Source organism: Dipteris shenzhenensis, chromosome 28 (genome assembly GCF_047967505.1).
Source record: "Dipteris shenzhenensis isolate YYH24624 ecotype China chromosome 28, Dip_SZ_1.0, whole genome shotgun sequence".
Classification (NCBI taxonomy): Eukaryota; Viridiplantae; Streptophyta; class Polypodiopsida; order Gleicheniales; family Dipteridaceae; genus Dipteris; species Dipteris shenzhenensis.
This window is the reverse complement of record NC_141623.1, coordinates 25342972-25415060: the sequence shown is the minus strand read 5'-3', so window position 1 is coordinate 25415060 and position 72089 is coordinate 25342972. Positions and strand designations below refer to the sequence as shown.

Here is a 72089-nt window from a genome sequence, read left to right as displayed (position 1 = left end):
CTCTTCCTATTTTCTAAAAAACTCCATAATATCCCATACACAAATAAGTCTCACCCCATACCAAGGTATTTATAATTCATACCTATGGTATTTACAATTAGCCATTCCACTCATCCTCTCAATCCCATACAATATCATATAAAATAGAAATAAGTGAGAGCCGCTAGGCTATCACTTGATGCTCAAACTCTTATCAAACATAGAGAAAAACAATACCAATGCCAAATTAAAAATATCAATTTTTGGCGTCACATCTTTCCCCCCTAGCAGATCCTCTCTAATACAAAGAGGGTCTGTTGGTCCTTAAGGTGGTCGAGCATAGAAGAATTTAAGGCGATACTCATTGGTGCGTCCAGGTATCACCATGCCATCAACCTCCTCAAGCTGATAGGTTCCATTCGTGAACTTCTTTTTGACTCGATATGGTCCCTCCCATCGACCGATAAACTTTTTGTCTAGTCGCTTGTCTAGACGGCTATCAAATCTCATTACCAAATCTCCTTCTGTAATATCTTTCTTCTTGCATAATTTGGTGTCATATGGGCCTTGCGCTTTTTTTTGAGAAGATTCCAAGTTTTGTAAGGCCTGTAATCTGCATTCATCCAAGGCTTCTAGCTGTACCAAGCGTTGAGCATAGGCATCCTCCTGTCCTTCTATTCTTGCAACAACTGTGCGAAGACTATGTATCTCCAATTCCATGGGTAAAATGGCTTCTATTCCATACACTAGTTGGAATGGTGTAAACCCAATAGCTAGCTTGTGTGTGGTTCTGTAAGCCCATAAAACTTCTGCCAAGTGCCTATCTCAATGCCTTTTCTTGGTGTCAACAAGCTTTCCCATTGAATTGCACAACAATCTATTTGTTTTCTCAACCAAGCCATTACATTGGGGATAGTATGGTGTGGACATGATATGATTTATCTTTAGCTTATGCACCACATCTTCAATTAGTTCATTTCTAAAAGAGGTTCCTCCATCAGTGAGAATTTCCAAAGGACAACCAAAGCGTGAACAAATTTGATCAAAGAGAAATTTTGCAACTGTGCTTGCCTTGCTATTGACTGTGGCCTTGGCCTCTGCCCATCGAGTCGCATAATCTATGGCCACCAATAAATAATGCTTGCCTTGAGATGAGCGAGGGAGTGGTCCCACAAAGTCCAACCCCCACCTCTCAAATGGTCCATATGCTGGAATAGACTTCAAGGGCCCAAGAATCAGCTATCACCTTCCAAACTTTTGGCATACTTTACAACTTCGACACCATTCATATACATCCTTATGGAGGCGTGGCCAAAAGTAACCTACACCAAGAATTCTCCTAGGTGTGCTTGCTGAAGCAAAATGACCAGAGCATTCATGACACATTTCTAGGATTCTCCTAGTCTCCATGGGATGAACCACCCGACGGAGCACCTTATCTTTTCCCAATTTGTAAAGAATGTCATCAACAATAGTATAGGGACAAGCCTTCCTTACCAATCTTTGCTTCTGTTGTGGAGTTAAGCTCGAGGAAACATGCCTTCTTCCACATATTGCTGAACATTTTGCAGTTCTGGCCATCCAGTGTCTACCAAAGAAACCACCCCCCAGTCTTGTACTACATTGGCTTGAGTAGCTACTCATCTGCCCTTTGATTTTCTTTTCTGTTTATATGAACAAACTTGCAAAAATCAAACTGACTACATAGTGCCACTAGCCTTTTGATTAAGCTCCTTCAAATGAGGACTTCTTGTCTTGTAATGCCCTTGCATTTGCTTTATAATAAGCTGAGAATCTCCTCTTACTTCCAATTCTTTAACTTGACTTTGAAGACAACCCTCCAAACCAAGAATCAAAGCATTATACTCAGCTGCATTGTTAGTTTGATACTTGGAAGCTCTTGTCCTCTTGCCCATACCTCTTGACCTTCAAGATTCTTCAAGACTATCCCCCAGCTCCTTGTTGGCATGAAGGACTAAAAGCCCCATCAAAATACAAAACAAAAGTTGTTGGTGGTGTATCCTTTCCATCTTTAATGTTCTCCTTACATTTCTTTTCTTCTCCTAGATCCTCCCGTCCTGTGAGCAAATCTGCCATAGTGGACCTAGTGGTATTTTCAGTGACAAAAGAGAAAGAGAACTCTTGAAGCTCTGACAACCATTTTGCAAATCTCCCCCCAGGATTAGGCTTGTGAACTAGATATGCTCATACAGACTGAGAGGTAAGGAAGAAAAATGGTCGAGGTAATAAATAGGAGTGAAACTTTCTGACAGAAAACACTAAAGAGAGAGCTTGCTGCTCCATTTCTTCATACCTTGTTTCCACATCTGTAAGTTGTCGGTTGGCATAATAGATGGGTTGCATTCTACCTGCCTCTCCTTTTTGTAGCAATACAGCACCAACTGAACGCAAAGATACACTTGGATTTACATAAAAGTCTTGAGACCACAATCAGGGGGCTTCAATTTTGGGCCCTTACTCATGGCCTCCTTAAGTTGCTGGAAAGACTCTTGTTGCTCCACACCCCATTGGAAAGAAACTCCTTTTCTTGCCAACAAGTTCATGGGATGCACTATCTCTATGAAATCATCACAAAAGCATTGATAATACTTACTCTTTCCTATAATTCTACGAACACCAGTAACACTCTCAGAACTTGGCAATGCCATGATTGCTTGAACCTTGTCAAGATCCATTTGCAGGCCTTCTTGAGACACAATATGCCCCAACAAGACTACTTTTATTTGAGCCAAATGACACTTGCTAGGATTTAGACACTCTTTTGCTTCATCAATCCTAGCTAAGGCCATCTTTAACTTCTCCATGTGATCTATGTGCCGAGAATAAATGCAAAAATCATCCAAAAACACCCGTATGAACTTTATCAACAGGAAAGATGAATCCTACCTCAAGTAGTTGTGTTACCTCTTTCTTTAGTGCCTCAGCTTAGATCACCCCCAATTGCCTTAAGCGTTACACAACTAGCTTGCTTTCTGGCTTCAACTGAATCTTGTGCTCCACAAGAGAGACTGGTCAAACCTGTGAATAGCTTGTTGCAAAGAGACATGGAAAATCATCTAGCATATCCAAGTACTGGAGCTTCTCACTATCTGATAAAGAATCACCAAGAAGCTCTTCATTGCGTTGGCGTCGTTTAGTGTGCTCCAGATCCTCCACATGAAGTGTCTCTACAGGATATTCTTGCACCACCACCTTGTTCCTTCCTGACTCATCCCGATTAGCACCAAGACAAAGACCAAAGGCCACTCCTTCCACCTCACCCTCTGAGTTGGACTCCTCAGAGCTACACCCTGTCTCTTCTTCTTCATTAGTTAAGTCAGAGCTTGAACTCTCTGGTGTTGAAGACTCCTCCTTGACAACTTCCTTTTTGCAGCTTCTATTGTTTTAGCACACCTTCTTATCATTTCCCTGCAAAATCAATTCTCTAGTATCCCACTTTTGAACAGCCTTCAACTTGCGTAGCCAAGGCCTTCCCAAAATCAATGGATAGGCATGTTCATCTGGCTTGGTAGGGATCACCTAAAAAGTAGTTGGCACAGAAATTCCACATACATCCACTTCTAGATTCTTCACAACTCCCAAGGTCTTAACCCTAGTGTTGTCAGCCGATTTGATGCGATAAGGAGAGGTAGCATAACTAAAGCCAAATCGAGCCACCTTAAAAAATGCAAGAGATGTGGATTTTTTGAGGACCAACTTGTTTCATGGGGCTCAAGCCATCTATGCATCTAAGGAGCAGAATGTAGCATGAGTGTTCAGGGAGGTTAAGGAAGGAGATATTGATAGATCTATACAGTGGGACTATTAACCTGTGCCACATACACAATCCATGCATTGTATATGAGGAGCGCACAGGTTGTTAGCCAAATAGTAGTGAAAAGGTTGTGGTGCTACTGCAATGCTTGTATTCAAGAGTCTTGGGGACACTGCACCAGCAAGAAGCATGTGCCCAGTTGGGAATATCACATCATTGTTCTCGATGATGTAGGTGCTTTGGATACTAATGAGGAGCTCATTGAGAAGCCTCTCTTCAAATGGCATCATGAAATGCTTAGTGATGCTCTTTGCATGCAGGATGTCACATTGAATGCAGAGGTAGACAATGAAGAGGGTGATGACTTCTACATCTTGAAGTGTACCAAAGATAAGGAGAAGAGCCAAAAGGCTATGAAGGATGCTTGGGGCAACATAATTGTTGCAAGCTCCTCTGTTGTGAAGGATCTCTTTTATGGTCATCAAGGTGGCCACCGCCGCTACAAGCTTCTCGATCATAAACCTGAGGTCATATTATATTCCCATCTTGTAAGGTCAATCAAGTTTCCATTGGAAGCCATTGAGGGAGAGAGAAAGTTGTACTTGCTATCACTTGAAGAGTATGGGGCTGTCTACAATAGCATGCCTTATGATCTTTAAATCACATTCTAATTAATTTATTTCCCACACTTGCTTTCACTTTCTATGATAGTTTATTTGTCTCCCCCAAAAAAGAAGCCAAGTATGATTGGCTATACCAAATATGTGAGAAACCATTGTATACTATAACACATCAGTCAAGTAATGGTCATGATCCATCAGTAAAAGTAATACTTCATGATCCAACTATAGAGGACATGATCCAAGTTATTGATAATATTTGCAAAGCAGTCAAAAAGCACTACAGCTAGGCAAGACATGATGCAAGTCACAAAGATAAATATAATACGATCATTATCCAATTGAATGATTACATGGTCTAGTATTATATGCATGATCCAATTGAACAATTGTACATGAGTCAATAGCAAAAAATTACACCTCATGAAACAACAACAAGGTACATGACCAAGGTTACAGGTAGTATTTGTAGTCCTTGAACAATTTCACAGATAACAGCTTGTAAACTATGTCCTCTGCCTTGGTTTGATAAACATGTCACATGCCCCAGAAGCAATTAGCTCCAAAATTAGAATTGTCACCCATCCAAGCTGCACAACATACTTTTCTACAACTATCAGGCTATCTATATCTTCCCAAGCACCAAAGTAGTCTTTAGATGCAAATTGTTGGCAATCCATGAGTTCAACCATCTCCATAACTAGGCTCCTTCATGCTTAACCAATGAATTGTGCAGCCAATGCACAAGGACTGAATCTAACTTTGGAAGTACACAAAATGTCCCTTCTAGATTTCTAGTACACTTGTAGAAGCTGTCATATAGAAGCACAGTGCTCGACACATCATAGAAAGAGTATTGCTACCAGAAATACCATAGGTGCTTGAAAAAGAGTGGTTCCCCATCAGAAAGGGTGAAATGTGCCTTGTCACAATATTCCTGATCCAAAAATCATGAGATAACATTCTCCAGGCCAGGAAAACACAACTTAAAGTGCTGCAACAGGTTGTGTCTCCATTGGGAGCTCCATATATATACATTAAACTATCGAGCAGCCCAACACAAAAAAGTCTCAGTGTCCTCTGGCACCAAAAATTCCAAGTCACGATCGGGCCCTCCGTGGAAGTCTCATACTTGTCATGCATGACGATGCCATTGGGGCCATAATAGATACTTTTCACAGTTGTGATGATAAATTAGCACACAATTCATATCCATCATAAGTGCATGTTGTTTTGAATTCTTGCTCTCTAGGATCATGTAGTAGTCAAGTCTTGGGGGGGACACCAAAATCCTACTCTCTTAGTTCATGAGGGGTATTGCGATATTGCTAGTATGATGAATGTTGACCTAGATGTGAACCACATGCTGTCTTTACACTCATCTTAGGCTAGAGTTTGAAAGGACCTTATATATACATGATAAATGCTCATTGTTTATCACCTATACAAATCACAACATGATCAGAAGCTTCATCAAGGCACCTCTCTCCATCTCTCACTCTCTCATTAAGTTAACACATGTTTACACATGGGTGCAAATATCTACAACACACAATTTTTAAATTGTAATTTTAATAAGGTACAATTCCCTGCCCAGCTTTTAAGTACTTCGAGGGGAGTGATGAGGTAAGTAGTCACAAACCTCAAGTGCAGGACAATATAAGATTAATGTATGATAATCAAATTATTTTAAGGTTTATTATCTTTGTTTAGATGGAGAGTATGTATAATAACTGGAAGACATTTAGACTATAATAAGAGACGTCACAAAACCAATGACTTGATTAAGATGGCATTTCATTACATGGGGTAAACCCAGATTCCAAATCTAAAAATTACAATGTCTTGTGGCATACTTGCTTTCAGGTTAGCTACAGGACTTGCATCTTTTTGAGGAACCTTCTCAGCATTACTTTGTATTTCTACATGGTCTTGTGCTTTGTCAGTACCTTTATCCATTGTCCCATAGTTAACCCATCTAGATTGTGGTCTCTTGGTTGGGAGCAGCATCTCCTACAGTTGTGGCTGCATCTATGAGATCATCCAAACCTGCTTGTGCAGGTACATCACCCATCTGTGTGTCTATTCCATCTTCTAAGTCAACCACTTTTACGTGACTCCATAGACCTTGGGTTGCTCGACAAAGGTGTTATCTCAAGATTACCAGATCCCCCTTGCACACATCGTATGAAAAAGTCACCCAATGGGAGCTCACCAAAAAGGATAAGAGTGAAAATCATGGTCCTTCAGGCCTTTCCTCTACGTTGGTGAGAATGAGAAAAGGTCAACTTAAAGACAAAGAACTACATGCTAGAGATGCAATTATAGATGCAACATTGAAAAATTATTGGAGTCAAACGTTGGATATAGTGACTCCACTTGCCTAAGAACCTCATTGGGCTATAAGCACAAGCTCAAGAAAAATTGGTTTGTAATGTTAAGGCAGCTCTGGGGCCTCCTTCACACCTTGTGGATGGCATTGACCTTTCTTAGGTCTAGGCATACTCATATGTTTCCATTATTTTTTAGGACTATCATTATGGGTGACACCTAGTCTATATGCTCTATTTCATATATGAATCCCACATCTATGAGTTTTTGTATTTCCTCCCTCACTATGAGCATGTACTTGGGATTCATAGGATAGGGATGTCGCCACACTAGCCTAATATCATCTACCATGGGTATAGTGTGATGCAAACTTTGGTGGGCATACCCTTCATGTCTGTATGCTTCTACGTCATGTAGTCCTTGTACTCTTGCAGGAGAGAAATTAACGTTGGTCCTCATTGGGGGTGAGGTCATCTGCTATGTGTATTGGTTGTGGCTCAGCCCCTTCTAGTGCTAGGTTCACTTCCTTAAATTTGGTCAGGCCATCGTATCCTTGGAAGCAACCTTCTTCCTGGGACCTCTTGGCCTGCTGGTGGTATAGGATTTTACAATCCTCCTTTTCTTCATCCTCCTCTTCCTTCCCCTTGGGAGTTAACTTCTCTTTGCCCTTGGTGGATATTCTCGGGCTTTTGGATCTTCGAAGCCTCAGACTTGAGGGGAGCTCTTATGTGGCAATTGTAGAGCCCACCATGGGAGTAGTAACCCTACTCAACTGGGATCCCCACCTAGAGGAGAAGTCATGGTGAATAGTGGTTGCTCCTACAGATGTCAGCCAATGGAGGTATGACTTGACTATAACTTCCCCCTTGCTCACCTCGCGGAGTATGAGCATATTAAACATGCGGAGGGGTACTTCCTCCTTCAATTCTTCACATTCAAGGGTCATTATCCAGAACCATATTCGTGTTTTATTCGAGCTATGTAGTCTTAAAGGGACTCATTCTCATTATGTTTCATCGAGTTATACAACTGAATAATCGAGCTCCACTTATGGCCACTAGGAATAACCCTAGGATGAAGGATTCTTGCAACATCTCCCAAATAACTTTCTCCTCAGGGATGAGGGCCCTATCCCATTTTCCTACCTTGCCATCCAGGCTAAGGCCGAAGGCATTAACCATTTCCAAATCTCTAGAAGCACCAAATGCTTTGCATATTTATTCAAACTGCTCCACTGGATCTCCTTCTCCGATAAATTTAGTTATCAACTTGGAGATGGTTATGGATGACACGTAGAGGGATTCGTGTCCCTACTAGAAATATAAGTATAGCCAGAGGTGGAGCGGCCCCCCTTCCTAGTGCGTCCACTAGGATACGCATCGCCTCATCTCATAGCACTGTCTAGGATGCCAGAGCAGGTTGCATTGTTGTGGGCCTAATAGGATGTATAGGCAGTGTTATGCCCTACCCAAGGACAAGGGTCCATTGGTTTGCCAATACCGACATTGGGGCTATGAAGCCTACTCCCCCAAACATCAGGGTTGTAACTCTGGGGTGAAATTGTGGTACCCCCTAAGGAGCGGGTAACTAGGCATCTGCATGGGCACCCCTTGCATTGGTATGTAGGTTGAGACCTGAAAAGGCACATAGCCCATGGCTTGTGACCTAGTGGAAAATGTTGGGGGCACTTGGAAGGTTGGGGGCCCTTAAGGGGGGAAGTTCCGTGAGTTTTCAAGCTTTGGAGGGGCTTCGGAGGCTCTCAAGCCAGTTGGTTCTTGCATTTGCTCGTTCAAGATCTCGGTCTCATATCAATACACTAGGGCCTTAATATTGAATGAGAACTAGGAATTGAATTCCCTTTTGTGGCAGGCTGAACCAAAAATGGGGCGGGAGGTGGGCAATGTATAGTTCAAAATGTTTTCCTCGGGCTCAAGCTCCCTAGACAAGATTCTGCTAGAAGTCAAGTACATGTATGAGGTTCCTACTTGGGCACACCCTACCTCACTTCTAGTTCTATATTTTCTATAAGGAAACTTGTTCCCTGAGCTATCCATAAGCCTAGTTGTTGGTGGTGTCATTTTGCGACATGTCAAATGTGACACTCTTGACAATGTTATTTGTCAAAAATTTAATAGAGCATCTATGTTGCATAAATACAATTATGCTACATAAATAGTCACTATTAGCTCCGTACCCAGTTGTGTATTTTAACCAAATAAAAGTGACCAAATTTCACCAAATATTTATTTCATGTTTTGCAAAATCTTGACATTATGAGACTTATTTTGCATTTTTAGGCCACTTGCATTTTGTGGTGATCATGATATGGGCACATTATGGGTCTCAAAAATTAAATTCAATTAATTAGGTGTGCATTTGCCCCCCTCAATTGCATTAACCTAAGCTACATACACTTCTCTCTCCCCTTCGCCTCACAAAGGCTTGTGCTCCTCCTTTCACGACCCACCCTCTCTTGCTCCCTTTCCTCATGGCTCAGCCTATAACTCCCTCCCCCCTCTCACTATCCCTCAATCACTCTACTCCACCTCTCCCTCCCTCCCCTCTATCTCGCTCTCCACTCTTGGTCCCTCTCCACTGCTCTCAACTCTTCCTCCCTCTCTACCCCTCAGCCCTCTCCCACTCTTCCTCCCACTGGTCTCCACTCTTCCACCCTTTCCCTACTGCTTAGAGCCTCTCTCTCTCTCTCTCTCTCTCTCTCTCTCTCCCTCTCTTCAATCACCTAGCCTATCCTTCCCCTTCTCTCCTTGCTCACATCACTCTCCCCCTTCCATATCTATCTTGCTCAGCCACCTCCACTCTATATAGATGCTTGGGGGCAACCAAGAAGATTCTAGACATGAAGCTTTTGGGACACACCACCACCTTCTCGAATGTGCCACTGCCTTAGTATATCTGTTACAGACTATATGGAGCTTATGCTTAGCTTAATTTTTTTGATGCATCGTGAGGACCTGTGTATTTTCTTGTGGGTTTTTCAAATAAAGTCTATATTTATTTAGAGAAATTAGCCTAAAGCTATCCAAAAACTAACTATTTATTCCATATTCAAGTGGTCCTAATTGTCCTCGGCATAGTGAGTCCATATGGGTCCACTAAATAGTGTGGAGAGAGCAACTAAATAGGGAGTATGGGTAGCTAAATAATGAATAGAGTAGCTATATAGTGATTACAGGTCAACTAAATAATAAAGAGAGCAAAACACATGAAGTCGATTCCATACAACTTCCAAGAGAGGGTGCACCACACCCAATTTTTTACTCTTTGAGCTCCTTATGATCTAGATTCTTTTAGGAAGTGGACAAGCCCAAAAAAGTACAAAGTATTCTCTTAAATAGGTCTGCCCAATTGCTTTAATATACCATCTAGGGTTGCAGAACAAAATCATCATCAATTATGGGTCACGATAAACAAGATCAAACACGGTCACGAAAATGGGATAGTTATTCTTAAAGATCTAGAGGGAGCAAAGTGCCAAAATGAGTGACAAGAATGAAGATCAAAGATTACTAGCTTGAGGCACATTTCACTATTTGGGAAGCCAAAGTTCAACAACAAGAGCATCCAATGTCACAATGGTCAACTACCACTCAAATAATTAATGCACCAATCTAGCATCATCATGGGAGTTAGTAAAAGTCAAGGTCTTCACCTTAAAAATGGAATAATGAATGCTAAAAAGAGGGGTTCAAAGACCAAATCTAGCAAATTAAACGGCATGCTAAAAAGAGGGGCTAAAAGACAAAAGCTAAACAATTAAACAACATGCTAAGCAATCTCCTTGAGGCTATCAACTTTATACCAAACCATAAGACACATGCAAGAGAAAGAACACAATTAAAATACCCTCATACTTAAATTTTTACATTTTTTTGCATAGTTAATTGCTGACGCATCTTTTGCATGCATACATGTCATTTTGAACTTAGAAGTCCCCTCCGTGCATATATAGCATAAGAATAATAGGTAAATATTTTCCAACCCGTCCCTAACCATAAATGGCCTATAAATCCTCAAATTGAAAACTCTCCTAAATTCCATAAATGAACCTACTATCTTATATGCTTATAAGAATGACCATCCTGGGGCATTGAGTCTCCTTGCTTTTATTACAAAGCAATGATATCCCTATGGTCAAAGCACATGTGTCTAACAAGCTAGGACCTTAACTAAGCCACTATAAAATTGTGACATGAATTACATAGTTCATGCAAAAAGCACACACTTTCCAACAATCTTGTTTCACCCTTGACTCTCCCAAGCACTACTTTTGCACCCTCATAACTCTCATGTTGTTCATTCTATGCACCTTCACAAGGAAAGCTTATGCAACACATAAGAGGCAATCAAAAATAGCCTCAGAGTAGGAAGGACTAGAAAGAGAAGGCATCAACATAGTCTTAAATAAGTCAAAGATTGTTTTAAATAAATACCCCATCAAATTTGGGAATTAATTTATGAACCTAGGGTGAGGAAATGATTGAACGGTCATGTAAACACAAATGAGAAAGTTTGGAGATTTACCATGATGTAGCTTTCAAACACAGTGATGGAAAAAGAAGTTGTAAGGATCTATTACTCAAAGGAACATTCCTTTGTAATGGACATCATGTTCATTATGGATTATCAAAAGGTGGCTAACATTTTCAAGCTACATGTACATCTAATGAAGGACAATGATAGACTAAATTAACTTAGAGTGTGATTCCTATTTCTTGATGGAGCATGGCTACTAAGACAATGGCACATGATGAGATAGGTAGTACTAGCAAAGAAAAATGGTAATACATGCCCAAATGCCTAGTCACAAAGACAATTAAGGCCTTCAAAAACAAAGACATAAATTGGGCCCAATTAATGGTAGATAATATCAAAGATTAAACCACCAAGATGAGTCCGGCCAAGAAAAGATCTTGCCAATGGGTGCACACCTATGTATTCTAGTGGCCATTAAAGTAGGAGAGGTATAGCTACTACCAAAGAAAGTTGCAATGAATCCACTCGATGATTTACCTATTGAATTGCCATAAAGGTCATCTGTGCCAACTTTGATTTGAGAAGCAACAATGTGATCCATAACCAAAGCAAAAGCCAAGAAATGTAGGTGAATGAGTTTCCATAAGTGACAAATGCAAAGGGGAAGCAACCCAACCAAGAAGCTGAACAAGGTGCAGCATGAGAGAGTCCACACAGTTACCTACAATTGGATTTGTAGATCCCTACACTAAAGATGGGCTATCACACATTCCATGGATCAATGTGAGCATCAACATGAAAATGGACCTTCATAAATACATCGATGCATACCATCATATGTTTTAGCATGCTATGAATGTCACTACCCATGTAGTGGAGAACTTCTAGGCCGATCAGGCAGTAATGGAGTTTAGGCTAGGGACTGCAAAGTCCAAAGAAATAGAATGAAGCAAAGGAGGTAGTGTCAAGAGCAAGAGGAAGATCAAATTGAGAAAATTATTCGCTAAAATAAATTGTAAAAGTTCAAACAAGGAGACATGGGGAATTTTTATGAAGCAAGCAAAGCAAACACAGATCTAAGGATGAGCATAAAAGTTTTAGAGGTCAATTAATATGACAATTGGCCAAGCTCTGGAGGTCAATTAATATGACACTTGGCCAAGTTTTGGAGGTCAATTAATATGACACTTGGCCAAGCTCGCATCTCCAAGACCAAACTCAAGGAGGTGCAAGGAAAACTAATAGTGGACAGAGTTAAAGTGCATAATAGAAGCACTAGAGAATCAAGTAAATCCAATAGCTAACCAAGTTCTCATCTCCAAGACTAGAATTAAGGAGGTGCAATAAAATTTTGTGAAAAAAACCATAGAATTCTTTGAAGAGCCTTGGAAATAAGGGATGTATTGAAAATGGTGATAGAAGATCTACTGATGCGACTGATAAAACTATACGATCCAACAAACTTCCCTTGAAAGAAGAAGGATGATGGAAATCCTGACTCCTATAGGAGAGAAAAATGAAATAAGAGATGTATCTACAATGATTATAGTCACCACAACACCAGACGTGAGTCAATAGTAGCAAGGGAAGAAATGAGGCCAACAAACACAAGCCACACAAGTTAATTGAGTCAAGCCAATTTTTTTCAATGAAAAGTAAGTTCAAAAGGCTATAATAACCTAAGTTGAGCTACCTAAATCGATTACCTAGATGGATTATGCTATTAGAAACACTTCTCTATATCAACAAAGCATGCATTGTAAAACCTAAAGATAGAGAATTGTGTATCTTTTCTATACTCCAAAATGGAGAGAATATGAACTTTTGTACACACATATGCTATATCCTAGAAGCGCAATTTGACAAACATCACATTTTTCTATGAAGTACTCAAAAGGATAGAATGGTGCCACATGAGTATACATACACATCAAATGATTATGTTCACTCATAGTGCCCAAGAAGTATGGCTTGCATGCCATGCTCAAGGATAGAATTTGTAAACATTAACAGACTACAAAACATATATATTAATCCCCAGTAGCTACATGCTTGGAGATTACATGAGGGTAATAGAAGGCACTCATGAGATTCTAGGCATCTATCTGAGGTGGCCAAGCAAGTAGTTTGAAGACCTTGTTGGTAAAATCCAAATAGAGTAACCTTGATTCCATAGAATAGGTTCTTTTTCCAAAGAAGTCTTGATTTTTCAAAGCTAATTTTTTGGAGTTTGAAATTGGAAAAATATGCAACTCAATGAAGGTGATTTCTGCAAACATTAAATTTAGTTCAGTTCCACTTCCATCCGTCTAAGAATTCCAAATGAACAAAGACAAGACAACAAAGTTTGATAGAGTTCTTGAGAGGAGCATTGTCTCGCACACACAACTTTATGATCATGATGACCGTGTGAATAGCTTGAGCATCACCTTCACAATCTTCAGGCTGCAATCTCTTCTAATGGAGTTCTTCCAGGCATCTTCTTTATCACATCAGAAAACACATGCCTATACTAGGCATTCTTATTATATCTTTCCCAAAGATCATCAACAAGTAGTGGTAATGATGCAACCTGTCATTCTTGCTCATCTCTACCTTCAAGCTATAATAGCTACCTCATAGCTATTCTCCTCCTCACTCTATGCCCACCTCATGTAGTAGTGAATGACGCGCTCCTTTTAGAGCTCCCTTCTACCCTCTGAGATTCCCCGATCCTGCCCCTTTTGCTCATGGAGCTCCCATAGATCTCTGGCTTTCATAGGGGCTGATTGGGTTGGATGGGTAGGTTCCGAGGAAACATTGCACCTCCTTCATAGATACCTTTACAATTAGCTCAAAACACTCTACAAACCGTCATTAGACAAAGAAACCTATAAATTTTAATAGAGAGTGATATCAAAGATTCAAACACATATAGAGATGCATCTGGAGATGGGCTTCACACTGATACACATTTTGTAAGAACAAAGAAGTGGCCAGAAAGTTATGGGTGGTTTACTAGATGGGGGTAAAAGCTATCATGAAAACAGACTATCAAACACAAAGACTCATAACTTCTTTTTCTCTAGTATCTGATTCAAAATCTAGTCACATAGACACATGCATCTTGAAGAGAGATTTGTGCTGAAATAAATTTCATCCAAATTAGACTATCGAGTGGAAAGTCATGAACAAAACACTAACAAGGGGTCAAACTATCATAAAAACTGCCCTCCACCCATGCTAATTTCACCTGAGCAGCATGCTCCCTCAAGACTCCACCTTCATCAATGATCCACCGCTCATAGATTTTGCCTAGAAGAGGGTAAGTAACTCCCTTGGTGGCTTGGGAAATGGATGGACCATGTGCATGCAATGAGTGGCTAAATAGAAAGAACTTTTAAGGCTTTGAAAGAAAGAAAAGGGAAGAGAGACTCAAGAGAGGGAACACGAAGTATCTTCATTGTCAACAGAGTGAGACTCTGCTCCAATGAAACTTAAAATACTACAAACACAAGGGAGAAGAAGGGTTTCATACATATAAGAGGGAGTGGAAGCTCCAAGACTATTCATAGAGAGAGAATGAACTAGAGAGAGATGGACACAAGAGTCTACATCAAAGAATATCTACAAGAGGGAGAGAAGGCTCATGGAAGAGGCTTGAGGAGACTAGAGCTACAGCAACATGAGGCCTAATGGTGGAAGAGATCATGAACAAGGGAGAGGGGGGCTCCTTTTATAGAGATTTTGTCACCCTCCTTCACCCATTTACAATTGCTACCTATAGATTCCTTTCCCCATCAATCACATAAGCCCGTATGTCACCATCCATGTTCTTTTTGGCCACTCTTGCCATGTGTCCCATCAAAAGATGCTCAAGACTCTTAAAATATTGAGAAAGTCAGAGTCTCCCCACATGGAGCCCATAGGGACCCTCTCTTGTCCATATGTCCACATCCTCCTTATTCCACATAGGAAAATTCCTCTTGACTCCACACTCCTCCACATGCCTTCCACACGCTTGGCATGTGGCCTCTGTTATATTATTGGAACACATGGACATGAGCCCACCTCTTTATATGACTCACTCTTCCTATTTTTTTAAAAACCCCATAATATCCCATACACAAATAACTCTCACCCCATACCAAGGTATTTATCATTCATACACATGGTATTTACAATGATCCATTCCACTCATCCTCTCAATCCCATACAATATCTTAGAAAATAGAAATAAGTGAGAGTGCTAGGCTATCACTTGATACTCAAACTCTTATCAAACATAGAGAAAAACAATACCAATGCCAAATTAAAAATATCAATTTTTGGCATCACAATACCAATGATAGAACCATATGGACTAACACAGGTGGGAACTAATCGGGTAATATGGAAATCACCTACTTGGCTTGGTGGCTACGGTTGTGCTAGTCTACCGTTAGACTACACAGCGAAGTGCAAAATGTAACAAATGAATTTTATGTAGATTCATTTTATGTGTTGGGAACACTGCAATTGATGAAGAGGTGGTTTCTATGATGAGGATTGAATGATGTTAACCTATGGAAAAGTCATAATACATATCTAAGGTGCTAACTGCATAGAGTGCAATCTGGCGACCATTTTTGCTTTTTAAGTCACCTCCAAATTCCACCTGGATCAAAAGTTATAGCTCCTAGGAGGATGGCCAAACTTTGATCCCAAGAGGGTAATCAAAATGATGAGGTGACTGGAGCATGATCTGGTATTGAGGGTCACATGTTATGTGCCTGTGCTCAGAACTATGCCTAAGGGGAGCACTATGCCTAGGTGGTAGTTGGATGCACATGGAAGGTGCCAAGTATGCCTATGAAGGGCCAAGTGTTCCTGGATGCACTCTGCTAACATTGTATGATGAGATGGCATGCTGCTTATGTGGCAATGATGAGTCATTACATGACATGGCATGATGATGTGGCACCACCACATGTTATGCTAATGTGGCAAGACTGAATGGACTGTTGATGTGGTAGTAAATGATGACGTGACTAGGTAGATGATGTGGTAAGCTAGGGTTGCTGATGTGGCACTACCAACTTGGATGCTAACATGGCAGGTGCAAGCTCACGTGGAAAACTTACTGAGCTAGAGGAAGGGTTGAGGATAATTCCACATGTCATGAAATATCAATGGCACTACATGTCACAAGGAGATCCATTCCTAGGAAGATAAGGTTCCCCAAAATCTTTTGTCAAAATCTTGAAAGATTTCATTTCTGACAAGGAAATTCGTTAGTGTTAAAGCTTTTGGATTTGTTGGCACAGCCGTCCTAGAGGCCAAGTGGAAGCATGGCTTGTTGAGGTCTCATTTGTAGTGAGTGGAGATCGTGGCTAGAGGCTTCTCTACTATGGAGAAGCAACGTTGTTGTTATACATGTGCTTCATTGCATCGTGTGTATTGAGCATTGCTTCAAGGCCATTGTGAGGCATTAAGGAGAATGGGGCTTAGGCCATGTAGGCCATGGGCTAAGGCCAGGAATCTTCTCATGGGATGTGCTCCCAAGAAAGGTGCAGGCTCACCAGTAAATGCCTATATAGGTCCTAGTATTCCAGGGTTGTCTGATGATCCTACCTGTGTATTATCAACAAAGACTGCATCCACATAACATGCCAATTTTCAAATGGAGATTTTATCCCAGTGGAGAAAACACATGCAAACTACCGCAAGAACACAATTAGTAATCATGTAGTCATGCATAGACAATGCAAAAACAAAGCACTAACAATAAATATACAAAGCACTCCTTGAAATCTGTCACCAAGCACATGATGCACTTACAAAACCCATGCAAAGCATATGCAAAGAAGTCTAAAAGTAGAAGAAAAGCAAACAAAAATCTAAGCCCAATGCTTAAGTAGTGCCAAACTAGCCAACAAAGGCAATGATAGAATCAAGCTATCACAAAGCATTGCCAAAGCATTTTCAAAACATTGACTATTTACACCAAAAGCAGCAAACCACTCACAAGCAGTGCAAAAGCACTCACAAAAGCAAGCAGTCACAAATCAGTGCCAAAGCATACTGAAAGCAATGACTATTTACATGGAAAGTAGTTTTAAAAGACAAAGAAGTGGTAAATCAGTCACAAAGCACGGCTAAGCATTGACAAACACACATACAAAGGAGTGCTAAAGTAGTGAATCCCACAAAGCATATGTAGAGTACTTTGCATATTTCATGTAAAGCAGTCTAAAAATGCAAAGTAGTGACCAAATAGTCAAAGCACTACCAAACCACTCACAAGCAAGTAGTGTTAAAGCACTGCAAAAGCACTCACAAAAGCAAGTAGTCACAAAGCAATCACAAACTAGTGCCAAAGCATACTAAAAGCAATGATGACAGTTTACAGGAAAGCAGTGTTTAAAAGAGAAAGCAGTGGTGGTAAAGCAGTCACAAAGTACTAGTAAGCATTGACAAGCACACATACAAAGCAGTGCTAAAGCAGTGAGACCCACAAAGCACATGTAGAGTACTTTGCATATTCCATGTAAACTAGTATACAAATACAAATGCAAAGTAGTGACCAAGCAATCAGAAAGTAGTGCAAAAGCACTACCAAACCACTCACAAGAAGTGTAAAAGAACTCGCAAAAGCAAGCAGTCACACAAAGCAGTGCCAAAGCATAACTAAAGCAATGAGTATTTACATGGAAAGTAGTTTTAAAAGAGAAAGCAGTGGTGAAGCAGTCAACAAATCCCTGCTAAGCATTGCCAAGCACACGAACAAAGCAATGAGACCCACAAAGCACATGTAGAGTACTTTGCATTTTCCATGTAAAGCACTCTAAAACTACAAAGCAATGACCAAAGCACTCACAAGTCGTGCTAAAGCAGTGCAAAAGCACTGACAAAAGCAAGAAATCACAAAGTAGTCACAAAGCAGTGCCAAATCATACTGAAAGCAATGACTATTTACATGGAAAGCAGTTTTAAAAGAGAAAGCAGTGGTAAAGCAGTCACAAAGCACTGCTAAGCATTAACAAGCACACATATGAAACAGTGCTAGAAAGTAGTGAGACCCACAAAGCACATGTAGAGTACTTTGCATATTCCATGTAAAGTAGTCTAAAAATGCAAAGTAGTGACCAAATAGTCAAAGCAGTGCCAAAGAACTACCAAATACTCACAAGCAGTGCTAAAGCATTGCAAAAGCACTCACAAATGCAAGCAATCACAAAGCAGTACCAAAACAATCTGAAAGTAATGACTATTTATAGAAAATCAATTTTAAAAGAGAAAGCAGTGGTAAAGCAGTCACAAAGCACCGCTAAGCATTGACATGCACCCATTCAAAGCATTGCTAAAGCAGTGAGACCCACAAAGCACATGTAGAGTACTTTGCATATTCCATGTAAAGCAGTATACAAATGCAAAGCAATGACCAAGCAGTTAAAGCAGATCCAACAAAGCACTACCAAACCACTCACAAGTAGTGCTACAGCACTGCAAAAGCAATCACAAAAGCAAGAAGTCACAAAGCAATGCCAAACCATACTGAAAGCAATGAATATTTACATGGAAAGTAGTTTTGAAAGAGAAAGAAGGTGTAAAACAGTCATAAAGCATTGGTAAATAATTGTCAAACCATTGAAAAGCACATGACATTGTAAAGCATTATAGAAATAGAAAAATAGAAAGTAGTGGACAACTGGAGATATGCAATACATAAAAGCCAAATAAAACAAGGAGTGAGCATACAAATTGATGAGCTTAAAACTATCGATTTCGCTACTACTGTGGGGATTCTTTCCAAGCAACCAACCACCCTACAACGTGTGTCTTCCAAACACAGATTTGCAAAACAAAACTAGTGGTAAGGATGGCCACACACAAGCACACACACCACAAAAAATTCTTTTATGTCAATGTAAAGCCACATCCACCTGTGTAATCAAAAGACACATTGAGCCCTCATGTTTTGTATTGGCAATTGATGCTGTGGATGGGAAAATAGAAAGAGGCTGGTTGGAGTGGACTCTTTACATCATTTTTTTGGCAAAATAATAATGTTCTTGACTTGTCGAAAAGACACTACACTTTTCACATAATTGTGCCTACATGTCAAAACAATAAAAAAATTGAACTTGGGTAAACACAATGGATTGTGGAAACATCACAAAAAAACTTAAGGACTGATGCAAAGTGTATGATAAATTTTATACAGTCTTACCGCAAAATCAAGTATGCTCTCCTTAAAATTTAGGGCTTCTATTTTGAATCCCAGGATCTCCAATGTGTCCGTGAATGAGGCAATGTCTACCTATAGTTTTTTGAATGCTCTGGGACAATTCAAGGGGCTAAAGCTGATATTTCATTTTGTGCTGCTTGGAGCTTTGTCCTCAATGTATGTACTGCTGTCAATAAATTCTCTTGGCATAGCTTGCCTTTCTTGGCCTTATCTATTGCATTTACAACTGCGTCCACCTCTTAACTTGCCTGGTCAAGTCTCAATCTTTGCAGCATGCAAGATTTTTTGACTTTTGACATGCTCGGGCATTGTGTAGTTTACAGACGGTGTGCCATGGCCATGTGAGATTTGGGTAGACAAAGACCATGGCCTATGAGAAATAGAGTGCCGCTGCAATTCCCCCTCCCCATACCTCAAGGCACTTTTGACATCTTCTCTCCATTGCTATTTTGGAGGGGTCAGTTGCTATTGCTGTTGACAGAGAATGTTGAAGAAGAGCAGCAATTTCTAGAGAATCCACCAAAAGAGCAACAACTCATACGGTCCATGGCTAGAGAAAGCAGACCACCAAAAAGGTTAACATATGCTCAAAAAGGCAAAGCAATTCATATTAAATCCAACAATTATCCTCTTATGACTACAATCTAGGCTATAGAGGAGCCAATGTACTTTGAGGATGCAATGGCTAAGCCAAAATGGCAAATTGCTATGAATGAAGAGATGGATGCTTTGTATAAAAACAACACTTGGGATTTATGTGACCTTTCACCAAGAAAGAAGGCAATTGCAAACAAATGGGTTTATAAGGTAAACTACAATTCAAATTGAAGAATTGAAAGATACAAAGCTAGACTCATTACAAAAGGATTTGCACAACAATATGGTCAAGATTATGATGAGACTTATGCTCTAGTAGTAGCAAAGATGGATTCCATAAGATTTTGATATCACTAGCCACACTTAGAAGATGGAATTTATACCCGCTAGATGTCAAAAGTGCTTTTCTCAATGGTTACATAGACAAGAAATTCTACTTGCAACAACTAGTAGTGTATGTTGAACTAGGAATAGAGATTTAGGTTTGCCAAGCACTGAGAAGTTGGTATAGTAGAGTTGTTAATAAGTACTTTGCTAATCTGGAATACATCAAGTCTAATGCAAATCATAGTCTCTACTTCAAAGTTCAAGGGGAAGAAATTATTACACTTTTGTATGTAGATAATCTGATCATAACTTAGGAACCAATGAGAGCTTCATCAACAAGTTGAAACAAGACTTATTTATAGAGTCCAACATGAAAGATCTTGGACTTATGTACTATTGTCTTGGTCTTGAGTTCTGGAGGGACTCAAATAGCACCTTAATGATCTAGAAAACATATGCGGATAGTCTCCTAAAGAAGTTTCATTTGGCAGATTACAAGATTGCAGCCACTCCCATGGAGGAGAGTTTGAAACTTACAAAAAATCTAGAAAAGCCTACAATCAATGACAAGTATGGTTATGGAAAATGTATTTCTTACTATAGATATTATTTTACTTTAGTCAAGTGTGACTACAGCAAAGTATTCCATAGGAACGCATCGGATACGATGGGGGTCCTAGTGGATGTTTTGTGTGATTTAGTTGGGGATGCCTAACTAGCTTGTGATATGACATGCTAGGTGATTGGTATTATGGGTGATTCCATGTCAATAATGATGGAGCTAGTGTCCTACTAGTGTTATCACTTTTATGTTTAATTAGTGTACTTTGTATGAATTTGAAAAAGCACTTGGGCATAGAAGCATTTCAAGCAACACGAATTCATAAGAAATATCCTACTCTAGTCTACATTCCACCCGTTCAAGAACGAGATAACGGATTTCCTTTTTGCTTTTAATATGAGAGTCAACCACCATCCGTTCTTTGATCATACACTGGAATCGCATATACCTCTTTCATCCGTTTATATTTTCATACACTTAGTATCATTAATTACCTTCATCCTACTTTATTTATAGTATATAGTCATTGCATCATCATGGGAGAGCAACTGCATAAAATAATAAATAAAAGCTATCCAAGAAAAAACCATTGCAAAGTAACCTACCAAGAAAAAAAATGTAAACTCAAGAGCTCAAAGTTGACCCATACAAGTTTTGTGAAAGTAGTCATTTTTAAAATAATAAATAAAAGCTATCCAAGAAAAAACCATTGCAAAGTAAGCTACCAAGAAAAAAAATGTAAACATTGCTATCTAAAGCAAGTGATAGTGGCAAGAAGAGATATCTACCAACCACCAACTTGTATTTAAGTAAGGTCTTTTCATTACCCCTTGAGCCAGTGTGGTATGGGGTATTCCTATATAGAGACCCCCTTGGGCCCTCTCCTAAAGAACGCATCTTAAGAAGGTAAAAAAGGAAATGGGATGGTAGAGTAAACTTTCAAATGATACTATTGTTTGAAGATCTTGAGATTCTTTGAAGTTTTAGGGGAGGAGTGTACCCTCTCTCTTCTTTTTCAAAAGTTTTCTTTTCCATATTGTTTGCATCTTCTCTTGAATTCTTCCTTCTAGAGTCCTAGCTCCTTGATCTACCCCTCTTGCTCTTCCTCTCTTTGTCATTTCTCCTCTTCTTATTGTTTCATCCTTTTGTTGGCCTCTTCAATTATAGTGAGATGCTCCTCTTGGAGTTGATAAACATGTTTTGGTACCTTCTTTGAAGTGTCACCTTTTAACGGTTAGTTATACCACTTGTTTTACATGTACAGGTGCTTCAACTTTTTCCTTCTCTCTCTATCTTTCTTCTTCTCTTTTTCGGGTAAAGTAAAATTTCTCATTCATGATAACCGCGTGGTTTGTGCAATGGCTCAGAAATAGACCTACATGAGAATCAAAGGCTCTTAATGGAAGAGTATCAAACTCCATGCCTAGTAGGGATGCATCATTTCTCAAAGGCTTAGCTAGCAAGGCCTCCATCAAAGAGATGGCTAGCACTTTAGTGGCTCATGGATCTACACTCTTTAACCTTGCATGACAACTCCTTTTCCACGGAGTGTAGTCTGGATCTGTCCCACATTTCTCGAATGGCCTCTTAGAATGAGAAGCATATTCATCATGTGGATTACTACTACTCTCTTTGTGTTCCTCCTCATCCCAGATTTTCCTTGTATCACCACATAATCCATCATCTCCAATGAGAATTTGCTAGAAGGGAGAGCCTTGTCCCTCTAGTTGGGTGATAGGATCATTGTCTTCTCTACACTTTTTGTCCTTTAGCCATCCATGGTTAAACCAGATCTTTAGCTATCTATCAGATAGTGGATGCCAAATGTGGCTTCCTAGAGATATTTCTCGTAGTGCTTATCTGCTCCCTTTGTGTAGTAGCTCTCACCTTCTTGTAGTACTTATCCACTCTCTTTGTGTAGTAGCTCTAACCTTCTTCTCCTTCCCAAGATTTTGTGCTATTCTCTTAGTTGTTTTGTGTTTGCAATGCAAACTTTTATGCAACTAAAACGTCAAATGTCCGTTGGAACGTCAATAGGTACTACACAAACATCCATCGTGTTGAGGCAAACACGTATCCATAATTGGTGATCTCCTCTCTCCTCCATGCTACCACGTGTGTGTTTTTTTGGTTGTCCACGAGACACAAATACTAGAGGTTGCCTTTCCTACCTTCATATACTGCACTTTTAAGGAAAGTCCCATACCATATGGGATTAAGGGTAATAAAAAGGCATTACTTGAATACAAGTTGGATCTCACTTCTTGTTGCTTGTACTTTCTTGAAATAGCAACTTTGACATGAAAAGTGCGAATTTTCTTACTAACTACTTTGCAATAGTTTTTCTTGTCCCATTTTTTATAAATTTTGACTTCATGTGACCTTTTGTTGTTTACAATGATTGTTTTCATAAACTTGTACAGGCACAACCAGTAGTATATGACAATCATGTATCTCACTTGATTGGTTCAAATAATGAGTGGACATGGGGGTTGGTAATACAATGTAGAGATGTACATAGACTCACCTAGGTTGTGTATGTAGGCAAGCAGAAGGAGGCAAGGAGACTTGCATTGACGCAAGAACAATTCCTCGCATCATTCAAGAGTGGTTCCCTTGCATCAGATAATATTCTAGTTGAGGTGTCGAAGAAGTCAAAGAATGAAGCGAAAAGAAAGGAAAGACCGCATGAAAAGATATATCTATTATCGATTTTGAAGAACAAGAGGTTGAGTGCATAAGGATTCAGTTCAAATCACGCTTGAATTAATAGAGCCGGAGCCGATTGATGCTCATATGATCTTGAGAGCAAGAAAGATAATAATTGGGTTGAAAGAAGCTGGGACGATAAGGTGGTATTGTCTCCACTTCAAGGTGATTTTGCCAAGGAAGGAGAGGGCTCAAACAAAGACTTCTCATGGCGTGAAATGTTGTAGTCTCCTACAAATTTCTTACTTATACTGAAAAGCTGATGTCACCATTAAAAAAAGCTTTGCAAAAACCTATTCCAAAGTGTCGAGAGGAAGTGTAAATGAGATTGTGGTTGAAGAATTGGATAATCCTGAGGAACGAGCTAAAGTAAGGAGGTAACATGAGGCATATTCTTTGAAGAGGGAAGCAAGGAAGGCGGAAGCGCAGGCAATTTGTAGTGCAGATGATTTGCGGTCTCCTACAATGTTGTATTCTTGGTCATGTTGAAAGTGACAAGACAAAGTTGATGGATTGCATTTGCAAGACACACATACAAGAATGTGAGGACACGACTATACCTAGGAGATTGGTGTGACTTCCTTTCCAAGAAAGAGCTACCCAAGAATTTTAAGAGAGAGAGAGAGAGAGAGAGAGTTTTTTACTTTGTAATAACAATGCTAAGACACACACAGTAGGTATATCCGAACTCGACCACAAGGATTGAACACACACACACGACACGAACCAGAGCCTCAACTACCAAGATCCACGCGGGTTTTACAAAACTTGATGGGGAAGGATGGCTTATACATGTTTGAGAGAGAGAGTTTTTTACTTCGTATCAATAATGCCAAGACCCACACACTAGGCGTATCCGAAGTCGACCACAAGGATCGAACACACACACACAACGTATGTAATAGACTAGGCAAAGCGAATGTGATAAATTTGGAGTTGTGTATCTCTACATAGAATTGCCAATCACTTTTTCCACTCGTTGTTTGAGCCAATCAAGTGTGGCACATGATTGTCGTAAACTCTTTGTTGTCCCATGCAAACTTACAACCATTGCATGGATGTAGAACCACTCCACTCGTAAGACTGAACGGCCAATTATAACACCCATCGGGCAAAGCCTTCGAGCGCGCACGCCTCCTTTCAATCCACACTCAGAGCAGGTCACCGCGCTGTCTTCTCGCCTTTTGAGGTCTGGTTTTCATCTTTGAGACGCATGTTGTGCTTTTTAGTTATCTTAGCTCATGCGAAGCATACTGTGCTTTTCGTCGAAAAGCTTCGAATGGGATAGCAAGTAGGCTTCCGAATACATTGATGCCACTCGTAGAGAGTCAAAAAGATTGAGAGACGCACGCATTGGGACGAGGAATTCAATGGGATGCAATGTAGCGACGGAAATCATTTGTACATAGTTCCGTATTCTCAAAGCCCTCCGGTGCAATAAATCATCCATTAGCAAGATGCTTCTGTGATGCATCTTCTATAGTTCGTCATCAACACATGCTTCATATATTCATCTTCTGTGTATTTCTATTCATTGAAACTCAATTTCGTGCCTGAACTCTGTTAACTCATCGATTCATTTTCTGGGTTCTTACCCCTTAGGTGAAGCTTTACGGCTGCTCGAAGATGGTTCGGACTGCAATATGGGGCAGTAGCTGCTTGTTGGTGATGCTTCTGGTTTGCACTGGACTGCAACAGCACGTTAGTAAAGCCAGCGATCCGGAGCTGCTGGACGATTTCGCCATGCCCAACAATATGAATATGACCAAGATGAGCGGAAAGTGCTTCACTTTCACTGGCTTCCGGGGCGCCAGTTTGGAATCTGCACCACCAGGGGCCTTCGTGCCTCTGAAAGGATCCTACATAGAATACCCTGCCCTGGAAGGGCTGGGTATCTCCCTGGCGTTGCAGCTGTTCCAGCCAGGAGCCCTCAATCCTCCCCACACACACCCAAGAGCCACAGAGTTAGTATACGTGCTTGAGGGCACCATCGACGTTGCCTTCATCGATACCAACGATACGATGTTTGAGCAGACGCTGCAGAGGGGCGATGTGTTCACCTTCCCCAAAGGCATGATGCACTATCTGATGAATCCCAGCAGCATGGATGCGGGAAAGGTGCTGGCAGCTTTCAGTAGTGCGAATCCAGGGAGGGTAGATGCCAGTATTTCATTGTTCGGAGCAGGGATCCCTACAGACGTGCTGGTGAAAGCGCTGAAGGCCTCGCGCTCTACGATTCTAGAACTCCAGGCTGCTTTTGGTGGCCGTGTTTAGTTTCAGGATAATTCTGCTCCTGATAGGACAGTCGCCCTTGAAGAGTTTTGAATTGTCATGCTGTGAATCCTCTGTATCTATCGTTAAGCTAAAGTACGCAGGAATATAATTTTATCAACTTTCATCAAAGTTCTCAAGCATTTTCATTCATAAGTGTTACCTTGTCTGTTCTGCGTATTCACCATTCAGAGAGTTACAAGTAACGTCATCATCTTCAATTCTAGAGGTTCAGCTGTTGCACATTAAGCTCTTGTACGTGTTGGCTCTTCTTCTCTATAGTTCGCAAACTCGTCTTGGTTTTACGTAAAGTGCATTTCATGCCGTGATTCACTCCGCAGGACAGCTCTCATAAGTTTACATTTTAATTGTCTGAAAGCTATTACTACTGAGCATACGTACCGCGCGCAGTCTTCTTTGTTGGGACACGACCGTCGACAAGAATAGGAAGACAGGAAACCGTCATTCACTCCGGCTCTACATTTAGACTTAATTGTCTTAAAGTTATGCTACGCGCAGTTCTTCTTTGTTGGAATACCACAAAAATGGTAAGAAAAGAAGGTAAGTTAAGTATGTTGGCATGCTCAATTAAAATGTGTAAGGTTGTGTGCTGTGTGCTGAATAGGCTTATCTTTCATCAATGGTAATTATCTTTAATGCATACAATTGTATATTTTGATGTTGTGCGTCTAGAAAAAGGCTCACTAGGCTTATCTTTCATGTATGGTAATTATCTTTAATTGATAGTAATTGTTTTTCTAGTTTTGTCTCTCTCTATCCCCATGGAGTATAATATGAAAGAGGTTGAATAGGCTTATCTTTCATGCATGGTACTTATATTTTTTTAACATCTACTTAAGACCTTAAGATTCTCCAAGCAATTGCATGCATGCATACGACATCAAGGAAGATTCTCCAAATAATTGCATGCATACATCTAACATCAAGGCACCTGATTCCACACTCAACATTGAATTCATGTGTTATTATGTCATGTAGCACATAGACGCACAAATTCAGAGCAAATTTAGCACCTAATACGACACTTGAACATTGAAATTGATGTGATGTTGTCAATTAGCACATAAACGGATGAAGTTTTTAATGGGGGAACCGATCTATACATCCATGAGTGAATTGAATATATGCTTGCTCTTTATGATTAATTTACAAATGGGATGTATAGATGGGAGACTTACATATCAAGGCAAGTGCATCTATAAATGAAGATTAACACGTGTAAATTTCAAATGCAAGAGTATTTTATTTGCATGCTTGTCTTTTCACATAACAACTCGCCCCCCAAGACGAATCTCACATGAAAACTTGACCTTGAGGAGCTCACTAGTAGAAAATATAATAGGAAGTATGGACTTAATGGGTACTTATTTCCTTTCCTCTTATATAGTTTGATTGATTGACATAAGTTCTTTTTGAGTGAAACAAAAGTACCCTATGAAGAAGATTTCTATCAAGAGGTCCACTCAACAATATGTGAATATAGCATATGAGTTGAAACACAATTTTTTCATTTGTTAACATTATAAATTTCTATTTTTACAAAAAATTAAGCTAAGCATGTGCATAAGTTTGTGTAAAAAAGGGAGTTATATTAAGGGTCAAATTTTATAGATAACCCCGGGTTCTATTACTACCCCTTGAATCTACATACTATGTAGGGTTCCTATGTAGTGAAGTCTGTGTGTCAAATTTCTACAAGCTTTATAGTAGCTGAGCTTTGCCTCATGGAGTTCACTACATGAGAAACCAACATGATGACATCTGCACTCTAGGAGTAAACTCCTAGTATATTTACATTTTTTCAACTTTGGTTTACATTTTTCAAATCTTTTTATTGAATGAATAAATATATCGACTCGACTTCTATGTATTTATAACTCTCCTTTCAAGCCCATGGCCTAGGCTAGATCATTAGTAGAGGTATCAACTACAAAATCTAGATGCATACGGGAATGACTTTTTCACTTTCTTATTTTCATACATAGTACTCCATGTAGGAAGTACAAGGATCGTATCATGTAGCGTACATATACATTGGATTGGTTAGATATATAGCCTACATATACATTAGATTGGCTAGATATATTGTAGAGCACTAACTTTCGACAATTTTAAATTTTAAATCTCCCTCCAATGTTACGAGTAGCTTGCATTTTAATTATGGAGCCATTGCATAGAGCAAGAAAAGATCATGTTCCGAATTGCTTCCATTTTCTATATGGGACCATTGCAAAGAACAAGAAAATGAGATTGGCTAATTGTTACCAAGTTAAACTCTACATGAATTTCATCTCAATTTAGTTTTTCACTAATGCTTTGCTAAGACAAGTTGTGCAACAGCTCAAAGAGACTCTCCTAGCTAATAGGGTAAGGTGCCTGGTTTTTTTTGCTATGTAGGTTATAGAATATTAACATTAACAATTTATAAATTATATTTACACATAAAATTGGGATTTGTTATTAAATTTTTACACATAAATTGGACTTTCTTTTAGTCATTTACATTATATTGCTAAGATGCATAGTATAATGAGTAGTTCCGCATGCCATGAAATGTTTTAAGTATGCCAAGTCCGAACTTTAAACAAATTGTACCCCTTTAATCTCTTCATAGCATCTATTCTTTTCTATTGCATTTTTTTTTCTTACTTTAAATAAAATACCAACCGGCTTGTATTATGAAAACGAAGAAAGAAAGGAAACCGAGGGGGGGGGTTGTTCAGGCTTCTATAAATCCTAAATAAAATTTGGTATTATCTAAGGGTAGATTGCCTCAGACGTATGCATATATGCAAAGTTAAGAACTAGGGAGAAGTCTCCCCAAGAGTTTAAGGAAGGAGCTAACCCTAGGGTGGATAGAGACCGGTGGTATCCCAAGCTTCCATCTCGCCTTGACGTCTTAACATACATCTACACATTTCAGACCACCAAACAGGACCATAGCAGGTGCTTAATATCCTCAATGGCACCACCACACATGGGACATGCAAGGCTCATGCAAGGTGCATTGCCATCCACTTTGCTAGCTTGGTAAGTAGAGATGCAAGGCTGTCCAACGGAAGAGACTAGCTCGACCCACTGTACCATCTTTCCACATCTCATGAATATGGTCCTTGGACTGTCTATTTCCAATGCAAGGGATGAGACAATGAGGACTGCAATGCATGTGATCAATAGATCTCCTAGTAAGATTTTGGATGGTGGTGTTCCTAAAGAGGCATGGAGTGGCACGAAGCCCTCTTACTCTCATTTGCATGTATTTGGGTTTGAGGCATATGCACATGTGCCAAAAGAGCTTCGGAAGAAGCTAGATCCTAAGTCTAGGAAATGCATCTTTCTAGGTTATGGTGCAAGTGGAGAGATGGGCTATCATCTCTGGGATCAAGAAGCAAAGAATATCATATGAAGCCATGATGTGGTCTTCAATGAGAAGAAGATGCATAAGACACCCACGAGGGATTTTGAAATGAGGAGAATCACTTTCTAGGAAGTGAGATATGTTGATAGACAGCAAGTTGTCCATCCACCGAATGTGCAAGAAATGGTGCGATCAGTGTTGAGATATCGAGCTCCACTCATGATATGCCAAGGTGACCATTGTGCATTTATATCACCGACTTGTTAGTTGTAGATGTGGTTGGTACACTGCCCATGAATAATAGCTGGATGATAGTTATCTTTATGTACTCTAGTTAGTGGCTCAGTTAGTATGCCACCGCTGAGTTTGTTTGAGACTCACATATAGGGCTCACCTATTCTATTGTACTTAGAGAGTTTTTTTGGCTTTCACAACTAAGAAGAGGAAAACTGTTTTCAGCCTCCACCCTTGTGTGTATTCCCCCATTATGTATGTGAGAAAGCTACAAGTGAGACTCCTTCCTTCTCTCCCACTCTCTTCACATTGTATCAGAGCTCGGTTCATGGTAAGGAGCTCAAGAAAGCAAACCAAGTTCACGGTGTCTTGGTAAGAGGATCAGTGTTGCTTTCCTTTTTTGAGTTTGGGAGCAAATCTCTGTAGGTAGCACAGCTGGAAAGTGCAAGAGTGCACTGTCTCAGATTGGGATGCCATTCGCGATGTGGCGAGAGGGCAGTATATGCTGCGGGAAAGGGGGACGCCCTTGGTGATAGTATGTTTTTTATTTGAGGCCATTTTTGAAACTGTTTTGGTGGTAGAAGTTTTCCACATGCACTCAAGAAAGTGCCCTATTTTTACTGTGTGACCACTGTTCTGTAGGTCGGTGAAAAGTTGCCATAGAAATAGCATCGTATGCCTGTGCGTAGAGATAGTCGGAGTGATAGAATCATTCTTATTGCCTGTTGATGCAAAATTGTCACTAGGAAGTGACTGTGTGGTCAAATACCACTTTCGTCAGTTTTGCAGATTTGCCCTTGTAAGGCAAAAGTTTTGTTTTTTGCAGTGAGAATATTTTTGTAGTGTTCTATAGTGGAATCTGATGCTCTTTCATAGATAGTCACTAAAAAGCTTGACAAGAATAGCTTCCAAGCATGGAAGTTTAGAATGACTAATTTCCTTAAGGGAAAAGGCTATTGGGAGTTCATTACTAGAGCTGAACAAGAACCAGTTATTCCTAATGTTCCCAATCACAACAGGAATTGCACGCATTTAAAGACTGGCATGAGAGAGCTTAAAAAGTTATGTACATGCTGTCTATCAGTATTTCAAATTCTATGATTATGCATATTCAGGATGCAAGCACGCCCAAGGAGGCGTGGGAAACTTTGACAAAAATGTATAGCACAAATACACAAGCCAGGAAAATGCAGCTCAAGCAGGAGTTGCATAATGTGCAGAGAGAAAATATGAGCATCAATGACTACCACATGAAGGTGAAGAAGATTGCAGATGCACTTGCTTCCATTGGGTCACCAGTGAAAGATGATGATTTAGTTTCTGTGACCTTGAATGGTCTAGGAAAGGATTCTGCACAATTCTGGACATCCATTGTTGTCCGCTCTTCTAATTTCTGAAGAGCAGAGAAATGATGGTGCATCTTCTTCAAGAGGAACTTCAAAAGAAATTGTCTTCTACTCAAATGCTGGAAGAGGTCTAGAGGCAGAGGTAGAGTAGGCCAATCTGGAGGCCATGGCAGAGATCAAAATATGCAACAAATTCAAGAAAACAGTCCTATGGAGGAGGACGTGGTAACTTTAGAGGCAGGGGGAGCCAAAGAGGTCGTGGTGGATGGCAGAGAGGCCAAAATGCAAACAACAATGTTGAATGCTACTACTGTGGTAAAATGGGTCATATGGTTAAAGATTTCTATAAAAAGCAGAATGACATCATGACTGAAAAATTGCAGCAAGGCAATTATGCATCCTCTAGTAGACAGGGTGATGACAGAAATGAGCATTTGTTTATGGTGCAGCACATGACCAATTCTGTGACAAGTGCAAAAGAAAGCAATGATGTGTGGTATGTTGACTCAGGTGCATCAAACCACATGATAGGTCATGCAGAATGGATACAAGATGCAAGAAAAATGGAAAGACCAAGATTTGTGGAGACTGGTGATGATACTGCACCTCCTATTGTGCAGATTGGGCAAAATCCTTTGTCTATGCAGGATAGGAAAAAGAAATACCTGTCTGATGTATTTCATGTCTCGAATATCACCAAGAACCTGGTTTCTGTTGGTCAAATGGTTGAGCAGGGCTTGCAGGTTAGATTTAATCCTCATGGATGCTTTGTTGAGGATATGAAAAATAAATGTGCTTGATAGCAAAAGGACTCAAAATGAAGGCTCACAAACCCTTAATCTAATCTCAAGTGCCTCTAATGTGAAGTGTTGCCTCCCTTATTTAAAGAGTAATTCAATAGCCAAAGGATAGCCTCGGGGGGGTCACTATGTATAAACCCTCCATATCATGTGCGTTCAAGGACTATTTCTAAAATCCTTTATTTGTAAAATTTTCATTAATAAAATGTACCCTTTTTCTATACAAATCTGTAAATTTTTCCCAAATTTGTTTTAAATACTCCCTTATGTAGATTAACTTTTGTAAAAATTAGATATTAAAAATGTCCTTCTGTTGAACTCACATGATAGGGTTACATATGATGAGTGACCCCCCCGAGAGGATAGCCAAAATGGAGACAAAAAAGCTTGTTGAATGGATGGAGGAAGGGGGGTAAAGATGAGGTTGTTCTAGGCTAATATAAAATGGAAGTTTATTCTAAAGTGGCATTGCACATGTTGCTAGCCATGTCATCCTCCCTACATCTATCCACAGCAATATCATCCATCTGAATGAAATGTTGTCTTCTCTTCTTTGATGATGCCTTTCTCACACATTCCCATTTTGTGTCTCCATATGCCTAGCCAGATTGTTTGCATCAAAAGGCAATGCATTACTTCAGCTATCATTTTGGTTCCACCCTTCAAGACTCAAATTTAATTTTGACCAAAAGAAAAGTATTTCTTATCAAAAATCCATGGGCTAGCCAAACTCTAGAACCCCTTCAGCCATGGATGTAGAAGGCTCACCATGACCTTCTTTTACTACACATAGATAAGAAAACCAAACACAAAGTAAAACCAACTTTTATTGGCCTCAACCAAGCATAAGCTTCAATTCTTGGTGTTACATTAAAAAATATCATGAACATGAAAAAATCTCATAAATTTCAATTCTTTGCTTTACATGAACAAATACCTTGCAATTACATTGACTCACCCATAACATGTATCATGTTGTAATTCACAATCTACTGATTAGAATCCACACCCATAACATGCACACTAGCATCATCTCTTTCCATTATGGACCCACCATTCCAACAAGCATATCCAAAACCACTCCCCCCTCCTTGGAAAATGCATAAGTATAAGAACAACTCACTTCTCTCTAGACTTCCCTCAAGGTTTTGTTGTCATCATTTTCCATGCTCCATTACTTTTCTTCCACTTCTCTTGCGTTATCTTCCTTAAGTTTGGTGCACACATTTTGCAACAAAAAATGTACAAATCTTGTACAAATCAAGAGCCATCTCCTACATTAGTATGCAAAACCTCAGTTAGAGATCATGACATGAAATAAAAACCTTAACCATATTTCAGAAAACATGCTTTAAATTCTTTTAAATAAACAATACACTCGCTAGAAACATTTTCAACTCAAAAGTATCGTACAAGATAGGGTTCATTACTTGCCTGCCATCAAATCTTCTAACAAAAGGATCCACTCCATACAAATGAATGAAGTCTTGTACATGGAGAACATGCTTGTCACTTGTAACTCTATCTCACGTATGTGGGTAGTGGAAGAGAAGAATAACAATCACCCAAAATCATCCAACATTGTTATACTGAAGACTCAGGACTGCTTCAAGAATTTCAATGGCTATACATTCCAACCAAGTATGCCTTATAATTCCATCATTGCCATGCCAGTGAGCATGTCACAAAGTATGATATCTATACTATACAATGTCAGGAACCCCCTTCCTCATTCTTTCTCCATGTGCCTCATGCAATCGCAAGAAATCTTAAGTAGTCTCAATCTCATTTTTCCTCTCTATTCTTTAACCTATTAAACATTGATATCACATCAACACAAATAACACGAGTCGAAAATTGTACTTGGAATAGTCACATTTCCCTTTTAATATTCAAAATAGGCCCCTTTGTCTTAGGCTAGAAATTAATTTCTAATGAAAATTTTTTCTACTTGGCCTTTCTCTTCACTAAAGCATTAGGATACGCCTTAGCATCCCTAGGACATATGGTGAATGCCCTTGTGTCCATGTTCCTAGCATCAATGCCATCCTCCATGTCATGCAAAAGTGAAACTTTCTGATAATGCTCCATACTAGGACCTTTCACTTGCTAGGCATTTGCCTAGAGGTAAATCTAGCCCCTAGAACTATACTTTTCTTCCGACTACAATATATCAAGACACCTCTCTTCTAAATGTTTATTATAAACTAAATACATTCTCACTAAAAAGGTTTAGTGTTAGCCACAAGTTAACTTTGCTTTTGCATCCTCAATGTTTATCTCATAAATGGCTATTGTTTGTAGACTTTAAGAACTACAATATCATATATGAAACCGTATATATGTTGAGGCCTTCTCTCGGTGGCATACACCCCTACCCTCACTGCCTCTTTTGGCTGATGTACTCCCTCTGGGTGCCAACTCAATATGTATTATGTTACTACCCTTGTCCAAAAGCTAGGATGTGGGGGAACAAGGTCCATATATAATTTGCATGGATTTCCTACAAAAGCTTTAAATATGCAAGGGAAAAATATGACAATCTCCATTCCTCCCTACCACAAAGCATAAGGTTTATACTTCAAAAAAAAAGAAAGATTTTAAGATTAGAACATATTTTTCATAATATGTGAGACCCAAGGGGGGTGAGAGGGTTGCGGGGAGAAGGGGTTTCTTTTTCATGCACGAGGGGGGGGGGTGTCTTTTGGATGAGGGGGGGTTAAACAAAAAATACACTAAAATATAAAAACCTAACTCCATTCAAAATCATGTAACTTTTTCATTTGTTACCCAAATTTCAAGATGTAAAGACAGATTCAAAGCTCTTTTAGTATAGAACACAATCATGCTAATTTGACTACTTTAACTCATGGCATAATATCAAATTCATGTCATACTCAAATTTTCATACATATTCTTGCTAAAGGGAGTTGGCATCTTAGGGTACACCCTAACTCGAGAAAGAGGACATCCCAACGCCGAGGAAGACCAACACACTATTCAAAATTTTTGGACTTGTGTAAAGTCCAATTTGAGAAATGGACTAAAAAACAGTCCAAAAATTTTGAATATACTAGTAATGTTGTTTTTTAACTAGATTTGCCAACTCAAAACAAAAGATTGAATGATTTTGAACTAGATTTGCCAACTCAAAACAAAAGATTTAATAATTAAGTACTAAGAACATCAATGCATAACCAAATCTCTTACAAAGGGGTCTACATAAACATTTTCATAACTTCACAAAAATCTCTTGCAAAGTGGTCTACATAAACATCTTCATAACTTCTTGTGAATTGAGCAACTATCACCTAAGAACATCAATACATGACCAATAATAGATGACCAATTCTCTTACAAAGTGGTCTACATAAACATCTTCATAATCATGTAAGAACATCAATAGATGACCAATAGATGACCAATTCTCTTGGAAAGGTGGTGTAAATAAACACCTTTATGTATAAGTGGTGTGCACACACCTTTATGACCATTTCTTTTAGAAAGGTGGTGTACATAAAGCCCTTAGAAAGGTAGTGTAGATAAATCCTTTTATGTGTAAGTAGTGTACATATACACCACACTTGGTATTAAAAAACACCGTTAAGTATAAAATGGCCCTCATAAACAATCTTTATACATAATAATGAGAGTAAAGAAATAAAAAAAGTAGTAAACTTTTCATTAGATATTAGCTTTACATAGAAGTTCAAAACTTGTGATTACAAAGCCGTTAGCCAACATGTTACTCAGTACCAATGTCCTCAATGCCAGGCCCTTGACTACCAAGGTCCTGACTAATAGGCTGCTCTAAGACTGGAGTCTCAGTAGCAAGGTCCTTACTAGTTTGCTCTTCAGTTCCAAGCACCTGACTAGTAGGCTGCTCTAGAGTCTCATGACCAAGTTCTTGGTAAGTAGGGACCTGGCTACTAGGTTCCTGACTAGTAGGCTGCTTTGGAGTCTGTAAGGTCATGGTTGAAGAACCATCTATGCCTCCTGGTAACTCCTCCTGGTCATGCTTTGCCTCATCCATACCTTCTTTGAGTAAGGCTTCCTTGCTTGATCCACTTGCCTGTCCTTCACCCAAGATCGATCCACTTGCCTGTCCTTCATCCAAGATCAAGGGTGCCTTCCTCACTTTTAATTTTAAGGGAAGTGCTTCCACCTCTTTAGCCTTACCTTTACCTGTGACGTGCTGTACTACTGTAACTTCTTGTTGCCGTGAACCTTCCCGTATGATGAGTGGAACCTCCTTGACTCTAGTTGACAATTGATCACCCTTATTCTTTGTGCGGATTTCTTCTTGCCGTAAGTCATCGGATGCAGAGCTTTCATCCTCATCATCACCTGAGCTAGAATCATCACCCTCAGACTCACTACCCTCTTCTTTGACATTTTCCTCCTCAAAGAAAGTAGTGCAACTGTAATATGTGTCAAAGAACTCAATTTGATGGGGGGTATCAATAACATTTACATTTTTACCTTGCCGTAGCAATTTCTCAGCAGCAAAACCCATTCGATACAATGCTACTTCCCACCCATCATTCAATAAATTCTTTGTCATCTCTAGTATCACATCAGGATCCATCGGCTTTCTGTAATCCACCATTGCTGCATCAAGCTTAACCTTATGGTCCTCAAAGTAATGAAGCTCGAGAGTCCTTAAAGGAGTTTGGATTAGATTACCACCACCCCTCGATAAGAAGCACATCAAGAAAGGCTGCAAGACTTGAATGGCAGTGCCTTCCAAGACAGTCATATGATTACGCAGGACTATACCATGGTATACTTTTGAAAGTAAATACCCAAATGAAGATGTCAAACTCGCATATAGGGCATCCCTTTGTGATTCTGTCACGAACAGGACCAACGTTGATCTTTTCTTATCTGCCATAGGACCTTCAACAATAAACCGCACAAGTTCAACTATCTGTGACACTGCAAGGTCTTGCAATTCATTTATGAAAAATACGCATGGCTTCTCCCAAGCATGACCGCTCATTGTTATGAAATGCTCCGTATCAATGCCATTGATGTGTGCAAATTTTGTATCATTCTCTGATAGCAGGATATCATAAGAGAAGCTGAATGAAGAACCATCATCTAAACCACCAATTGCTCTACCTTGGGTACTGGACTGCAAGGCCTTTTTCTTAATGTCCATATATTCTGTCTCAACAACCTTTGGCATTTTAGCTCTTAGATCCTTTGTTGGTGTGGCATCTACATCCATTGAAGCCAACCACTTTCTAGCCCATGTTTTATCAAGGAGTTGACCTAGGCTAAGTGCTTTCTTCTTATCCACATCAATTGACTTGCCAGCTAACTCATCATCAGATTTCAATAAAAATAATAGTGCCGAGAGAGCAGCCTCACTTTGAATCATTCGGGTGACCACTTCATCTAAGTTGCTATGCTTGCTCTTCTTTCCAAAGAAGCAGTCACCACTTAGGATCTTCTTGCATACTTCTTCTGTTATTGCATCTGGAACAAACCTTAAAGCTCTCCACCAAACAATAGACATCGTTTCTTTATTTCTTTCCTCTGAGTTGCAATGTGCTCTGGTGCCTCAAAGGATATCTTTCCTGTTTCATATGCTTGGCAAACATCCACGATGCTCTGAAACACTGATTCCTCACGGAAGACAATGCAGGTAACATCCCTGTATCTTGCAACAGCGGTGTTCAAATCCTTTGCCTCAACCTTATTACCTGGTATGCCTTGCGTATTGCTTACAACACCTTTCAAGCATCTATAGAACCGAGTCCTCTTTGTCATGTACTCCGATGTAGGTCTCCTGCCCTTCACTGTTTGTGGCTTTCCACAGCCCATCCATAACTCCCTTGCCTTTATCAAGATCTCAGAAAGAGAAGAGCTTTTTTTCAACCTAAATGGAGCAGAATTCAGCCTCTCTGATTCTAGAATGTACTTCGAGTCATCATTAAATATGCATATATGACAAATGACCCGTTGAAACTTTTCCATCCACTCAATCTGTGGCAAGTTTCCTTTTCTTCCCTCATCAAGGGCGATCCTGCAAGCCTCACAAAAGTGTTGCCCATCAATGGGCTCAAACCTACATCTTTCTAAGAATCTATTCTTTGCCAGCATGTATCTCTTCTCGATGTCACTCCCATATCGGCTTTGATACAAAGCCTCTCCACGAACAAAGTCACTCTTTCTAAAGTTCTCAAAAGCATCAAGAAAGTCCACGCGCTTTTGAAATGTGACATCAGGCAATGTGGGATCATCTTCTTGAAGTCTCTTAAATGCCATAGGACGAAGAGTGATATTAGTGGCAACGGGAGTTCTTGTTTTCCTTGTATCTTCATACAATTTGCGTGCAAATATCTTATCGAGCTTTCTTTGATTTGTGAACAATGAAGCTCGATCAATAAGCATTGTGGCCACGCTGAATTGTGAAAATCCCCAAATGTATCCCTCATCCTCTGGAGGATGTAAGTCCGCCACACTTATAGAAAAGTCTTCGAGACTTGTATCTTCTTCTTGCTGATCTTTCTCTTCATCGCTATCCAATTTTTCGCCTGGTTTTAAATAGCCTGCACTTGAGCGATCTCCACGTGGAGTAGGAGTTATTTTTGCTCTCTTTCTGGGAATAGCTATAGCACTTGAGTCTACTCCACAATCACTCCTTCTTGTTCCTGTAGTTGCAGCAGTCGATGGCGTAGGTACAGTTGGAGATACTGTAGTTACACTTGTTGGAGTTATCGGAGTTACCGCCACAGATATTGACGGTACTTGAGGGTTGTGTGTTATAGATGGCATAATTAGTGCCCCTGAAGGTTCAACACCACCACTTGGAAATGCATCCCACATTTTCTTCAATGCTTCTAAGGCATTAAGTAATTCTTGGGATCCCTCAATTGAATCTGGTAACGGTTTCAAGAAGTGCTTCGGAGTAACTCGTAACTTGTAAACCACCTCGTCATTCTTTCCTTGGCACACAATTTCTATCAAATTGTTTTCTTTAATATTGATGTTTGATACCATGCCACCATTTCTTACTGCCTCTGCAGAATATTTCGGGCTTGATATGTTCTCTGAAGTGATCACCAAAAAATACTTTGATTTCCGCTCCATAAAATACCAAGCATGTTCAAGGTATTTGAAAGACACCTTGGAACCAAAACTGGAAGCCATGAAAGCTATAGTTTTCTGAAAAACAATCAAAAATAAAAAATGAGAAATACAATGATTTTCAAACTCAAAATATTAAATAAATTTTTAATTAAATATTTTTTAAGCTTTATTTATTTTTAATTTTTAAAATAAAATATTTTTTTAAATTATTTTATTTTAATTAGTTAGTTTAATTTAATCACCCCTTGCCCGTCACCTTGCGATGTCCCCCTCCCCGCCCCTTGCCCTTCCATGCCCACCTCTTCCCTCCGCCCGCCCCCCTCCCCCTTGCTCCTTCCCCACGCCCCCCTTCCCTTGCCCCTCCCCTTCCCTCTCCACACGTGTGTGTGCATGTGGTGAGGGAAGGGGAGGGGCAAGGGAAGGGAGGAGCGGGGGGCCGGGCGGGTGGAGGGAAGGGGAGGGGGGCGAGGGGTACCTGTTGCGTGCGCAACAGGTGGGGGCATCGATGCCCCCCTCGCCCCCCCTCCCCTTCCCGCGCTCCCCCCACCCCCCTTCCCTCCGCCCCCCAACCCCCCTCCCAGCGTGCGCGGGGGGGGCGTGGGGAGGGCGGGGGTGTGCGAGGGTTGGGAGGGCGGAGGGGAGGGCGCGTGGGGGCGGAGGGGAGGGGGGCGGGCGCACGGGGGGGGCGGGAAGGGGGGGGTTGGGGGGGCGGAGGGGAGGGAAGGGGAAGGCGGAGGGGAGGGCGGGAGGGATGGGCGGAGGGGAGGGAAGGGGGGGCGGGCGGGGGAAGCCCCCCACCTGTTGCGCACGCAACATGCAACAGGTTGGGGGGCGAGGGCCCCCTCCCCTTCCCCACACCCCGCCCCCCGCAGCCCCCCCTCCCGACGCGCCCGCCCTCCCTCCGCCCTCGCCACGCCCCCCGCCCCACCCCCCCCGCGCCCCACCCACGCCCCCCCTCCCCTCCCATGCCCCCCCCACGCCCCGCCCTCCCCCCCCTCCCCACGCCCCCCCCCGCGCGCCCGCCCCCCCTTCTGGGGGGGGCGTGGGGAGGGCGGGAGGGGAGGGGGAAGCCCCCACCTGTTGCATGCGCAATAGGTGGGTGGGGGGGGGCCGTCCCCCCACCCACCTATTGCGCACGCAACAGGTTGGGGGGCGCCCTCGCCCCCCTCCCCTTCCCCACACCCCGCCCCCCGCAACCCCCCCTCCCGACGCGCCCGCCCCCCCTCGCCACGCCCCCCGCCCCACCCACGCCCCCCCTCCCCTCCCGCCCCCCCCCACGCCCCGCCCTCCCCCCCCCTCCCCACGCCCTGCCCTCCCCCCCCCCGCGCGCCCGCCCCCCCTTCCGTCCGGAAGGGGGGGCGGGCGTGCGGGGGGGGGGCGTGGGGAGGGCGGGAGGGGAGGGGGGGTGGGGGGAAGCCCCCCACCTGTTGCGCACGCAACAGGTGGGTGGGGGGGGGCGCCCTTGCCCCCCCTCCCCTTCCCCACACCCCCCCCTCCCTCAGCCCCCCGCCCCCAGCCCCCCTCCCGGCGCGCCCGCCCCCCCCTCCGCCCTCGCCACGCCCCCCGCCCCCAGCCCCCCCTCCCGGCGCGCCCGCCCCCCTCCCCTCCCGCCCTCCCCACGCCCCCCCCGCCGGCGCGCCCGCCCCCTTCCGATGACGGAAGGGGGTGGGCGCGCCGGCGGGGGGGGGCGTGGGGAGGGCGGGAGGGGGGGGGGGGGGGGTTGGGGGGCGGAGGGGAGGAAAGGGGGAGGCGGAGGGGAGGGCGGGCGGGTGGCAGGGAGGGAGGGGCGGAGGGGAGGGCGAAGGGAAGGGGGGGCAGAGGGTCAACGACAGGGCAGGAGGGGGGGGCGCGGCGGAGGGCGGGAGGGAGGGAGGGGAGTGGGAAGGGCGGAGGGGAGGGAAGGGGGGCAGAGGGGGGTGGGGTCGGGGTAGGGACGACAGGGGGAAGGGAAGGAAGGGGACGGAAGGAGGAGGGAGCAGGCAAGGGGAGGGGAAGGGGCCTTGGGGAGGGAGGAGAAGAGAAGGGGGAAGGGAAGGGAGGGGAGAAGCGGGAGGAGAGGGGAAGGGACAGGAAGGGGAGGGGAGAGAGGAAGTTGGAGAAGAGGGAGGGAGGGAGTACCTGAGTGGAGAGGTGGTGGAGCTCCAGGAGAGAGTTGTGAGAGAGAATAAGAGAGTTGTGAGACAGAATGAGGAGAAGTAGAGTTTTATAGGAAATGGATAGCTTTTAGGTCAAGTCAGCTTTTTTTAGTTTTTAAGGTTTTTTTAGTTCTTTTAGGTTCACTATAAGTAGAACATTCTTCATTCTCTCTTTCATTCAAAGATCATTCGTTTACACTCCACGCTTCTCTCCTCTCATCAACCTGTTGCAGGATTCGCAAAAATTTTCAAAATGATGCAAGACGTGAGTTGTTGCGTACGCAAGAACTTCTAAGAATCAAGTTTTTATAAATTTGAATTTTTTTTCAAATCCGATCTTTTTTTAAAAAAAAAACTTGTGTATACGCAACAACTTAAAAAACCATTTTAGCATTAAATCTTTTTTTCCATAAATTTTCCTCTTTAACTCAAACTCTCACAACCCCTCCCTACCTATTGTGTACGCAACAACTTCAAAACAAAATTTAACACTCAAACCCTACCTATTGCGTACGCAACAACTTCAAAACAAAATTTAATCATAAATCTCTCAAAAAAACTCATCAACCAAAAAAAAAAATCTATTACAAATTTCTCTCTCAACCTCAAAGCCACTCAAACCTCCCTACCTATTGCGTACGCAACAACTCCAAAACAAAATTCAATCATAAATCTCTCCAAAAAACTCCTTTAAAAAAAAAAAAAATCTATAACACATTTCTCTCTCAACCTCAAAAGCACTCAAACCTCCCTACCTATTGCGTACGCAACAACTTCAAAACAAAATTTTATCACAAATCCTCCAAAAAACTCTTCTCACTACACTTTATTACAAATATCTCTATCAACCTCAAAACCACTCAAATGTCCTACCTATTGCGTACGCAACAACTTCAAAACAAAATTCAATCATAAATCTTTTCAAAAAACTCTTCTCACTACACTTTATTAATATAAGAAATCCATTTATAATATTTTTATCCCATAATATAATATATTAAATTTTTATTAACTAATGTTAAAATATAATTTTACTAAAAATATATATTATTAATCTATAAATTAATATAAATATTATATAATTATTATATAAATAAATATATAAATACATTAATTTAAGAAAAAAATTGAAAGGAGATCTTCTAGCATATGTGCTTTATATAATACTTAGTCTTAAAACAATGAAGAATTAGTGAATATATTGCTCTTCTATACATTATTAACTTAAAAACTAATATAAATATAAATTAATTATTATATAAATTTAAATAAATATATAAATAATTAATATTATACATTAATAACATTTAAAATTATGTAGATTATATACTAATAACCTTTCAATTTTAAAAAGTAGTCAATAAAAGAATTAAATTAATTTTAAAATTTAGAAAATATTAAAATTTACACACTTACTTTTAGCATGTATGCTTTTATTCCATGTGTATAATACTTGTTAATTAGTCAAAAAATGAAAAATTAGATAATGTATTTGTAAGGTAGGTATTTAAAACCATAGAATCTAGAAGACTACACTATCATTGCATCCATATCATTTTTTTACTTTAGTAACCATCAGATATCCATGATTCCATGTGTATAATACTTGTTAGTTAGTCGAAAGAATGCAAAATTAGATAATGTATTTGTAAGGTAGGTATTTAAAACCATAGAATCTAGAAGACTACAGTATCATTGCATCCATATCATTTTTTTTACTTTAGCAAGCACCAGATATCCATGGTATCCATGATATGGAATACATATTTCTTAGAATGTCCATGATATGGAATATATATTTCTTCGAATATTTCTTATCAAATACTTTTTCATTTCTTCTCATACACCATGCACTTCTTCCTAATCAGTGTGCATACATCACTTCTTCGAATCGGTGTGCTTTTAGCCTCCTATGTACTTGTTCCTAATCAGTAGGATACTTTGAGTAGGTAGGCTTGTAACTACTTAAAGTAAAGCCTTTGCAAAGGATCGTACCTTTTGATACACCATGCAGCATGAATGTAAAAAAATATGAATCGGTGTGCTTTTAGCCTATGTGCTTGTCCCTAATCAGTAGGATACTTTGACTAGGTAGACTTATACTTACTTAAAGTAAAGCCTTTGCAATGTATCATACCTATAAACAAAACACTTTGGAAAGCATATAACATATAGTCTATATATATCTAAACTAAATACTTTAGAATGCATATTTTATATAGTCTATATATCTTAAATCTTACACCCTAAATCTTAAATCCTAAAGTTTCCTAAATCTTAGGTTATATAATCTAAGCTCTTAAACTTATATAATATTTATAATTCCTAAACCTTAAATCCTAATCCCTATAACTTAAATTCTAAAACCTAATTTTCAATTCTAAACCCTAGATTCTACACTCTAAGCTCATGATCTTATATACTAAACCTTAAAACCTAAATCCTAAACCCTAAAACAATAATCATAAACCCTAAAAGCTAAACCCTAAACCCTATATTTTTAACCCTAAACCCTAAACCCTAAACCCTAAAAATATAATCATAAACACTAAACCCTAAACACTAAATCTTAAATCCTAAGCCCTAAATCCTTAACCCTAAATACTAAACCCTAAACCCTAACCCTAAAATACAATCAAAATTTTATGATTTTTCTCGATTTGTGCAACATGTTAGATATACCCCCAACCTGTTGCTTAAGCAACAGGTTGGGGGGTATATCCGACCTGTTGCACAAATCGAGAATTTTCTCGATTTATGCAACAGGTCGGATATACCCCCCAACCTGTTGCTCAAGCAACAGGTTGGGGGATATACCCGCAACCTGTTGCTCAAGCAATAGGTTGGGGGGTATATCCAACATGTTGCACAAATCAAGAAAATTCTCGATTTGTGCAACAGGTCGGATATACCCCCCAACCTGTTGCTCAAGCAACAGGTTGGGGAGTATATTAAACATGTTGCACAAATCGAGAATTTTCTTGATTTGTGCAACAGGTTGGGGGTATATCCAACCTGTTGCACAAATCAAGAAAATTCTCGATTTGTGCAACATGTTGGAGTATATCCAACTTGATTTGTGCAACAGGTTGGGGGGTATATCCGACCTGTTGCACAAATCGAGAAAATTCTCGATTTGTGCAACAGATCGGATATACCCCCCAACCTGTTGCTTGAGCAACAGGTTGCGGGTATATCCCCCAACCTGTTGCTTGAGCAACAGGTTGGGGGGTATATCCGACCTGTTGCACAAATCGAGAAAATTCTCGATTTGTGCAACAGGTCGGATATACCCCCCAACGTGTTGCTCAAGCAACAGGTTGGGGGTATATCTAACATGTTGCACAAATCGAGAAAAATCATAAAATTTTGATTGTATTTTAGGGTTAGGGTTTAGGGTTTAGTATTTAGGGTTAAGGATTTAGGGCTTAGGATTTAAGATTTAGTGTTTAGGGTTTAGTGTTTATGATTATATTTTTAGGGTTTAGGGTTTAGGATTTAGGGTTTAGGGTTTAAGAATTAAATGTTTAAAGTTTAGGATTTACGGTGGTTAAGATGTTTTGGTATTAATTATTTAAAGTTTAGGATGTAGGGTTTAGGTTAATGCCTTCTCTGCTAGTTTTGATATAGAAGTTATTAAGTAATAATAAGCTCAATGATTATTTATTAAATGTTCATTTTGAGTTGCTAATTTACTTTTATACATAAAACAGGTATTCACCCTAACAGAGGGTATGGATGTGGTGTTATATGAGAAGAATGAAGTGGTGGCTTTTGGACGAATTCATAGTCTTGATCCTATGAATGTGTGTCATTTTCAACATTGTGGTGAGAGAAGATGTGTAGTGATAATCACCAACGTTGTAAATCCTGAAGTACATTTAAAATATCCACATGGAGACTTTGAAACATTGGGAGATATCTTACAATGTGATATATTTGATATACAAGCACACAGAACACTCTGGGACCAAGACGAAATTGTTCCAAAGACATACTTTCAAGATATCAAGAAAACTTATATCCAGGGGAAAAAAGTACAGATGTTATCTCGCTTCGGAGAAGTTTTAGCAATTGGCAACTTTAAGGGCTATGCTCAGAGTTTTCTCTGTATAGTGGAGATAATTAAGTTGAAGTGTCATTCAAAATGCAATGGATAGTACTTCACAATTAGACGTCCATAATACTATGTCTCAACTACAAGTTCATAGTACTTGTAAATGGGGGTTAGCTTTCTTGAAATCAAGTTTGCCCAAGACAGTTTCCTTCAATGTCATGGAAGACACAACAGAATATTATCAGAAGAAAAAGACTATAACACAAATGGGATCCAAATTGATAAGAAGCTATAGTAGTAATCAAGAGTATCATAGTGGCATGCTCACAGGTATCGAGGACATTATAGTAACAGATGTTGATGCAGAAAAGGTTTCTTGTGTTGCAAGTGACTCAAATATACTCACTGGTATAGAAGACTTGTCTTGTGTTGCAAGTGACTCGAACAGGCTCACTGGTATAGAAGACTTGTCATGTGTTGCAAGTGACTCGAACAGGCTCACTGGTATAGAAGATTTATCCTGTGTTGCAAGTGACTCAAACAGGCTCACTGGTATAGAAGACTTGTCTTGTGCTGCAAGTGACTCAAACATGCTTATTGATATAAAAGACAGAAGATGTGTTGAAAATAATAAGATGGGACCACAAAGAAAAATACACGCAAAGATCAATGGGATAAGTGATGCAATAACAGGAATTGATGATATTAGTGACAATGATCATGATGTTACCACTCGAATACAAGGCAAAAGGGGCAGAGAATCTGAGAATATTGTTGCTAGCATGCCAGAGAATATAGATGGGAGAATCTTGAGTTACGAAGGAGAAACAGTTCAACCACAAAATTCAAGAGGCATTGGCAACAAATTGACATCAATGAACATGTCGACCAGATTGCCATTTCCAAGATATTGTAAGGTATCAAATAATTCTCAAGCCTACACAGCATTTGATTATAAAGATGAAGATTCAAGGGAAATGGATTCGAGGTTTGATGGTCTTACAACTAGAAAACGCAAGACACTATTTACAAAAAGAAAGTATGTGAGTGTGAAGAGGCGAAGAATCATGGCATCAATTCCAGAACCAAAGAGACATGTGATGCTATCCGAGGAGAATATGGAAAGGATGCTTATGCGAGTTTGTTGCAAGAGACTTTGCATTAGAAAAGTTGGGAAAGATGATTGTGCAGCCATACGCCTTGGTATTTGGAGTAAGATAGGCACTAATCAAGATTTGAGCACAGGACACTGTAAACCTAGATTGAAACCCATGGTTAATGGGAGACCCATTTGCAATCGAGGATATCAATGGTTAACTGGACTATCACATGGCACATATTGGACCATCTGGGCAGAGGTGAAAGAAAAAGTTATTCATACAATTCATGGAAATACCTACAAGCTTAAATGCCATGGAAGCACTATAAATGCAACCGCAACATTAAAGCAAGTTCTCGAAGACCATGCATTACCGCAGCCTCATCTTCAACAAACAATGCTAGATGGACGTGTCGAATGCCAACAACATCTTCCTTTGGGAATGACAAAGAAGGTCGTCCTAGAGACTGTCAATAAAACTTTACAAGACAGAGACGAGAGCATGATTTCACGATCAACCTTGTACAAAATTTGGCGTAGAGATTTTTGCCATGTCAAGACACCATCAAAGCAAAGGATGTCAAAATGTAAGACATGTGATGAATTAAAAAATGCCATTGAACATAGTAAATGTGAGCAGCAGCGAGGAAGATATATTAAATGGCGATCAATCCATTTACGTCATGTGCAGGATGCTCGAAAGTTGTATGCTTCTTGGAGAGAGGAAGCTATTTCACATGTCAATAAGTCCATGTGCATCACCATTGATGGCATGGACCAGAATACAACCACTTTGCCACGATATAGACGTATCCCACCGGCATTGGAGGGCAAACGTGGACTAAAAACACACTTGTGTGGAGTATTAGTACATGGATACCGAATCTTTTGTGATGTATGGATTGATAGTTTGCATGACCATGATAGTAACCAGGTTGTTACATCAATCATGAAAGCAATAAGAAAGGTCAGAGATGCTCGCGGATGTTTGCCTAACACATTGCGAATACAAGCTGATAATTGTTGGAGAGAGAACAAGAATAAATATATATTTGCTTTATGCTCTATGTTGGTTGGTTTGAAAATATTTGAAGAAGTGGAAGTTGGCTTTCTTCTTGTCGGCCATACACATGAAGACATAGATCAAATCTTCAGTGTTATCTCTGGTGAGTTGAAGGCAATGGATGTTTTGACAATGGAGGATATGCTATTTCGAATTGGGAAAAAAATTGGAGGTTCTCGTAAGGAAGAATCAGAAGTGGCTATCTCAGAGAGGATGGTAGATTGGAGAGCATTTATAGAGCCACATTTACAAACAGGAGATGATGCCCTAATAGGACACACAAATCCACACTACTTTCGGTTTCACATGCATAACAATATTCCAGTGATGCAATGGAAGCACTACTCAGTAGATGGAGATCATTTATGGAGTGAGTCATATGCTTTGTTACAACGAATAATTCCATTGGAGGAAACTAGATTTGTTCTTGCAAAAAACAAATCACTTGACATAGATGAAATGAAAGGCTTGAAAGCCTTCATTAAACATCTTCAAAGTATGATGCAGAAATATCCTGAGCAATCAACTAAGAATTTGGAGACAATTAAATCAACTAAAGCACTTATCCAATCTTTAGAAAGACAAGAAAACTTAATGAGCATTGAATACTCTGAATCCTTTTGGCCGGAACAAGCTAGGTCACCAAGTTTTCCTTTGGATATAAATATGTTAGTAGATATGGAGGAAGCAGAGGAATGCCTTTTACCTCGAAAATATTGTGGCAGGAAGGGAGACAAACCCTTACCAGAGTTTATACCATGTAATGAGATTGAAGAGGGTCTATTTGTTGCAGTTTGGGCATGTGATCCGGGTTCAGAGTTGGATGACCAAGGTGGCCCAATTTGGGTTGCAAAGGTTACTAAGATAGAAAGGGATGACAAGGGAACTCCTATAACATTTACAGCTTTATGGTATGAACCAAAGCCATTAAAAAATCTCCCGAGAAGATATACAATAAAACAACTCTATGAGGGATGCTTGCAAAAGAAACGTGAATGGGTTCCAAATAATGAGGGATTAACAGAGGTGGAAGTCAGTAGCATTATTCATTGCTGGAAATCGAGGACACGAAGTTTTAAAAAGAAGCATGGATACAATGTTGAAAAATGTATCACAATCCCTGATCCAAGTCGTGTCCATATTAAACATCATTTGGCAAGACTTGACCCATCAAGCTCAAATACATTACATGAGTCTGATGACTCTGAACGAGATTCAGATGCATAAGATAATGTTTTGTATGCTTTTTTCCATACAAATGGTGTATCTATACACCACCAATAACGAGATTCAGATGCATAAGATAATGTTTTGTATGCTTTTTTCCATACAAATGGTGTATCTATACACCACCAATAAGATAATTTATTGTATGGTTTGTTTTTTAAAAAAGGGTGTATCTATACACCACTTATGAATTGAATTCAACAAACTCTTTTTTTTTTTTTAAATGGTGTATCTATACACCACTTATATGTTGAATTCAACAAACTCTTTTCATATGGTGTCATATTTTCACTTCATAGTGTTAAAATTGAACTTGAGTTAGGAGACTACTATTATTATTATTATAGTTATTGGATGGAGGCACCATGCATGAGTTTGGGAATTATAGCTTCAGCGAGCCATTTTTTTTAAAATTAGAGGTTACCACTTGACTTTTTACTAGCTTAATAAGGCCATATTTGTATATAAGTGACCCATTAAGTGCTCAAAAAACCCAATTTTTGAGCTCACTAAGTGAAGTTGAGTGGAAAGGATATGCTCCAAAAAAAAGTCCAAACCAAGAGAGAAAGTCCAAAAATTTTGAATAGTGTGTTGACCACACTATAGCTCCACCATTTCAAGTATGTTGATAATCCATTAGGATGTAACCTCCATAAATTTCCATCTCCATAGCTCATCAATGAGCTATGAAAATAAGCAATCCCAAATCCATATCTCACCCATGAGCTATGCAAACAAGAAATCCCATCTGCATAGCTTTCCGACAAGCTATGCAAACAAGTAATCCCATCTCTTGAAATCTATAGTGAAGAATCCTAGGCATGTATGGAGGGTATTTATATGGGAGGGTAAAAAAATGGTTGGGGAGTTAAGGATTATATCTTGTCCATGGACCTTCATTGTTGATGCATAATGGCCTAATGATAAATATGCCAAAATTTGTGGCCCAAAATAACCAACATCACACTGCATTAGGACTGCAATTATAGCAGCTGAATCTTGGGGCTTGTCTTGCTGGCCTATGTCTGCAACTTGCTGGAGAAAGAGCCTTTTCACATATTTCTGAATTTCTAGCTCAAAGTCTAGTGATATCTACATGTTACTAGTAGTCGACCTTGATGGACTAATTAATAGTTCCGATATTATCCTCATGTTATTTCAGCCTCATCATGTGCACATGAATTTGCTTTTGCAAGTGCCATTAGATGGCCGCAATATTTATGGCATGATGTATGCGGCACAAGGACACCATTCCAAATTTATGCCCTTGCATTTAAGGCACTCCTATGAGATGCCATTGGTCTCATTATGGGGCTGCTAAGTGTAGAAGGGAAAAGTTCCCAGATATATTCACCTAGTGATCAGTAGTGAAGGGCATTAGTTATGCTAAAGTTGTGGCCACATCCCCCACTGTGATGCTTCTGAATGTGTTGTGATGCAACTTCAGGATAAGTCTGCTATGCATATCTTGTTCTTGCTGCATAAGCTACTTTCTTGGTTGTGTGAGTTTCTTTAGCATCCTTTGCTATCATTTGTGTGGTCTTCATAGTTTCTTCCTTTATGGAGACCATACAATGCTGGATATTCACGTCAGCCTCCAAAATTTTGTCCTCAAAGTTTGCATGCGTAAAAGTATAAAGTGTAAGTGCATCCAAGTCCTTACCTTGCTCTGGTCCCAATGTAGTAGAGGGCTAGGGGCGGATTTGGTGAAGGGGGTAGAACATCAGGAAGGGAGAGAGGAAGGGGGAAAGAAGTACGAGAGAGAGATATAGAGGAGAAATAGGAAGGAAAGAGATAGATAGGTAGAGAGAGAGTACATAGGAGTAGGAAACGAGGGGAGGAGAGAGATTGAGTTAAGGTGTCACATCCAATAAGTGAGAGGCTCATTGTTGTGTGAAAGTGCATAATGAGTTAGTGTATAGGTGATCGAGGAGCCAGTGACGTTGCTACCATGTTGGAGGATATGCTGAGTTTATCATGCTTCCTTTCATCCATAGGCTACTCAAGAATCGGTGCTTGCCATGCTTGCTAAAGCTACTTGGTCACATATGTGATCTTGGTAGCCAACATTAAGGGTGGTTAAAAAGAAGAAACAAAAACTTTAAGGGTGGAAAGTGGTCGTGATGGAGCATTTGCATAAATGTTGAGGTTGATCTTCTTATGAGATTTAGAGTCCATTTGCATATCTCATCAATGAGCTATGCAAAAGAAATTTAAATCTAAGACACTTGGGATCAGAGTGAGAAGAAAATCTATTATATGGCAAAGGGTAGGGAGGCAGGTGCCTTTAAAATGTCAGCAAGAAAAAGATGATGTGTCGAGCTCTCTCTTCGCCACTTTTTGGATAAACAGTGCCTTAGTACTAGCCCTCACCTAACCTAATCATTGGCTCTTATGGTTTTATATGTTCCACAATTTTTTCAAATAGTCTAAAAACAAAAATTAGCTCCCTATACTACTGGATGATGTGACTAAGATAGCTTTGAATTTGAATTCTAAATTCATGAAGGCCATTTATGGCATGCATTAGTGCTTAAAAGTTTATCCTTTGAGAAATAGTAAACATATGGTAGCCAGGCCACCCCAAGGTAAGAGTGCCAACTATGGACAAAATTCCTCCAATAAGATTGTTCATCTCTAGTTTTGAGAACAAAGACTTCATCTTGGTCAAAGTTTTTAGTGGTGGTGTGATGACTTCAATAGCTATACTTCTACACATCTTGGCTATTTATGCACCTCTATCATGATATCCCTCTACATAATCACAATTTATTGTAGATGTAGCCCCTCTTAACAATTCCAACTCTACATTTTGGTGTAGCATGGAAGCTATGGGCCCATTGTTCTAAGTGAGGGTTTGTTGAGAAATAAATAATCACATTCTTTACTTCTGATTGAAGGTGATGAGAACAAAAAGTTCATTTACAGTTGTCAATGAGGAACTTTTGAACTTTGAGCAACAATATGAACCAATGTAGAAGCCAACTTGTAGAGACAGATGCAAGGTTTATGAGAAAAGGGATCAATCCAATGGCCTGAAACTAGGGAGACTAGACATATAAGAAAAGACATTCCACTCAAGTATGGGGCAGCTACACTCAAATAAGGAGTTTCTCTTCCTCAAGAAGTTTGGTATATGTGTATGGGAAAAGGCCAATCTTCACCACTAGGAGTAGGGGAAGAAGTAGTTTGTTTCATTTCAAAGATAGTTTGACAAAATAGATCAAGCAGTGCATAGTTTTTGAACAAAGAAATCGGTATACCAAACTTTTTGAGTCATGGAGGAATGCAATGAAGAGGACACAAGGAAAAGTACAATACTCTCAAAGCATTATGGCGATATCACTATGGGGAGGGAAAAAAAAGGGCTTAAGAAATCACCAAGCATGTCACACAAACTGACATTTAGTATCTTAATGTGGATCGGATACCAGAATCAAATATGGCCATCATCAAAGGCTTATATTGACTTGGGTTGGTGCAATCAATCATGGAAACATAGATTCACAAAAATTTTGGGCAATTATGCAAATTCCTAGAGGTAGTTAAGTCATATTCATGGGCACATGCAATGGAACAAAAAAATGTGGGAAGCCAATCACAATAAGAGAGAGGAAGGATAATGTTTAGCTGTATCTTTGGGAAAAAAGTTTATAGTGGGGAGGAATGTAAGTCATGTGGCTATGCCCTGATGATGGGATTCATCTTGGCATCATAGTTTTCAATACAAGTAGTTCTTTGTTTTTTTGCTTCTTAAAGAAGTCTCCTTGCAAATAAGTTTAGATAGTGTTTTTGGGGTGATGAAAGTTACATCATTTGTTAACTTGGCATCACCTCTTTTAGTTGCAATAGTTCGTGGATTTGTAAGAAGCCTCTTTGCTCATATAATAAGTATCTTTGCAAATTTCTTTGGACATGTGCTTTTTGGGGTGCAAATTTATGTTGCACATTTTTATATGGTGCCAATTGATCCCTAGTTCTAACATGCAACTTGTGGCAAAACACGATAAACAATTTTAGATACCAATACTTGTTGAACTAAAGTGTGTGTGGGTTATTTGAGTTTAGGGTCTATATGTGGCTACCCATTAGCCCTACATTTAAAAGGCTACAAGCTTGCAAAATGCCAAGGCCTAGATTAGAGCATGAGCACATACAATGGGTAGACAATCATATGTTACACTCTATAGCTAGACTAGAAAGCGTGCATGTGAATACCATCAAGGCTAATATGTATGTAGAAAGAATATCCACATTTGGATCAAAAGAGTCACTCTCAAAATCTCGTGTTTCTCTAAAGTATCATGGAGTCAAACTCGTAGGATCACTGGTGTTAGAGGGTAGCCAACACCCTAAATGATGAAGAGATCAAGAAAAGAGACATTCACTTAGCAAGAGGAGGCTACCGAAGATAGAGATCCAAAATGCAAAGCTATATTTGTTTCTTGTTATGTTTCCTCCCTCCTAAGATATGTGTAATATAGAACACTCCAAGATGGAAGACCAAACAGTATTCTTGAGAGTTAGGAAACAAGAAGGTCCATCCTCCTTCACATTCCCAATGTTACCTTAGTGTGACCAAAATCTCTATCCTTAGTATCCTATTTCACCTCCAACAGAAAGTTTCCACCTACATCACACCTCATAATTTGATAATGTGGGTTTCGAGTTCTATCTTAAACCTTCCTCTAATACTTTAAATTTGTGTTTTTAAAAGTGAAATGCATTTAAAAGCTTACACCATCCACCTCCACATCATAAGAATCTAACAACGGCTCATTAAATTCAATTCTTTTTAACAACATCCACCTTCACACCTTACAACTTGTTTGATTCCGATATCTTTTGAATATTCTAATGTATTTTGTGCATCTAGTTCATGGTGATATGCATTATATTTGCATTTTGAACTATAGTAGTACATCAGAATATCAAAATTATTTTGAATAAAGGTAACCATTCTTTGTGCAATCTTTGTTGTTATTTTTCTTCTCTTGATTAAATCATTGCAAGACTATAACAACCTATATATGCATCCAAATAATTTGTTAAGATTAGTATAACTTATATATGCATCTAACGATGCTATAAGATATGAATGCACTTGAATATCATTGACTTCAATAATTCAATAAAGTACATTATAAAATGTTCCTTTATCAAGGAGAATAAGCTTATTTTATTTGCTATTTTGTTTGAATTCTTGGTTCAATAAGAGAGAGATTATCAAAATCTGACGTTTTCATATAGTTTTGTAGCTACAAAATAGAAATCTTGCATCTTTTTGGAAAATCCCAAACTTTTTTAGGGAATCTTTGAAAATCTACAACGTAGTCACCATCTTCACAGTCTAGTGAGCACCAACAAAAATTTGAAGTATTTTTTGTAGAAGGGGAGTTGAAGTATCTATTGATAGTATAGTTTTTAAACAACAATGTAAGTCACCAGTTTTTAGTGCCGAGTCATGAAAAGTAGCTTTATGTTGATTATTAGGTGGGATCTACACAAAGGGTCCATCAAAGATATGGACCCTCATTTCACCCTTATTTTCCCCTTCTTTCTTCATCCATCCATGCCCCTTTACCGCTCATTCCACTCCTTTCTTCATACTCCCTCTTGCTCATCGCTCAAATTTGTGAGCTTTAGTTCAATTTCTCTTACCTGTTTCCCTCGGTTCCACCTAGCGCTAGCTTGTTTTGGGCTTTTGCTCCCCTTGAGGCTTGCCCCAACCATTGGGGCTCCTTATTCTTTCTCCCTTTCCCTTTCACCACCACTCTCTCTTTTGCATAGGTTTTTCCAATTGTTTCACCACCTTTTCTTTCTTTCCTCCCTTTCTACCCTTGATTCCCCTCCTTTCTCGCCCTATCTACTTGGTTCTTCACCTCCACTTCACCACACCTTTCTCTTGCACCCAAATGTTTCTCCACCTTTTCTTTCCTCCCTTTCCCCTCTTAATTCCTACCCTTTCTTGCCCCACCTGATTGGGTCATGACCTCCTCTTCACAAAGCCTTCCATCTCAACCCCTGCCACCCTTCTTGGCCTAATGGCCATTTTAGGACAACCTATTCTCCCTTCATGGGTTTTCCTTTGGGACCTTCTTTTGGTCTTCCTTTCATATCCTTACTCTTTGGTATCCCATCTCCTTGCCTCTCTATATTCTATTTCTATCCCTCCCTCCTCTTCTACCTCCTGCCTCTTTCCCCTTCCTTCTTTTGAGCTATTAATGTGCACCCTAGGAGCACATAGTTGATGATAAGGAACCTTTTTTTGGATTTGGACACACGAGGTCACATCATAGCATTCTCGACTCCCGCCCCTTTTCACATTATGCTCTTAGATAAGGATTAAAAACAAGTTGAGCATGCAGTAAGGGCCTGAGTGGCTGAACAATCATTGGGCACTTTGTGGGCTTCACATGCACTAGGTGGCATGCTATAGGCAATCCTCAATTTGGAAGGTGACCACAACCAAGAGGTGACAAAATACACATTTGATATCTTCTTGGTGTAGATTTCCACCCCCAAGATGGCTTAGACACTTCTTTAGAGTTCTCCCATTTGCACTTGGTCCCAAGTACCATGACTTTACGGTGGATGACATGGAGTCACACCATTAGATCTTGAGATAATTTGTAGCCTTGCCACAAGAGTATATTAGCATCCAATCAATATAGTCAAGCACACTCTACCAAGGACCAACAAAAATTTGAAATAATTTTTGCAAAAGGGGTGTTCAAGTATCTATTGATAGTATTGTGTATGGAAAACAATGCAAGTCATCGGTTTAAGCACTTAGTGCTAAGCTATAAAAATTGCTTTTTGTTGATTATTAAGCAGGATACAAAGGGTCCATCAAAGAGCTTCCTCCTTCCACCTTCATTGGCCCCTTCTCTCTTTGTCCATCCATGCCACTTTGCCCCTCCTTTTGCTCTTTGCCCCTCCACCTCATTGCTCAAACTTGTGAGCTTTAGCTCAATTGCTTGCTATCCCTCTCCCTCATTTCTTAGCTTTTCTCTCCCATTTTTTACTTATCATCCCTTTGGTTGATACTTTTCTGTCCCCTGTCTTGTTGGCAGGTTACCTTAGCCCCTTTCTCTTCCACCTAGCCACCCCTTTCTCTTCCACCTAGCTTTTCCAAATGTTTCCTCCACCTTTTCTTTCTTTCCTCCCTTTCCCCCCTTGATTCCCCTCCTTTCTTGCCACATCAGCTCTTGACCTCTTCCACCTAGCTTTTGCCAAATGCTTCTCCACCTTTTCTTTCTTCCCTCCCTTTCCCCCATTTATTCCTTGCCTTTCTTGTCCCAGCTACTTGGCTCTTCACCTTCTCTTCACGAAGGCTTCCTCGTCAAACCCTTCCACCCTTCTTGGCCTACTGGCTATTTTAGGACAACCTATGTGGGCTAGCATTTGGGATGTTCTCCATTCGTGGGTTTTCCTTTGAGCCGAGCTAGGGAACTTCCTTTATCCCCTCCTTTCATATACTTCCTATGTTGGTAGCCTAGTTCCTCTCCTCTCTAGACTATATTTCTATCCTTCCCTCCTCTTCTACCTGCTTCCCCCTTGTTTCCCCTTCCTTCTTTGTAGCTCACAATTCACACCCTAAGAGTGCATAGTTGATGATAAGGTAACCTCGTTTCGGAGGAGGTCACATGGCAGCATTCTCGACTCCCACCGTTTCTCACATTATACTCTCACCTAAGGATTAAAAGCAAGTTGAGCATGTAGTAAGGAGATGAGTGGCTGAAAAATCATTGGACGCCTTGTGGGCCTTACCCCCACAATGTGGCATGCTCAAGATGGATATAGGCAAGCCTCACTTTGGAAGGTGACCACATCCAAGAGGTGACAAAATAGACATATGGTGTTGTCGTGATGTAGATGTCCACCCCCAAAGTGGCTCACACATTGCTTTAGATTTCTCCCATTTACACATGGTCCCTGATACTGTGGCTTTACAGTGGATGATATGGAGACACACCATTAGATCCTGAGATAATTTGTGGGCATGCCATAGAGTACATTAGCATCCAATCAATATAGTTTTGTAGCTAATCATCACGTGCTTAATGTACATGTGCCTTAAGGCATTTGCCAATGGAGGAGGAAGAGAGTGCTATGTAGACGTTTGATTTTTTATTGTTTAGATCCTACAAATATACCACAAAAAAATGAAGTTGCTATGGCATTTTTCGTGCTCATGTGTGAACCCTATGAGGACTTGGTAAAGATAGTAGCTCGAGCATTGAAGATGTTGCCATGTATTTGATCCAATGGTCGTGATCAAAGAGGTGGACTCTCACAAGGATGTGGTGTCATCTTTCAACAAGCCTCATTAGGGCCGATTTGGAGTATAGAGAGGAGATAGAGTGTTAGCCAATTATTTGGCCCTTGAAAATCTAGGATCTTGGAGTGTGATGGTGCATGTGAAAGAAGCCTATGGGTGAGAGGAGGATGAAGATGGAAGGAGGGGTGAAAAACATAACTAAGAGAGTGTTTTGGGGAATCTCTGAGCCTTGGTGGGCCTTTGATGTCCTAGTTGCATCGATTGTGACCTAGATCCCTAACTCCCTTCCCTATCTGTTCATCATCCATCTTCGTGAAGGATGTGGGAATCACGTATTGTTGTCTTAAGAGATCCACTTGGTTCCCAACCTAGCGATAGATCTCCAAGGTTCCTCACAAGACCACTCTCATGTTGGCATTTCCCTCTCTTATCTTCAACTTAATCTTCACCTTTTGAGGGAAGGGACATGGGTCCCCATGTGAGATCGAGGGAGGTGGGTCTCGAGGTCACCATAGAATGATGACTTGGGGACCCATGTCCTTGTCCCACATGTTGTGGAAGGCTTGGGGACCCCCTCATGACAAAGCCATCTATCTTAATCAACAGCCCGTAGATGTTGCACAATCTGGGTCTCTGATCATGATGGCGAAGTCTCTAGGGGTTTAAAACTTCTACTTATTTACTCTATGTATTAGTTGTAGGTAGGTATTCAATTGTGTTGTATCATAGAGGAGAGCTCTAACCACTAGCGGATATGGTGCTGGTTTTGCATTTTCATTACATGATGTGATGGAGGTTTCACCGAAATGTCGAGATTGGCACTAGTTGTTCGATCTTCTGTGCCATGCCCTCTTCCTTTCCAACCGTCCTCTCTTCTCCAAAATTAATTAATGGGAATTTCCGATTTTGCAATGAATGGGGGACATACGACTGGCACCAGTTGTCCGATCTTGTGCGCTTGTTGTGTGCACGGTGGATGAGGAAGCCCCTGCGTGGTCCAAGGCATGACAGGGGCATGAGGGTGGAGGGAGAAGAACCCCGAAGGTGGGGGAGATGAGGATAAGGAGAGGAGGGAATTACTAAGTTGGGAGGGGGGGATGGGAATAGAGGATGGAGAGCCACAAGGGTAGTGCCACGTGGAAAGGAAGGGGCGTGATATCCACCTCAAAAATTATGTTTCTTTTTTTTTTTTAATTCTTCTCCTCCAAAGAAGCTGTGTAAGCTTTTTTGTCTTCTTGGAAAAAAACTGATCTTTTTCTGTTCCTCCTCTGTTCTGTTCTTCTTCTTCTTCATCGCCGGAATTTTTAAGCTTCATCTTCCTCTCCTCCTCCTACATCGAATTTTTTTCTCTCAGTATGCTTTGCAGTAGTCGCGCCTCCCCTCATCGCTAGCCCTCTGCTGCTATGTTGCCTTCCCTCCGCTCCCTACTTGCTCTCCATCGCTCTGCATCTCCTTGCCGGAACGCCTGCCTCCCGCTTGGATTAATCCCAGCATCATCGGCCCGCAGGGTTCCGCGGAAATTCAACTCTTCCCTTGCCCTTCAGCCGAAAATCGAGCTCCAGTTTGGTCTGTTCAACGACTATGAAGTTTATCGTCGCTCCCTCTACGGTGGACTTGCCTACAAAGCTCTGCTTGTGGACGCAGCCGGCACTCTGATAGTGCCCTCGCAGCCTGCGGCAAAGGTTCGGACATGAAAACTTATCGCGTAGTTTGCTCCGCTTAGTCCACGTTACTGTTTGCACCCCTCCCCAGCTATTTCGTGGCTTTTGACGAAGCTTCCGTCGATTTGGGGCAGCCCTTTTACTGTCGCGATTCTCTTTTCATGTTCGCTTTCGAATTAATCGCTTTGCACTAGCAGGTGTATCAGGACATCGGGAGGAAATACGGGGTGCAGGGCTCGGAGAAAGAAATCTTGAACAGATACCGTTGGGCTTATGCTCAGCCATGGTCTCGCTCTCGGCTAAGGTGAGAGGATAGCTCTCTTGAAGGTCAGAATAGAGGAATTTAAACCCATCCACGATTCTTGAGCATTGCAAGCATTGATTGAAGGTTTCATGGTTGAATTCTTGGAAGATTTGAAGCGGAGAGTACGACGTTCTTGAGCTGGATTTGGTAAAGAATGCGAAAGGGATTCAGGTTTGATTCGTGTGCAGATACGAGGACGATGCGCGGCCCTTCTGGCAGTACATTGTGGAGCACGCAACGGGCTGCAAGGATCCGGCGTACTTGGAAGAGTTGTACCAGTACTACACAACGGCTGAGGTGCGTTTCGCGATGACGCAACATTGCTGTGCGCGGTGAATTCGACTATCCGTGAGCTGATCAGAGAAGCATTTCGCAAGTGCAGGCGTGGAAGCTTGCGGACCCCAATGCGGGCAAGATGTTCGAGGCGCTGCGAAGGGCTGGAGTGAAGCTGGCGGTCGTGTCCAACTTCGACACCAGGCTGAGGCCGTTGATGAGTGCACTGCGCTGCTACGACTGGTTCGACGCCTTGGCAGTGTCAGCGGAGGTAAATTTCGAAAGTGCAATGTCGAAGCCTTGGTAGAGAAAGGCAGCAACCGTGCGTTGCCAAGTTCAATTTCTGTGGGATTCTGGGGAAGTTCGCGATGAAAGTTGTACTCGTGTTATGCTGGAATTCGCCTTGGAATCGAGCTGAACTGTGCGATTTTGCGCCTATCGTGATAGAGTCTCTTCGAAGTGCGACGGAGGCAAACTCAGGGGACTGGTTTTCCTGTTCGTTTGTGGTGGATTTGTGAGTGTGTGTATAGGTCGGGGCGGAGAAGCCCAATCCGGCGATCTTTTCTGCTGCGTGCGAGCTGCTGGAGGTGAAGCCAGAGGATGCCGTTCACGTCGGAGACGATCGACGGAATGATATCTGGGGAGCAAGGGACGCAGGTTGCGATGCGTGGCTATGGGGGGAAGATGTTACCTCTTTCCTGCAGGTAAGGTATCCGAAGCTGCTCCGATTGAGCGTAGTTTCATGGCGATTTTTGCTCTCCCCTCTCCTTTCGCTGAATTTCTGTTCGTTCCTGGCGTTGGCTATGGCGTCTCTACCTCAATTCTACTCGGAATTTGCGTTACTTTCATCACCCTTTGCAATCCCGATGTAGTGAGCAGCAAAGACTACTACAGATTTCCGAAGAGAAACTGCAATTAGTTGCACCTTTTCTCCTGATCTCACAGCTTGAAAGTCTAACATGACCCATCAGATTGCCAAGATTTGCAGATAAGCCTTCTCAATTGTACAAGACTGAGCTTAGAATTTGTCATTACTGCTGTAGCTCCATCATCCTACTTCCCGGGTTTTTACTTGGCGAGATTCTGATGTTCATGTGTCGTTGCTCAAATCTAGAGTCTTATGTCCTTGCATCTTCTCAATTTTACAGACTTCCTTAATCGACTCAATCCCAAAACCTCTCATACAACAATACTTCTGTCCTTGCTCAAATCTAGAGCCTTATGTACTTCTTCTTCTTCAGTTGAACGGTGATGCATTTTCAAGAGCTACTCAATTGATTCAATTCTAACCTCCTCCTCAATGTTGCAGGTCGCCGAGAAAATAGGAGTTCGGGTTGGCTGACAGCAATAACAAAACTGTAAACTTTATAAATTATCTGCAGTGTAGGAATCTGCAACTCTGTACTTCCAAAGTTTTGTACAATAGTGAGCTTCCATAACGTAAAATACTGCTGCAGCTCCCTTTTAATCCAGCATGTTAAAGCCCACAGAGAAGATGTGCAGAAACCTTAATAGAGGGGCCTGCCATGGGTTTTTCATCAACGCTCCCTTTTCTGTTCTTTTTGGAATGCTTCAAGCTTGGCTTGTAAATATTGTATAACACTCTGAGCATAAATAAGCATGTGTTTATTGTGCATTGTTCCATGGTGATCCTTTTTTGGACGTCTTTCTTGTGGCAAATAAATTTTATAAGAGTTTATAAGATCTCGTCGTGATCATGGTTTCCAAGAGTCTGTTCGTTAAAACAAAAATAAATGCTGGTCGACCTTCTCTCTCTTCTTCCCCCTTTTCAATCTTTTTGAGCTTCCACCTTGGCCATCCACCTTGGCCGGAGGCCCAACTCTCTAATATATTCGATATGATATGATATGATTATGTTGCATTTGTTGTGGGTGATGTTGCCTTTGCCCGACTTGAGGCTCCACCCTTTCACCTCATTGTATCAGCTTCTTTTAGTCTCATAGACCGAAGAGCTTCTTTTAGTCTCATAGACTCTTCGGTCTTTCCAAGACCTCTCTCTCTCTCTCTCTCACTCATATTCTTTCGATCCTTAACTCCATTCCATGCACCACAAGTGCTCACCGCATCCCAACCACCATGTTCATCATCTTGTAAATTCATGCATAAGTGAAGAGCCCCTTAGATTTTTTATTGTGCAACCATGTAGACTTTTAAGTAGTTGTGTAACTTTTTATAAAGAATGTGGATTGCATATCAACTTAAGTTAATAGCTAAGATTATTGGAGGGTGTAGATCTCAATCATCAAAGAACTTCTAGGGATTTGCATATGAATAGTTCATCAAGGCGTATGCCTTCGTATATGAAACCTTACTTCGTTCCATTATTGCCTGTCTCTCCCTACCCTCTTTACACTAGATATGCATTCTTTTAATTCAAATAGAAGGATAGAGCAATGTATCTATTTCAAAACTTGAATGCTTTTTTGCATCAATGAATTGAAGGAGGATGAAATGTTGGCACAATGTATTAGCACATATGAGCATGTGACAATCTATAGGACTATATTAAACATTACTTGAGAAAGAAAATAAGTGGGAAAATAAGACTTGGGTATATGAAAATATTATGTAGGGGACTATTGGTAACTTATCTAGATGATCTTTTTGTCATAGTTGATTGGCCCATAATTGTGGAAGTCTATTTTAATTTGTGAAACTCGTCTACTATCTTTGAATCTATTGTCTACTTTGTTAAAATTATGAATGAACATGTTGATGATGATGAGGTACATTGAGAGAGAGAGAGAGAGAGAGAAGGGGGGGGGAGGGGGGGGGAGTCGGGGAGAGAGGGTGGGAGAGGGTTGGGGGGGAGGGAGGGAGTGAGGGAGGGGGAGGGGGAGGGAGGGAGCGAGTGAGGGAACGAGCGAGCGGGCGGGTAGGAGGGGGAGGGGAGGGAGGGAGAGAGAGAGAGGGGGGGGGGGGGGGGGAGAAATGGGAGAGGAAAATGGGAGGGATGGGGGAGTGAGAGGGAGGGCAAAGAAAGCGGAAGGTTTATGTTGGTTGTCATTTGTCACCTATTAAATCTCCTCTTCAGATAAGTAATTGCATTGTAAGACACGAATCTATAGAAGAATCTTTGTAATCTCCTCCATATGACACACGTTCCCCCCATTTGTTGTCCTCCTAATTCCATGATCTAGCACTTGAAAAATGAACTTCAACATGAATTGGTAGCTCAAAGCATCTTAGGTAATTCTTGTGAAGGAAAAATTCTTCCTCCCTGTGGGAAGAATTTTCCAAATCCTCAAAGAAAATATCCAAGATCCCTCCTCCAAAATCTCGAGCCTGAAATCTCCAATTTGAAAGAAGGTGGAGAAGGTTTCTTTGAAGTTTATTTTATGCTTCTTGCTCTCTGTGTAGAGTAGATGTGCCTTATGTTTGGATTTGGTGCCTTGCACTGGACGTTTGTGTGGTGGTTAGAGCATTCCACTTGAAGAAAGCAGGTCATCGACTACCACGTCACCATCTCCCTAACCAATATCATGACTAGTAATCATCCATGTCAATTATAGATATTCATATGATTGCAATCTCAATTTGAACTAGCCATTGTATTGATCATTGTTAAAACACAATGGAAGTTGAAGGTTTGGGTCGAGTTAGTCGAAGCATTTCCCATCTGTCATTCTCTGTCATTCATCTCTTTCTCTTGGTCGTCTATCTCAGTTCTAGTTGCTACATCTTTTCTGGTGGAGATGCTGGGCATGATGGAGTATGAGACTCTAAAGTTTGCTTCTACTTCACGAAAGAAAATTACTTTGGATGTCCTTGCTGCTATGAAATTGGTGCAATCAAACATGCATGTAGCAAATTTGATGGCACACTTGACATCTAGGCAAGTATCAAACTTGGGACACATGACTCTCGCATCAGCCCTAAAATTTTTTCCAGTATGTTGAAGATGTCTACTTGTAGTTAGACCATTTCTACAATCTAGCAGAATACCATTATTGGTGAGATCGTTAGAAGATAGTCATTCTGGGGCTTTGTGGCAGCATGGTACCATCAACTCGAGGAGGACGTCAAACACTTGTGGGCTCATTTGTAAAATGCACTCACTAATGCATCAAAAACACAAACACTATCAAAGGCTCCTTGGCTTCTTAGAGTCGATCAAAAAATGGTCGAATACGTCAAGCTTCTTTTTAATGGCAAGATTGAGGCAAGCTATTTCTCAACCTATTTATCCAATTGATGGAATTAATTGTATGGCTCAATTATTGGTGGGACTTTTTAATCTAAATACACACTTTGATTTCCCAACTAGCCTTTGGTTGGCGGGCTAGTGCCTTACAATTAATTCACATCCATTGGATAATTCTTGAGCATGGATAATCCACCTTATTTTTTATCAACTTTTATATCTATTTTCCATAAGTGGTTTACTCATTTACTATTGTCATCATTTTTTCATTTTGACACTTATCATACAAATCCACTTTTATTCACTCAGTATCACTAGGTGGGAAGTAAGTTTCACATGGTGGGCTTACTCCCCACCCTCTTGGTTGGGGGTGGGCCACACACACACACACATGTATAATTCCCCAACTACGAATTACCCCCATGAATCTCCTCTTTACACTCTCTTTTTAAGCACCCCACACACCAAGCCCACTAATCATCCCATACCTCCTCTAATCCCTTCCCAACCCATGCACTCATTTTCTCCTTACTCCTCTTATGACTTAAACTTTTTTTCAAATCTGCTGTCCACATGCTCAATGGCTATTAACATGCATCCCTTCCTGTTGTTGAGTCCTCCTCGAATCAGCTCCGCTGGTGTAAGTGAGTGGAGAGGAGTATGGTGTAGTGGTCCAGTTTCTATGGGGTTATGCTTGTGAAATAAGACTAGTACTTCAAGAAGTGGGTGGCATGCATGTCCTTGAACGTCCTAATGTGATGGCCATGTAGATTTTGGAGGCAAAGGTACAAGCGCAGGTCCTGGAGCTGGGAGGCGCCATTTTCGGGGTCGAAGACAATCTGGTTGTTGATATTGTGAAGTTTATCCATCGATTAGACGACTATGGGTGGAAACATCTTAGAGCAGCAAGAGCATAAGGTGTTTGAAGCACATTATGGCTACCACCATGGGGTCGGGTACCAAGTCATATGTTGTTAGATATCAATGCTCCACTCTCATGTAACTACGCGGGAACCAGCTAACTCTACTTGTAACCCCCCCATATGAGGAGAAGGCATTTGAGTAGCTCGGTTATCCGGTAGGTCCTGGTTTGGACACCAGATGGGGGCCATGTGTGGCCTAATGGCTGGACGGCTTCAGATAGAGTTGGCACACCGCCAACTAGGCTACATGCAAGTGCGGGAAGGCATCCCTTGACTGACTGCATTGAGGGTAGACGGAGCATTTCTCGGGGCAGCCCACTCTCGAGTTGCGGGGCCTGTTTGGAGCCTCAGATGATCCCGGATGGCTCTGGGCCGAACGACAACCGTAGGTTAGTTGCTCTGTTTTGCGCACCGGTTCTATCGTGTGGTCGGTGGCCTATTTCGGGATCGAGTCGACCGTTTTGGGTGGAGTAGGTCGGTCACCCAATTGAGCCTAACTGACTACGACTGGTGGCTATATAAGAGCAAGCCTGTGAAGCCCATTTCATCACTAGCTACAACAACCCTGATTCCTTAGCATCCAGCCTCCGTCTTCTACTGTTTCCAGCATGCCATCGAAGCTTCTTTCACATGAGCGCACGGTTGGGAGGCAGCGCCATCTATTGTATCAGTTTTACAGCAATCAAATTTTTGATTCTCCATACTATCTTGTTTTCTGTCTTGCGTACGAGATCCTATTATCTATTGAGCACAGACGTTGTATTATTTTCTTGCATATGTATCCCTGAAATAAAGGCAAAATCAAAATCCTTCTTGAGTCATATCCATGGGGAAGAAGTATATAATATATGGATCCTTCTTTTGCAGCTCTCTGAACTGGCATCGTTTTCATGGGCATATAGAGGGGATGGATTCGTTGCTCAAAGGGTGCGCTGCAAAAATAGGGCCAAAATTGTTCCTTCTTCAAAAATGGGATGCGCCAGTGGGGTTGAAGTCCTACGTCTATGTTGTTGAGGGAGATTGATGCATTAGGGGATAGGGTATAGCCACCACATGTGTGTTTGGGATTGGCTCATCTCCAATCATTGAATGATTGGGTGATGAAAGTGGTGAGGGGGCGAACTTCCATAATTTCATTTGTTGGCAAAAGCCTTTAAGTTGTGCCTTCCAATGATGCATTAGTGCCTAGTTTGAAATCTCTTGAAAGGACTAAGGTCAGGCCACCAATGTACGTCTTCTGGCGGGGATGTGGGAGGAGCTGGAGGAATCAACATCAATATTTGGCATGGGTTCCTCCTCTGCATGCCCTACCATTGAAAAGTCTATCAGCATGTCAAATAGAATGGCTGGCCACAACAAGATATTGAGGGCTTCATCTAGGAGGTCAACAAGAGCATTGGATGACATGGACTAGGAGGTCTCGTGATGTGCAGTGCTAGAGACTTGGAAGGAGTACTCGGGTTGGTTTCTGTGGGGAAGGGTAGGCGGGACGAGATTGATGGGTGGCTGAGGAGGGTGTGCAAGATTTGTGGAGTTTGAGGGATTGGGTTAGGAATATCCATGGGTGGGGCGATGGTGTTGAAGACTCATATGGCTTTTTGCCCATCCTTCTTGGTGACAACCTTGGGGTATGCTACATGGATGGTGTCAAAATCGGGAACCAGTGACCCTTGTGAGTCTTGGAGAGCTTGTAGCACACTATTGAACAAAATAATGATGTCGAGGGGGTGGTAGGTCCTGGAGTGATATGCAGCTAAATGCATTTGAGCTTGGACTATTGAAGCATAGCCATAGGTCTGCATCCCTAGTTGATGTCAGCTTGCATACTTTTTGGAGTACAAACCTATGGGTAAAGTTCTTTGGGCTTGGCTAGCTGCATCATGTCGTCATCCTATGGAAAATTAGTGGACTCAATGATTACTCTGTACCACGCCTAGAAGTTTAGAAGAATTGGATGAGCAAGAAGAGTTTGAAGGTCAAAGGGGTTGGTTGGAGATAAGCTGGCAGGTTGGAGATCTAAACAAAAGTATGACATAGCTATGATGAGGCGGCAATGGTCGGGATTTTGATGAAGGATGGTAGGGAGTGTGTCGGGTGGGAGAGGGGTGGTGAGATCGATGTGAAAGATGAGATTCTGTGCACAAAGTGCGTCGAAGTGCATCTAGAGGGTTTGGAGGATTGTGCATGGGGAGAGTGTGTATGTGGCAAGCTCCCTATATATGTTGAATTATTGTGCACAAAGTGCATCGAAATGCATCTGGAGGGTTTGGAGGATTGTGCATGGGGAGAGTGTGTATACAGAGACCATCTCCCTGTACATGGATTCTTGTTGCTCCCTATCTTCCAATGACTCCTCTGGTCGACTAGAGGCACAAACCTGCTCATTTTCATTTTGCAAGGCGATAGTGAGGGCTCCTGTGTGAGGAGGTCTTGGAGCATTTGGATTTGGTGTCCACATTCCTCTTGGTGCCTTGTGTACTTCTCCTTGGCCTGCTCAAATTGTTGATGCGCTATTCTGAGGCCGGATTCTACTTTGTCCAACTATCCATCATGGTTTGAACCAAGGACTTGCTTGCGGAGAGAGCATCCTTAAGCTTTGTTGTGGTGACCTCTAGCTCTTTAGTTTGCCCGATGGCCTACGCGGTGATCTCATAAGTGTATAGATTTCACACACCTTGACTTGATCTTGTAGTAGTGAGGATGAGAGATCCTGACATCATTGCAAAAGGTACATAGTACCTGAGGGAGGTGGACCATGATGTCAAGGAGTTGGAGCTCCATATCGTCCGCCCTTGACAACTGCTTGGCGGAGATCATGCTTTAACCACCGCCAGAGGCACGTGGTACTTTGGTGCATTAAAAAATTGTAGGGCTTCTATTACCCTTGCCTAGGGAGAGAAAGCGCTACTAGTGATGAAGGAAGATGGCTCTTGAGCATGTATGGGAGCGGTGGTGGTAGCATGGGGGGTGGATGAGGTGGGACGAACGGATTCCCCCTCAGGCTAAGGCCAATGTCTACTATATCTCCCCTTGGAATATTTTCACATCAATGGGGTCCTGAATGTCCTTCCCTTTTGATTGTCGGTTGAAAGCCTCGAGATGTCATTGTCAGTTCAAGCTCCAAATTGGTGGTCTTCATACTGCTCCCTCAAGTGGCCTTCGAGTGGCTGTTGATCAGGGTGTCTTGATGGAGTCGCACTCGTACTAGACTTGAGCCTCTTGGGATCGGACACTACTGGCTCGTCTACCACCTAAATTTCCTTTGTGGCCTCTTTGTTGGCTAGCACGAATCCCGATTAGCAGTTGTTGTTCCAACATATGGTAGATGACAGACATGTAGAGCATTGGGATTCCCAAGACATCTCCATGTGTTTTCAGGTCCTCCCTCATCTGTGTGAAATAATCTGACCAGTTTGTGATTTGCTATTCGGCTAGCCTAGCGAGTATATTTGGAACGATAGCCTGGTGGTGGTCCATATGCTTTACTTGCGTCAACAGCTAGAGCAACCTTATGGATTTATCTAACTCCGGTGCTATGAACTCAAAGAAGATGATTTTAGCCTTAATTTTCTTCTTGTTGTCATAAGTGCAGACCTTATCGAGGGGCTCGTTCAGATCCTTTTTGTGTGTATACTTGTCTCAGACCATTGGTAAGCCAAAGGCTACTCACACTTTACCCACATTAAGGTGGTGGAAGTGGGGGATTCCTGTTGCATCTCGGAGTATGCATGCATGTGTACTTGTGTTGTATGTGCTAATGAACTCTCTGAGCAACTTCATATTGAGGTGGCAAGGCAGTCGGTCCGCTATTGGCTTTAAGCCTGTCATTACCACACTGAGGCTTTGTGGTAATAGAGGGTATAATCCCGACCCTCATAAACATACTTAGAGTGAATGGCACATCTATTTAATTGCTAGAGTCGAGCTTTGCAGGGAGTGAGCTATTGTCTTGACAATTTTATACTCTCCCAATGCTGATGCTAGCATGTGCTTTTTGGATGACCGGGAAGGTGGGGTAGAGGCCACTATTGTTGGGTCTCCAGAATCATGAGCTTAGTAATTTTGTGTGTCCGAAAGTTTCGGGACCTTGCTAGTGTGGCATTGATGTCATTTGACCTTTCTCTTCAAGGGAGTTGTCTGTTTGGGAATGAGATGAGGAGGGGTCAGAAACCCCATCTAGGACTGTTGCCCTCCTTGGTAGCAGCGTTGCGCATGGAGGACATCCTTATGCACCCATTGTTCCCTTGATATCGAAGTACTACCATGGAAATGGGCTTGGGAAGGAGAGGTGGAAGAACTATTGGCATCAAAGGGTCACCCTTATTGTGAATAGGGTACTGGCCTTGAGCGGCGGAGTAGGAGTGGAAGTCTTTCATGGGACTATGAATGGGAGGCCGAGATGTATCCTTTTCCAGAACTTCCTTCCCCCTTGAAGGTGGTTGCACTGTAGGGGAAGTGGTGTCCTATTTACAGAGTGGCATCAATGAGGTACAATCACCAAACGTGAGAGTGGCAGTGCACACTCTCCAGTCGATTTGGCAATTGATGGCATAGCACCATGTCTTTCCAAGTATAATTTGTTCGTCTGATGCTTCTATATGGGAAGAACATAAAATCTAGTAGCTACCACATGGGGAGCAATGATCAGTTTCAACTAATGCAATGTATTTAAAATTTGGCCGTTAATGACCCAAAGTGAAGCAACATTGAGGTTTAGTGGTACCTTCAGCACTTCCCATAAATCACGGGAAATGAGATTATGAATTGCTGTCGGATCTACCAATGCCTTCAGATTTGTGCTAGGACCCTGCAAACAGATACTCAACCTAACCAAATCTATTGCTAATTCATCAGTCAGGCTTAGGTGTTCTATTGTAGCCTTAAATAGAGTCATTTGTTTCCTTTGCTTGATCTCAGCATTACATATCTTGGCCTCTTTGATGGCCTGGCGTTTCATCCTTCCCACCTCGACTTTAAGTTATCTCTGTCGTTGTATTTCCTGGAGAGCCTATAAAGTGAGGGGACCATAATATCTTTTCAACTTGCTACCATTCAGGTAGCCATCCATCTTGACTCCGTCTAGGGTGGCTATTCTACATGCACCTTGTGGGGTAGTCTCCACTATGTGGTAGGGACCCATGCCCCTATATTTAAGTTTGCAATTGGTGTTGCAGACACTATAGAGGAGTTCCAGGTCCCCATTCTTGTAGGTCCTCATTCTTGAGATTGCGGTGGTCAAAACATTTTTTGTGCCTTGCCTTCTCCATGCGAACGAAATATGTTGCACGCAACCTTGTCTCATCCAGCCGTTCAAGATTGGTTAGGTGCTTAGCTAAAGCATTTTTTGTGATTCTTTCCTTAATTGTGATGCATAGGCTAGACACTACATACTCCATCAGCATAACTTCCTCTATTCTGAAGGTTAAGCTAAAGGGCGTATAGTAGGTTGCAACTTTGTATGATGTTTAATAGGCCCACAATTCTATGATGAGTTTGTGCTCCCAGTCGGTACAACTGACTTTGACCATACAAGTTATGATCATGTAGCATATTTTGTTTGACCTTTCAACTAGGCCATTTGCTCTAGGTAATACGGCATGGATTTCCTATGTATGATCATGAAGTCACTGGCCAAGATTGCTATTGTCTCATTGACGAAATGGGTTACTTGATCCGCTGAGTAGTTCCAAGGGACATTCAAACCGTGTGATTACTTGTTCATATAAAAATTTAGTTGTGGATCTCGCATAAGCTTTCCTTGTAGCCTGGCGCTCTACCCATTTGGTGAAATAATGGGTAGTGGCCAGGATGACATATCTGGCTCATGTTTCTTACCCTATTTCTCAAAAGGCTGACCTATTATTATTCCCGTTAGGGGCATCATATCCGCCTTATGAGAGGATTTTCACTCTTTGGTAAGGATCGCATGGTTTGATAAATTCAGTTGTATCCCCAAAGAGGGTCAGCCACCAAAGGCCTACTTGTAGCATCTTACATGCTGTGATGTATATGGCAAAGTGGTCACCGTCTAGTCTCAAATGTGCTTCTTCAAGCACATCCACATAATCAAGTTTGCACATGCATCTGCACATAATGCCATCCTTTCCGATGTGGTAGATTTGGCTTGCGAATTAGTTGGTATGGCATTGTGCCTTTAATGAGTTTGTGAGCCCTATAGCTCTTTAGGACTTTATCAAATAGGTAACTTGTTTGCCAAGTAATGGCCAATTTCATCCGCCCATTCCAGAATTATGTCAATGAGAAATAAGGGGACATATGGGAGGTCATCCTCAACTCTCATTGTTGGAGCTTCTTTGTTGGGAATCCTTGAGAGGTGGTCAGCTAGGAAGTGGTTCTTCCCCTTATGCACCGCGTCAAACTCAAGGAGGATTAACATCCACCTCGGTATGCATCTCGTCATGCAAGTCTTATTGACTAGATATAGTAGTTCCCGATGATCAACAAAAATGACAAACTTGTTGGCTAAAGTAATGCTTGAACTTCTTAACAGCATAAACCATGGCTAGACCTTGCCTCTCTGTTGTAGTGTAATCAACCTCGGCATTGTTTGATTGCCAGCTAGCAAAGCACACTAGGTAGTCCAAGTTGCACTCCCCTAGTTGAGCTAACACACACCCTATGGCAAAGTTTAAGGCATATATGTGGATGTGGAATATTATATTCTATTCCGAGGCCTATAATACTAGTGCTGTAGCCAGAGCTAAATTGAGGGATTGAAAGGATTTATGACACTCCTCGGTTCACTCAAAAACTGTTAGTAGCTTATACAATGGCCGAGCTATGTCCACATAGAACAAAATGGATCTTTGATAGTAACCCACATGGCTTGTAAACCGTTGCACCCCTTTGGCATTCGTGGGTGGAGGTAGCTCCAAAATGAGCTTGATCTTGTTGTAATCCATGGAGATTACGTTCTTGGACACTATGTACCTAGAATCACTCTGTGTTTGACCCAAAATTGACACTTGACAAGATTTAGGGATATCCTATACAATCTAAACCTCTCAACTAAGTTTAGGTATTTAGAATTTTATGATCCTCCTTTTCTTCGTCCTCCTCTTCCTTCCCCTTGGAAGTTAGCTTCTCTTTGCCCTTGGTGGATATTCTTGGGCTTTTGGATCTTCAAAGCCTTAGACCTTAGGGGAGCTATTACATGGCAATTCTGAGAGCCCACCATGGGAGTAGTAACCCTACTCAACCGGGATCCCTAGCTAGAGAAGAAGTCATGGTGAATAGTGGTTGCTCCTATAGATGTCAGCCAATGGAGGTATGACTTGACTGTAACTTCCCCCTTGCTCACCTCATGGAGTTTGAGCATATTAAACATACGGAGGGGTACTTCCTCCTTCGATTCTTCATGTTCGAGGGTCATTATCTGGAACCATATTCTTTCTTAGATGTTAATATTTGCTAGAATTTGCATCAAATTCTAAGAGAACTCGGGCTCGGGGAGAGGGGCATACCAAAACTCATCTGCCTCCTCCATCGCACTCCTTCTCACAAGCTTGAAATAGTTTCAAGGATGTTGTCCTATTTGTTGTGTCAGATTCTATAACAAATAGGTGTCCTGATAGTGGGTGGGCCTTGTAGGTGTGCAGGTCCACTTGCATGATTTTCTCCTTATGGTGTAAATAGATGTTGCCTATGCACCAATCATGTACCAGTCTAGACATTCATAGGAAGGGCCTACCTAGAATGACTTCATATCTAGGCTACTGCATGAAGTCCATTACTACAACTTGAACGGGTATGTGAAGCCAAACACCTTGATGTTAATACACGTGAGAACTCCCAGGGGTTTGGCAGTTCCACCATCAGCTAGCTTCACTACAAGGTGGGTTCACTCGAGGGAGGGTTTCCCTCGTGTTTCCCAACATTCTTTGGTGCATACAATTACACCTTCTCCCCCCATCTAGGATGGCTTTGACCCTTTGTTTTTTATAGGTTTTAGGGATAGCTGCATTGGTGTTATTACCTTTAAAGTATTGGCATAATTTATTGATCCCTGAGTCTATGCTCAAATTTCTCTTGGCATTCTTGTATGAAGTTTTGAGTGTCTATTAAGTGTTGTTTCACTAAGATCCGGTCTAGATAAACTCTGTTATGAGTAGGTGTGGATGTGAGGCCTTGGGACCGAACTGGT

General features: G+C 41.2%; 2 protein-coding genes across 2 annotated transcripts; both read left to right on the top strand.

Moving 5' to 3' along the window:
• The first annotated feature begins 25229 nt into the window (after positions 1-25229).
• LOC147883372 (putative germin-like protein 9-2) lies at positions 25230-25877 on the top strand. Its single transcript, XM_087399477.1, has one exon. It carries the CDS (start codon positions 25230-25232, stop codon positions 25875-25877), a length of 648 nt encoding a protein of 215 aa, XP_087255603.1.
• A 31977-nt stretch (positions 25878-57854) lies between these two features.
• Positions 57855-60478, top strand: LOC147883371 (uncharacterized). The gene is made up of 6 exons (XM_087399885.1): positions 57855-58281; positions 58458-58564; positions 58753-58861; positions 58947-59108; positions 59368-59541; positions 60147-60478. Exons 1-6 carry the CDS (start codon positions 58003-58005, stop codon positions 60177-60179), a joined length of 864 nt encoding a protein of 287 aa, XP_087256011.1. The 5' UTR covers positions 57855-58002; the 3' UTR covers positions 60180-60478.
• The last annotated feature ends 11611 nt before the right edge of the window (positions 60479-72089 follow it).

Excerpts from the sequence above, each read along its gene's own strand:
- LOC147883372 (XM_087399477.1), top strand. The coding sequence starts at position 25,230 with ATGGTTCGGACTGCAATATGGGGCAGTAGCTGCTTGTTGGTGATGCTT.
- LOC147883371 (XM_087399885.1), top strand. The coding sequence starts at position 58,003 with ATGTTGCCTTCCCTCCGCTCCCTACTTGCTCTCCATCGCTCTGCATCT. Across the intron at positions 59,109-59,367 it reads CCTTGGCAGTGTCAGCGGAG|GTCGGGGCGGAGAAGCCCAA; the intron begins GTAAATTTCGAA and ends GTGTGTGTATAG. Across the intron at positions 59,542-60,146 it reads ATGTTACCTCTTTCCTGCAG|GTCGCCGAGAAAATAGGAGT; the intron begins GTAAGGTATCCG and ends TCAATGTTGCAG.